Source organism: Opisthorchis viverrini (genome assembly GCF_000715545.1).
Source record: "Opisthorchis viverrini unplaced genomic scaffold opera_v5_232, whole genome shotgun sequence".
Taxonomy (NCBI): Eukaryota; Metazoa; Platyhelminthes; class Trematoda; order Opisthorchiida; family Opisthorchiidae; genus Opisthorchis; species Opisthorchis viverrini.
In genome coordinates this window covers 712906-784994 of record NW_008751891.1, presented here as the reverse complement: position 1 = coordinate 784994, position 72089 = coordinate 712906, and the positions used below count along the sequence as shown (strand labels likewise).

At 45.7% G+C, this 72089-nt stretch overlaps 2 protein-coding genes across 2 annotated transcripts in view; one reads left to right on the top strand and one right to left on the bottom strand.

Moving 5' to 3' along the window:
* Positions 1–26106: 26106 nt before the first annotated feature.
* Positions 26107–50786, top strand: T265_08761 (hypothetical protein; the record flags this gene model as incomplete). Its single annotated transcript, XM_009174650.1, has 5 exons — positions 26107–26405; positions 33552–33714; positions 41616–41855; positions 45488–45604; positions 50298–50786. 5 exons carry the CDS (start codon positions 26212–26214, stop codon positions 50484–50486), a joined length of 903 nt encoding a protein of 300 aa, XP_009172914.1.
* Positions 50787–56144: 5358 nt separating this feature from the next.
* Positions 56145–72089, bottom strand: part of T265_08760 (hypothetical protein) — a gene marked incomplete at both ends in the record, with an annotated part of 53148 nt that continues 37203 nt past the window's right edge. Inside the window, 5 exons of the mRNA XM_009174649.1 lie at positions 56145–56773; positions 61021–61190; positions 64502–64730; positions 65848–66210; positions 70844–70966. Of these exons, the coding sequence (XP_009172913.1) occupies positions 56671–56773; positions 61021–61190; positions 64502–64730; positions 65848–66210; positions 70844–70966 (988 nt within the window). The remainder of the gene's footprint in view (positions 56774–61020; positions 61191–64501; positions 64731–65847; positions 66211–70843; positions 70967–72089) is intronic.

Below are 72089 nucleotides of genomic sequence, written 5' to 3'. Positions count from 1 at the left end.
CAAAGCCAAATATGGTCTCATCAAAGATCCTTTCACCGTGTCGACCACTATACGCTTGATTCCAAAATTTGAGTCCACTGGATCTGTATTGGATTTTCCTGGCAAGGGGAGAAAGTCTCTGAATGATGAAAGAGCGCCCATTGTACAGAATGCCGTTGAGCAACTTCAGTCCCAGAGCACTATGGCATCTTCGTCGATAACTCAGGTGTCTCAGTTGACCGGCTTTCCCCGCGCCAACGCGATTCGTATTAAGAGACGCCACCTTCATCTCTACCCGTATCATTTCACTTTATCACAAAACATCCCAGAAGAAGACAAGAAATAAACCGAAGAATTTGGTGGAGTTAAGAGGAGTGTGCACGAGTGACGCTTGAAGAAGTTAAACATGCTGTGTCTCACATCTCATACCGCCTTCAACTTGTTAAAGAAAGAAAAGGTGGTTTTTTCGACATTGTTTGTAATGTCAATTTGTTCACAGTAAACCTTCATGATGCATGTATGTTTACATAAAAAATGATAAATGTTTCAATTGATGTTTGAGTTAAACATAAGTATTACTCTTTGCGTTTATTATGAGACACCCTGTACTTTAAGGAAATCGTGGAATCTTGTTCTATTCACCCATGTGAACAGGCTTTGTCATCTATCGGTCAGATGACTATTCGTGCAGTCCACGTGTTGACTTGGTATTTTGAAGTGACTTTCCACCCGTTGGTACGAAGCGTTCATCCCTACACATAGCTGGTCACTGCTCCGTGAGTAGATCATTAGAAAAAAATTGCAAAGAATGTAGATCATTCGAACAAAATGCAAAGAACTGGTAAGAGGGCGGAGGTATTGACTCTTTTGAACACATGCTATACAGTTACCATATACAACGTGAAATCGCTTTGTGGAATAGACTGAGTATAAAACCAGTTATTTTTCTGGTAATTCATCAACAAACATAACCAACTTCACATCTGTTTTCCTCTATTTGTACACAGTTTGTCGTGTGAAGTGCAAGGAAGTGTAGGAAAGCGATGTCATCATCACGATAGCATCATCCATAGAAATGGTGAGTGTTAGGTTGTTGGTGTTGTTGAATTCGGTTTTCCGTTGATGGTTTTCAAAAAATTAAAACTGATGGTTGAGTCAAACTGTTGAACGGGCATAAATAGGCCATCGCAATTTCAGTCAGCTTTCTTCCATTTTGATGGAGGTCCGTTATGGCATGCGGCCACTTTGGAGCCTCCAACATTAGTTGGTTGCTTGGTTCTGTTTGTGCTAAGCTGAAAAGGAAAAACAAAAGATAAGGATATATATAAAGGCCTCAGCAAAATTAATGGATTTCAGGGGTTCCAAACAGAACCAGGTGCAGTGTGCGGCATTCATCGACAGATACTGTATCAATGTAGTGACTCACTACATCGACTCAGTCCGTAGGGTGCACCAGTGTTCGATCAGGTGAGACAAAGATGAAAATATTGTGGGCATCGTTTATTCCCAGTTAAGTTTGCAAAGCGTCATCAGGCTCTCTATTCTTTATTCACTTTTATCCATTCCGATCCACGTTTTTTTCTTAATAATGCGGGAACGAAATGACTTAAACGCCAACCTGGATTGTATCAGCGCCGGAATCAAGGAAGCATTAAACGGCTTGCTGTGAGCGCAAAATTAAATCAAATGCGGCACATGAAACTATTTTTTTCACTAAATTGTACAAAAGCTTCAACTGCGAATATCACCACAAGCACACTAATCATGTATGCAGTTCATATAGACTAGTAAGAGGCCTGTTCCGGCCAAATAGAAGTCACGAAATCCAGGGACTGTAAGAATGATGGGGTGAAACCAAAATACTTATAAAGATTACTCATGATCGAGTTAGTGCCCCATCAAGCAATGCGATGATTACTGCTTTTTTATCCTTATCATTTTTTGACTAAAAAATACATAGTCGTTCAATAAGAATTAACATTAAGGTGATAGTCTGTAACAAAAATGATTGAAATGTCGTTAAAAACTGTCGTTTCTTGTGACTCAGGCCACTATGAATCAGTTCATCAGTTCCATGCTTTGCTGCTTTGCAAACAAGGTGACTCAATAAATCTGTGACTCATTATTCCGTAATTTTGTTACTTTTGTATTACAACCGTCCGAGTATATTTAACAAGGCGCATTTAGCAGTTTCGAGACTCTGCCATGCCTACCCTGAGTTGAAATAAATTTTAGAAATCGGTTCAAATATCACAGTGTAATTTGGTCGGATACGGCGCCCGAAAGAACAACTTTGCTTTGTGAGGCGGTTGTTGTGAGAGAACTTTTGGACAGTCTGAAGCTGGCTAAGAAGAGAGAGTGAGAAAAATGCTCATCGCCGTCTCCGATTAGGCCAATCACGTGATAGACTATCGATTTTTACCGCAATATTCGCGTAGATTAAAAATCACTCCTTCTCCATGACCAACGCCAAGGTTCCACACGCCGTTCTTCGGTTAGCCTAACTGAATTATATTATTGTCAGAAACATAGATACGGTGGCCTCTGAGACCCAACACTTTGCAAACAAAGCCTAAATCAGGCGAAGTGGATAACCTTAAATCTTACGTGACATATGCTGAAAATTTGAAAGTTCTAAGTTAAATGAGTGCGAAAATAGTTAAAGAAGAATTAGCTGCCACACGTTACATAGCACAGTTGAGGCCTCAACAATGTCACGTGCTGCTGGGAGAATATCCGCGCAGAAGGAGACCCCAATCTAAACGGGAAAATGCTACCTGCAACTAAGCCCTTTATGTGGTCAGCCATCCCCGATTCGCAGCATTCAAGAAGGCGTCGGGACCTAATGTGCAAATCATAACAAGACGAGTGAAATTGAACAGAACTGGATAGAATTCCTGCCAGCTTTAGCACCGTTTATATGTTTGTGATACTGTGTTGGGCTAAAGATCAGTAGGTATCTGCAAAACAACATCTATGTACGGACTTACTCACTGCACTGTACTTTACGAACGACAAGGCAATAGTCCGGTACACTACAGATGAATAAGCATGTATGTACACCAAGCTATTAGCGTGCTATTAGTGTGTATCAACATCGCCCTTAATTGATTCGGCATTTAGTACGCAGTGGAATAGTCCCAGCTGGTAGTGAATGAATGAAAACGTCATCCATCCCACTCAGTCATTTATTGGCTTTTAATAGGATTGGCTCGAAATCATCGATGCTTGAGGGACTTCTCAAAGTTTAACTCTATACTCTCTGCCTCACACAAAAACTGCAAAGTTAGCCAGAGTGACTGTTGTGATTTCAGAGTGAGGAACTGTGTAGAATTCGCCGTGAGCAACGGTAACAATCGGATCTAAATGGACCCGTCAAGTAACCACTTCTAAAAGTAGCACGAAGTTACGTAGTGCATACTGTTCCAAGGTAGGTGGTGTAGCTCACACATTCTAGAGGAGACTGCAAAGGTGACCTATCAAACTTGAAACCGGAGCTATCAAATTATTGAGCTACATCCAGTCGTACACATTATCTATGGTGCTGCATGCAAATTATCTAAACAAAAGGTGGACCTGTTATGCAAACAGTTTTTTCTTGATGAACTCTGTTTAATGACCACTGCCAACAATGTCCTTATTCCAGACTTTGAATGGAGATCTGAAATGTGCAACCGATCAATACCGCGAATCACAGAAGTAACTGGAATCGCATGTACTGATGATCACAGACTAAACTACAACATCTATTTCTAAATGTACATATATATAGTGGTATGTGAGTAGTTTCACCGCATTCCGTTGGTAGTAAAATGATCCCACAATTTCGAAACTTGTCAAACTTCCACTCTTTGCTAATACATTGATTTTATCAGACATCAAGGTTTTTTTCTTTGTGTGAGGTAAGCCATCGCTGTCGAAAGGTACCTGATCTCCCGATGAGACCGTTTGGGTACAGCTGACTATGTGGGATTACTTTCACGTATATATTTTTATCTGTAAGATTGGTTAAAAACAGTATTTCTATTGACCATTCTCAGCAGTCAGCTGGATAACGTTAGGTTATGCGCCGAGCCCCAAAAGCCACATCGTTCAGAGGAGTTATATCAACAAATGCGGTGCTCCAAATACAACAAGAAGCTAATAAATTGCACGAACCTCAGATGTGGGATTAAGCCGGTTTCTACACACCGGTTTAGGAACAGCTAATTCCAACCAGGATCCCAAAATTCACACCGATTGATCGTTCATTATTCATACAATGGAATCGAATTTTCGAAAGCCACGACGTGTCCTTGATGAACTAAAAGAGACAGGCAATTGAGTTCAGAGTATGAGTGTAAACTTTTAAGCCCAGAGAAAGTATTCTACCGGCATTCGCCAGAGGGGTGATTACTTCAGTGGGCAGTGAAATTTGGTGAGGTGTAAAAATATGAATTTAAGGCACGCGCAATAAAACACAACATTTTGGAGCAAAACGTTTACTCCACTTGTAAAGGTTTTGCAGCTAAGTGCATTGTGCGGCTAACGGGCCTTCAACCGATTCAAAGTAAGATGGCAGAACTCACGTATTGATTTAAACAAGGTACGCGTTGACAAGGTCAAAGACAAGAAAGTATAGGCGCAAAAGGAAAAAACTAAACAACGAATTACGTTGTACATTGTGGGGGCAGAAGATAAGCATCAACAACCCAATCGCTTTCCCATCGGGGATGCATGCAACCGGATTACAAACTTTCACCAGAAAAACGACCGCATCTTTCCAGATAAAGAACGTGAGCTGCGTAAGCGATAGAATTGCAATCTGCTTGGCCACTGTTTTACCAGAAGACAACAACATTGACTTTTGTGATGACAATGAATGCGTTCGGTTTGAAGACTCAGTGGGTCCTAACTTCAGCCATCAGACCACTAGTTGTCGTGGCACGCACTGTCCCACATTGAAATCGGTTGCATTGAGGTGATTATACAATGTTGCACACTAACAAAACCAACTCACGCAACAGTAATACACAAGTGTTCTCGTAGAGGCCGAGTAACTCTGTTACAAGCTTCAGACAAGCCTGAAGACTTGTTGTGTCACTGAAGACCCACCGGATAAAGACGAAGCAAAGATACATTTGGGACAGCTCAACACAAGTAAGAGTGCGAACGGGTGTGTCACCACAGGTTCAGAATTGAAACAAAGTCATATGAAATTGATAGGCGACGTCTATATACACAACCAGACTAATCCTGGAGACAGGTGGGCCAGAAATGCAACCAGTGGTGACTGAATGATATTGGTTTTGCAGTGTTGTCTACAGGTGTAGTTGCGGCAGCCGACAGGTTTGGGTATGTAGGAATAACACATCCATCACAATTATGTGTCCTCTCTTTAATTCATTCGTTTTAATTGGTATGGCGGTCTAATTTGCGTTGGGCCCTGTAGAATATAATCCGTAACTAGAGTACAGAGAGAGTAACCAATATGACGATGCCCGTTAATAGGGGTTGCGGCAAAATTCCCACGTTTTTGCAGAGGTAAAATGAATTGTGAACTGTAAAATTAATGTATTTGGAACAAGCTACATTCAGATATAAAATCGTAGAGAAAACGCTTGTTAAAAAAATAGTTTGCTAAGATAATGGGTTGCAAACTGTTGCATGCTTCAAAACGATGTTTTCATAGTTGCTGCACTCCAAAACTGTGCACGATGATACCGGTAATGTTCACAAGGTCAGTCACACAATTTTGTCTTTTTTTACTCTTTAAGGATGAAGGCGTTTAATCCACGCAAAATCCAAATTGAAGCGTCCATTTGATGCAAATTTGGATAATTGGATAATTTAGTAAAACTATCTCATCCGGATGAGCGGTCGAACGTGTTCAGTGCAACGGATCGACTCGATGCAAAAGGATAACTCATCTGAGGATTAGAATGTGCCATGCTGATTAAAATCTGCATAACGGAAGACGAAAAAAATGAAGAACGAAATTGGGTTGGAGTTAAAATGAACGTAGGTTGTAGTATACTACCACACAACACCGCACTACTATCCGGATTGATACGGCTTTCTTAGATGAGCTTTTACGTACACTTAACAAACTGCTGAGTGGCCAGAGGTCACAATGAGCGCAAATCGTCTAGAAAAACGAAGGTCGGTATGGCTAGTGAGTATACAACGCAGCTGGATGTCATTTCTGGTTGGCTCATGGATCAATCTGGGTCTTTACTTTTCTTGGTTTACTTTTCTTGCTTCGGTTAACAAGTTTTCGTCTGCTCCAGATGCAAAACAAAAGAGCTTCACATGGAACTGGGTATTGTAGGAGTAGGAAGAAACGTATGACAGATGATTAATGATCTAGAAAAGACAGTCAAACTCTGGTACTGGTCAACCGGGTATTGGAAAGAAACTTGAGCAGACGCTTTCTGATTTGACTAGATATTGCTGTGGGGGTCTCCATCAAATTTGTCGTTTTTCAACGTGAAATCGGATCGGAAAATATTATCAGCAGCGTCATAATTATCTACAGCAACACAAGTTATACGGATGCGTCTCTTCCACAAAATAGGAAAAGTTTGCTGATAAACTTGCCCCAGGTTGTAAGAAAAACGGGGAGATTGGATCCGAACAATGTAAGTAGCGTGGCAGAAACGAATGGTGGTATACAATTAGCCAGTACCCTGAGTGACGGACAAACACGTCCACAGCTGGAATCTACGGATGATGGGATGGGATAGGGGGTAAGTTAGGCTACCAAAGAGAGCTAGGAGGCGAAGCAGCGGCTGTTTCTCTATGCGCCCTGATGTGTCGTCAAGTGACAGCCGATGTGACCATAAGACACCTTTTTTGGGCTGAGGTTTTAAGCACTAACAGGAGGAAGCGTGAGGTATTTATTCAAACCCTAGGTAGAAAAACAACGAAGCAGTAAAGCAGCGGTGGTTGGCGGGAAAATGCTAAACTTTCAGGAAACAAGATGCCCCGTTCGTCCCCAACCTCACCCTTGAGAGCTATGGGACTGTTTTTCAGACCTCTATACACCATCCAGTATGGTAGCAGAGGCTCTGTGAAGACCGTCAGGATATCCCTCAGCGTGGTACAGTGGGTTGCTGAGGTGAACGAACCATCGCATCACGATAAGTTCCGGTCTCTTCGTCACGGCCAAAAAATATGGCATTTGTGTCATAACCAAACAGTAACTACAACTCGCGGACTGCCCGGGCATACCCGTTGTGTGGATGCTTGGTTCTTCTCCCTGGTAGCCAACCTTGCAAGATGTTTTTAATACTGATGAGTAAAACCAGCTATACAGACGGGTTAAATAGTTAGGTTGCAACCACGACCGCTTCCAACAGGGGCTTTCCTGTGATACAGAAGGCCAACGCACCTGAAAAAATCTATTGGTAAAACGCGATAGAAGCTCCTCTTCTGTCCATCTGCTTTGGTATATTGCTTATAACGATCGCTATTGATCATACATAGAAGACCAGTTGATAGAGGGGTAGGCCGAATGTCCCGCTGTAACCCAAGTGCCGTATCACACCACTTTCACTCTTAAAAGGACCTTCGAAGCGCTCCACAGAATTCAATTCCTGGTTGTGCTCCGGCCTCAGCTTTGTTACGAATCTTTTGGCTGTCACATGGCCAAGGGTCAAAATGAGAAATCTCTTGATTGGAAATGGAGATTTTTTATGGCTATCTATTTCGTCACCGATGGTATACTTTTCTAATAGATGTGGTGCACGTTGCTTCTGACCGCACCAGGAGAAGCGCGGAAAATAAGGTGCGGTGAGTCTACACTCAGCACTCTATTCGAGAAAAAATAGGCTACCGACCGTCACTGAAACACTAAGCAAAAGAACATTCCAAGTATCACATATTTGTGTGACGTTTTTGTCTAAGATTCTTGACCAAAGGTGACCCGCAACCTACCATCCATGGACGATACTTAGCTTGGCGCTTTAACACGAAGTAAGGCGTAAATACATTTGACCGAATTGGACGCAGTCTAACCATGGACTGAGGGTCGTTGTGAATACTTATTTTCCAGCCAATTATGATGTCGTTCCGCCAACGAATAATGTTGATGATGCAGTGAGGTACTAATGCGAGGCACTGGTTCTAACCGTTCGCACCATATACCTCATGAATCATGAAACACTTTTCTCCTTCCCAGCCACGTGAGATCCGCCTGAGTTAGTATCGCTATATGTTTCAAGCGTCACGTTAACCGCTGTCTTCAATTAGTCGCCTTTATCACAACAAGCCTAGTAACAAGACAAAAATGACTGCTTTTGTTTTGAACAGTATTCAGACAAGGATACCGGCAAATGTCTCAGCTGGCGGCGCTCAATTTGTAACCACCTGTAGCTCATTATGGTCACTTCAGGCGATTTATTGGAAAAGGAAACGTCGCAAAACTAAAGTGTGCATTTCTCTCACCTTTAGAAATGACGAGAACACGGACAAAAATGTCTGAGAAGGCTATCGAGGCTACTGAAGAGGATAGGGAGAAATTGTTCACTGATTGGTGAGGCACAGGACTCAAACGGTTCTGACTTGTGCACAATTTTGCGTCCCGTTTGTTTTCACCGAAAGATTCATCTGGAACGCAACTAAATATCTCGTTTTCGGTGTTCCGAATCACCTGAATATACTTAACCCGACCGCTCCATTAGGTTGTTTAAGAGCAGGCTAAACGGGATAGTCAGCCAGGTTTCGAGTTCCTCTACCCTCAGTGCCAAATAAGTATGCACGTGAGTTTATAAGCCAAGTTTCTTGCAAGCTGGGTTCAAGTAGAACACAAGATTGTCGGAAGCTTGGGGACTGTGTCCACTTTATGAGTTCCGGGAAGGGTAAAACCGAGTTTTCGGCAATCATATGAAATATCTATTTTGTCCGTGCAAAACCAGTCTCTTTCCACGCGGCCTCTCATATTTTCCATGCTCGGGAACTGGTTAAACCGTACTGTTTTTTGCCATGATTAAGCGCAGTATGACAGATGCTACCAATAAAAAATTCGCAGGCAGAACACGTGGTCATTGCACAAAGCCCTTTTAAACTCCAAATGTTGGAGTTTTTTGGATACCGTCTACCAGCAACCAGAACCTCGACACTGAAACGATGTGCGGCAGCACCTTTAGAAGTTCGTCAGTGATTGGAAAGTTGATGATTTCTTACTACCAATCCAATAAGTCCCCGGTTTATTGTTAAGTCGGTGTACATGTATACTGCGCTTGGGACACTTTATGTAATAACTAGACCGGCCTCCATTGAAACCACTCCACCGTAGACTAAAAACGTTCCTAAAGCAACAAGCCTCCAGTCACAGCAAAACGCTGCAGAACCTGAAAATTTAGCACCGAGAAAATGCATTAATATGGATCTCAACGCGCGGTTTCCCTTGTGACGCATAACCTGCTTAGTTCTGCAGTCAGCTATTTCGAAATGATCCGCGTCGATCGAACGGTTAGAATTTCCCACCATTACCTGGTTAAAGCAAGCTTTGCATGCTCAGCATTTTGACGGGTAGCAGAGCATTTAGAGGCCTAGCGGCTCAGTCGTCCGCACTAACTACCGGAGGCTGAGTGAAAGTGATCTCTTTCAGAAATGTTTTCGACATTTAGACGTTCGAAATTAATAAATTTAATCTAATTATTTCATTTTGACGGGTAGCAGAGCATTTAGAGGCCTAGCGGCTCAGTCGTCCGCACTAACTACCGGAGGCTGAGTGAAAGTGATCTCTTTCAGAAATGTTTTCGACATTTAGACGTTCGAAATTAATAAATTTAATCGGATTGATTATTTCAGTGAATTTTAGCTGATACCGATTGTTTAAATAGACATATTTTCGCGGTTGTCTAGCTCCTCAGAATGCAAAAATCCTTGGATGACTTTGTTTTTAATCGGCGCACTACAAGCACGCCCAATTTATTTTCACCGAAGCTATATAGTATTTGAAGTTGAAGCTTTTATGAGAAGTTAGTCTAATCCATTCGCAACTTTTGGCGATATTTTGCTCAGAGCATTTTGTTTGAGTGGGAGAAATTTCGAGGTCACGGACCACCACCGAATCGTCTTTCGTTACCGGTTTACGAGAGGCAAAGATGAAATCGCAGTTTGGTATATTTTGGTGTCCTTTCAGAATGTAATAAACCTAAAGAATATCCAGGGCCAATTCCACCCAGATAAGTCTGTCATTGACGGTCGTTTTCCTTATACACTTCGGATATAACAAACGAGAGGATTGTGTCCAGCGACCACAACACATATTCCTAAGGAGTTCGGCTTCCATCAAGTACGATATTGCTGGACAACAGCACGAACTGTGTAGCTAAGATCCAAGGGCATATCCGTGAATGATTCGCTTTCTCAGATATGTATGACTAGCCGGTAGAAAATACAGCATCTGGAGGTAACTGGAGGTAAATTACCAACACGATGGTAGAATTCCTATTAGAAATATGACGCTCCGTAAATGAAAAACGTCAAAAATCGGTCATCGTGATAACGGTAGCCGCTCTCGATCATCTGCACTAACTATCACAACTGCTAGACTCGTGTCTATGTACGACGCTGATTATGAGGCCTCACCTATGCACGGTAACCCAACCCAATGGCCAACGACGGCCCACCATATTCAAAGCTCTATCCTATATACCGTACTTTGGCTGCTTATCGGCAATGTCGGACCCGTACCTATGCTCGCAGCCGATTATAAGGCCCCAACTATAAATAATAGACGAATCCAACGATTAACGTCGGTCCTTTACATCAATATATGTCGTCCAGCTGCCAAGCCCATGCGCGAAATATACACAACCAGCCATGGTGATTCATATTTCTACTTATTGGTTGCATCGTTACAAACGTATTGAGTGGTCAATTAGGTTCACAGAGAGAGGGAGCCGCTTTCGCTCGACAGGGTTTCCGAGAGAAAAAATGTTCAATCAATTACGACTCGTATACAGTCGTATATAAAACACAACAACAATGTTGTAGTGGCTAACTAGTAAGTGCTCGATAAATACCGTTGACAACAATTCCCCACCTGTGTCCTCGCTGAAGCTGGAGTTTTAGTGTTATAAATGTAAACTCACAAGTTGCTCATTTAGTCCCATCGACAATAATCAGGAAGCCGCGTGCACATTGTTGGTTTGATAACAGGATTCGGCAAATGTAGGCAATATTGGGCACAGCTGAGTTAAAACTAAATAGGGGTGTATATTAATCAGTTGTACTACCGAGTTGTATTGACTTGAGCCTTAATATACAAGGACCGTGTGCGTCCTCAAACGTGCACCAATGGGTGCAGCGGTAGCAAAGAGCTAGAGAATGGACGGGTGCATTTTTTCTGATCTGCCCATTTGGAGTCAACTTGACTTCACCTCTGCTTTCTGATATCACTACAATGTAGCCTAATAGAATCGACTTAAAAACACTGGCCCCCAGCCGCGGTCTCACCAACAGATGCTCCTTTCTTGAAAACCAATCAGTAGGCATGCTCGCGTTTTTTATTTTCAGCATCCGCATATGTATAAACAAGTTTCAACATCCTTGACACACTTTGGGAGCTGCTCGAGATTTCAGGCTATTCTAGAGCTCCTATAAGTTTAGGCCTCATCCAACTCCTCGTTTATATTATAGTATTGCAAGCCATATTCATTTCCACAATCATGTGTACAATATCCGAATAGATAGGCTACTAAGCCAGCACCAGCTAATGCGCTCCAACTGTCCCAGATAAAGGTGATGGTCTAGCTAGGGACTACAAGGTTTACCATTTCTCTTCCTTTAAACCACATCAAGGTAACATGCGCCGCCGAAATGCTACAACACCCGCTTTTGGCCTCTGAGTTGTCTGACTCCTCATACTTCATTACCTTAATGAGCCCTGCACGCTTTGTTTCCTCGGCCAACCAAAAACATCCCGCTACTTACAGAATTGTACATTCCAGCCCAGTCACCTCAAACATGACGTCCGTTATGGAGCTGTCCAGAAACTGATGTCAGTGCACTACCGTACCAAGTTTGATAGCACGCCGGGAACTATTCCCTTCCTTCTCTTGACTGTACCGTGTCGCCCACTAGTTACATCACCTGTAGCTACAAACAAAAACATGCGTTATTTTGCCTGCAATCTTTTGATCAAGCCCGATGGCATACCGCCCACCAGGTGGGAATTAACTTCACTGTTATAACCTTACACATTTTAGGTGCAAAGCGCATGACAAAGGAGAAGATGACTTTCGCCAGTTCATCGAAAAACACTGCGCCCTTTCCTTCTCTTCAAAGATGACAACTATGTCTGCATATTCCAGATCGACAAGGTTCTCGTCAGAAGGTATTTAAAAACCCGGATTCATAGAACTTTTCAGTGTTCGGATTATTTTCTCACCGATATCGAAGTTGAGTAGAAATGGATAGAGAGCGCATTTGACGGACAGTGGTTTGCGTACGGAGGCATTTGAAGCTCTCCACACTATTCCGTACAATACCTCTTCCGCACCTTCTATCCGCGACGATGCAAAGAACTGCACGGTTGAAAACTCCCAATTGACCTGCCTGCCTTCTCCCCTAATGTACTTCCACCATATGCTGAACCTCATAAATCGCCTTCTGCAGTGCAGGAAAGAAAATTAAAATGGAAGAAACTTTTGTCGAAAGCCTGTGTTTCCAGCCCGACCGTACCTTGGCTGTGGAATTTATCTCGAGAAATCTCTCAGAGAATAGAAAAACTCATTAATAGTGAGGCAAAGTATGCTAACCGAGACCCATTAAATACCCGCGGTATGGCGCTCAGGGGTAGCGCGTTTTGAACAGCTCCACGCTTCTCTTTAGACTGTATCTATGCCATTCTGGGGTCACCTCGCCGTATAAACACGCAACACCACCAAACACACACTCGTACCTGATCTCACGTCTCTGCAGGCTCCGGGCTACCTTGGTTGCGCACAACTAAGCCAATGCAAAACCCTCATAATCGCATATGCACACAAACGTTTGTATCGGCCGCACCCCTATTACCTGGATCTACATATTGATCATCACTTTCGAAATCGGACAGTGTTGTCTAACTGCGGTAATAGTGACAAATTCTGGCTGCTTGTTATCCCGGGCCGCAGTCCAACTTTCATCAGAGTACTTTCTGGCGTGCCATTTTGAAACTTTTCCCTATTTTTAGCCCTCAATATAGATACGGTTGCCTTATTGCCCCGCTTAAATGTCAGCAATAAACCACCATGCCCTCTTGACAGAATAACAGTATCCTTGATCCTTGCTGGTCTTAATTTGTCACGGTTCCTTGGCGGACCCTAACTTCACTGAGAACCCCAGGTGACTCAACCAAGATGTTCATGTACGGAGCCGTCCACGAACTCGTGTAAGACGTCATGATGAAAACAGCGCGACTACCACACCCGATCTGATGGCTTGCTCGTAGTTCACAATGTCCCCGATAGTTCCCGAGCGAGCGCGCTATGTTCATCTATAAAACCGTCTCAATCTGTTCAACTTCTGCCAGGATTTGACAGCACTGGCCACCTTATGACGATTTCCACTTGTTCTGCCCACAGACCATCCAATTCGTCCAACGAAATCATCAAGGTTTTGGTACACCCTTAAAGTTCTAACCCCGCCACCCTCCTGATATAGCATACGGTGAACGTCATAAAAAACGAAAAGGTATTATAAGCTGTGAGAAAAGCTTCGTCTCTGTTTGGTGGTACGGTTGTCGCAACGATATAATTTTCGTAAATGGCTATCAATGCTCCGTTCTCAGCATGCGTGTATGTGGAGGGCCAACCATTGCTCACGTCGTCTTGAAATTATTTTCAAATCCAATACAGAAGAGAACACGTGAAGAAACCGGCTTTTCCACAAAATGTTCCATCATCTTTAAGGACGCAATAAGCGGGGTCACCGTCATCCAGTGAATATAAATTTCGCGCCACAGTGGTCCGTCACTACGTTTTAAAAATTTTCAACAAAAGTATATACGCGAAGAGATCATAAGGCTTTAATGATTGCTATCTAATGCTGATACTTTATGTCGAAGTTTCCCCCTTTCGACTCATGGTTTAAGAGGAATTTTGAGTGCGTGTCCAGGGCTTTGCCATCTTTGTGCCGCTCAAAAGAAGCACACACTCAAACAATTTTTACCAACTTTCGAAGTTGTGACTATACGGGGAGTTAGTTTTATCCATTTGCAATTTTCGCTGATATGTTGCTCATATCATTTTGCATAAGTGAGCGAACCTTCAGAGTCATGGGCCGTCACAGGTCCGGCTTTTGCTAACGGTTTCCAGGAGACAACTCATGAGATCGAACTTTATCATATTTTGGCACTCTTCTGTATTTCAATCATGAATATCTAATGCAAATTTCATCCGAAAGAATCGGTCAATGACGTTTGTTTCTTTTGTGCGCTTGAGATTTAACAAATGGGATAATCCTGTTCAGCGAACTTGCTGCTTGCCTTCCATTAAGTGTAACCTCATTAGACAACTGTATGCATTGTGAGGTGACGATGCGGGAGTCATCTTTGTGGATGATCCCGTTTTCCATATGTGCATAACTAGTCTGTGGATAATAGTGTTACGCAATAACCGCAGATAAGCTAACAACACACATTCCTATCAGGAATATGACGCTCCATAAATGGAATACGTCATAAGGGGCAAGTAAAAAGATGACATCTAAGAGCTTCTACTTTGGTCACCATGATAACTGTAGCCATTTTCACTCACCTCGACTACTCTTCAGCCATGTGTGATACTGATTAAGAGGCTTCAACTATGTACGATAGCCCACTCCAATGACCAACGACGGCCCCTCGTAGTCATAACTGTGCGAGTTGTCGATGGTCATTGCTACTTATAGGGAGTATAGGGCCAGTATTTATGCGGATCGATGAACATGAGGCCCCAACCATACATGGTAGCCCAACCTAATAGCAAACGACAGCTCATACCCACGACTCTAGGCGATATTGGTTGCCTCGGTTACTCATAATAGCTGCCGGCCTCAACAGCACATAAATGACTAGCCCAACGACCAACGATGGTATATTCCAAACAAGTAGTCCGTCTCCCAAGCCCATGCCTGAAAATAACGGAAACAAATTTGTTGGTCACATCGAGATAAAGTAGTAGGTAGTTAATCCATCTCTCAGCTTCAGGAAGCTGCTTACACTTGACGGGGTTTCTGAAGTGAGAGATGTATAATCAATCGCATCTGGGGTAGATCTTCCGCGCAAATAGACAAAGTTTCAGTGACTTCCCCACAAATGCTTAATAAATCCCGTAATCCAAGATTCCCAACTGGTGTGCACGCTGAGTCTGGCGTCCTACCGCTACAAAGGACAATTCACCACTTGCTCAATTAGTCCCATTGGTGATAATGAGGAAGCCATGTGTAAATCGATGATTCGATGGTTGCTTTCGGCAATCATATGCATTATTAAACGCAGCGGAGTTCAAGCCAAAGAAAGATGCAGATGGCAAGACAAAGTACTATGTACTTGAGCCATAGGATCCGAGGGCAGCATGCGTCCTCAAGCATTCACCCATGGATGCAGCCATAACGAGGATCTAGTAAGTTAGCTGGTACTTGGTGTTAAACCTATATAATTGGCGCACTAAATCCCAGTTTCCTTTTCACTTCCATTTCCTCATACCGATGCCAGTTAGCTTAATACATTCGAGAACTCCGTCACCCTCATCATAGCCTGTAACCAACGCATACGCAACTGCAATTGCAGTTTCAACATTTAAGCACACCGTTCTCGTAAACCGATCTGGATAACGTGCTTACTTTGTGATTTTCAGCATACGGTTATATGCATTCATATTACAGACAGACAACGTGTGGAAAGCCGACCGATATTCCAGGCTACACTAAGGCATTTTTCTACGTCTGTCGTGTAGTTCCGAGCTTCATCCAATATCGTTTATGCCAAAGTGTTGCAACTTTACTTACAGAGCCATTTCCACAATATCTAAAAGGACGAGCTACCGAGGCATATATTGTTGTTCTCTGTAAGTCAGAAAAACACGTAACAAGGGTCATGGGTGTATTGAGTACACGTGGCCAAATGGTCCACTTTCGTGGCGGATAAGCAACCAACTGAGTCACATATCCAGCCAACCCACAGAGCGTGTGCGAGCAAATCAGTCGGAAACGCACCCAATCAGCCACTCAATTCACGCAACAGATCGATCGTTAAACGATGACGGACACGATATCTGTTAAAACATGCTTGTAGCACGGCCTTTACTACGTTACGGATAGAACCACCGGAATGCGGTTCTTCGTCGACACCGGCGCAGAACTTAGCGTTATGCCTGCTGGAAACTCGAAACGCTACATTCATAACCCGCTAACGACGCTACACTCGGCTAACGGCACGCGCATAGCTACCTTCGGTCATAAGTCACTGATGCTTGATCTGGGTCTTCGCCGTTCATTCCCCTGGATCTTCACTGTGACCGCTGCTAACACTAAACGTGAACATTTTAGCTACAAACACTGGACTAATATATTCACGCTTGTGGAATAATATTTCAATCACCGGAGATCTGGAATACCAGGAAGATAGAACTAGTCTTGGTGTGGTGGTTCAACGGAATACGGAACTAAGGAATCTCCTTTTTGAACTGTGAGTCAAGATTTACTTGGATCTTTCTCCTTGTGACTTTGTATCTGGCTTACATCAGTAATTTGTTCAGTTCACTAAAGACTCCATAGGGCAGTTAACCACTACATGCTGAATCCAGTTGGTTCTCGAAAACCATTGAAATTCCGCACTGGTAAAGCGGTGTCGTTATCAGAAACAATGGTATAGGGTACACCATGCGATGCAAAAATGGTGCGATGTATAGACCTGGTCGACGCACTAGTTACAGTTCTAATGATCAACGCTTCTATCCACTCGGAATATTCTTCGACAGTCAGGAGAATCATAAGACCTTCAGCAGGGTTACAATAATACACGTGTGCGCGGCTTCACGGTCGTGACGGCCACTGTCAAGTTGAATTGGCGCTGTTTCGAGCAGAGCCCTATTTTGCTGACATGCCTCAAACTTTTGCACCATCATTCCCACATCGAGGTCCATACAAAGGCACCGGACAGTGTCTGGCTTAAGCTTTCATTCGCGTGTCCAATGGATGGCCTGAATTTAATTCCATTCACCTGACCTGACGGTAACGTCTCGGAACTATCACTCTTGCTCCTAACACTAAACATAATCTTTTACACTTAGCTCTGACGACCGTTCATAGAATCCGCTTAGTGTACTTCCAACATTTTGCGGCCACCCGCGTGAAGTAAAATGAAGCATGGGTGAGAGTTCTGGAACTTTTCTTGCTTCTACTCGTATTTTCGCAGGCAATTCACCAACTCAACTCGTTAAATTTACCAGCTCGGCTGGTTTCGGTGTGTTTAATGGCACATCTCGTAACGGTAGGTGACGTAGGCCATCCGCCGTCAGATTAACTTGTCGGGGAGAGTACTGTGGATAATACCGGTGGCAAGAAAATTTTAAGGCGTAACGTTGCATTCTAGGTGACGTCATTGGAGGTATTGGTTTTTCTCCGAAAATACCAACTAGATCTAGGTGACGTCATTTGAGGTATTGGTTTTTCTCCAAAAATTCCAACTAGATGCTTGTGGTCCGTAGATATGTCGAACGTTTGTCCAAAAAGGCGGTGTTGAAGAGTGTCACTCTGAACGGAATCGCCAATGCCTTCTTGTTGATTTGTGCATAATTCCTCTCAGCAGGCGACAAAGATTCTGAAGAGTAAGCAACTGGTTTGAGAATTTCCGATCTATCCTTCTGCGATGACACGGCTCCAACACCATATGGTGAAGCATCACAAGCGAGAACAATGGGCCAAGGTTAATCAAAATAAGTGAGCACCGGAGGACTCGTAAGGGCACTTTTCGCCCGTTAAAACTTATTCTCTTGTCCGTGATTCCAAATCCAGCTGACTGGTTGACGTAGCAAGTAATTCAGTGGGTGAAAAAGTGTGGCCGTTTGCGGAATAAGCCACGCAAGGTGATAAACCATACCTAAGAAAGATCTTGGTTCATGTTTTTTCCTTGGATGTAGTGCTTTTAATATTAAGCGCATTTTCTCGGTTAGAAGGGTTCAACCTTCTGCACTGATGCGGGAACCCAAATAATTCACATGATCTACCAGGATGTTACAGTTTTTTTTGTTTATTCGTAGTCCACACTCCTTCAAACGATCAAGTGCCGAACTCAACGACGTTAAATGTTCCTTGATTGTACACCCAGCTATCAGAATATCGTCCAGATAGACAACGTTATGGGTATCCTTGCAATCACGTTTTCGCAATCCCGTTTTCCATTGTGCGTTGAAATATGGATGGAGCGGGGTGGATTCCAAAAGGGAGGCGATTAAACAGACGGTTAAAACAGACCACTATGAGTACTGATGGTTTAAATAAGTTTCGCTCTCTCCGTTAATTCCTATTGCTTGTGAGCATGATATAAATCTAGTTTTGAAAAATATTTACTCTTACCAATTTGTGCGTGGACGTCTTCGACTTTAGGTAATGGGGGAGGTTCTGTGAGTGTTCTGGCATTGACCGTGGTTTTATAGTAACCGCGGATTCTGAATTGTGCAGTTCGGTTTAAGTACTGGCACAAGTATTGGTACTCCTAGAGCTTCATGCTTTGAATTATTCCTTCACTTTGTAAATGGTTGGGTTTTTCTTCGACCTTTGGATGCATCCAGTAGGGTAGAGGCCGAGCTTTCAGGAATCGCGAGTGTGTTCCTGAAAAACGTATATATTCACCTTCCCCCGGAGAACTTGCCAGTCTTTGGCTCTGGAAAAACTTCTTCATAATTGCCGACAAGAGACTGAACCTCATGGAGTGTCGGGAGTCGGTTGAACGTATGTGTAGTTGTTGTAGCCAGTCACGTCCTAGCAGGTTTGGACCACTTTCTTCAGCCATACGTATGGTTACGTTCACCGTCACGCACTTATATGAAACATTCATATTTTTCGTCCCCAGCATCTTCACCTCTTCTCCTGTATAAGTTCGGAGTCAAACCGTGGCTTGCTGAAGTTTAACTTTCACAATCGGTCCCAGGCTGTCTTTTTACGATTTCTCGCTGCATAGTGTTACGGCATCATCCGTATATAGCTCAAAAACCATTGACACACTGTCCATCTGTAGCTACACTTGATACGGCGTTTGAGCGTGGTTGGTGGAAGCAGCTGCATGAAGAACGTATTCCGAGATTCATTCGTAACTGCAGCGTAAGTTTTGAACGCTAGTGCTGAGCGGCACACTTTCGCGGGGTGGCCACGCTCCTTACAACGATTTAAAAGAGTTCGTGTGTGTCGGCAATGCTTCAGATGCGTGTGGCGGCCTCCAAAACGCCGACACTTAAACTATGTTTCGTTTGGCGGTTGCTGTTCTCGATTCAGCTGAAAGTCGCTTGAAATTCAATTTGTTTTCAAGAGTTTTGATGACTGATATTAACCCAACATTGTAGAGCCGAAGAAATAGCTCGAGTTCATATTATGAAAACTGAGCTTTCTTCTACAAGGTTTGGGAAACTCAGTGCTATTGTGAAACAACTGCGAGTAGGCGAAAGTTGTTTGGATCATAAACCAAGCCCCAGCGATTCAGTGCTCTCTACGTTTTCACATGATAATTACAGACAGAAAGTGTCGCGTGACAAGCAGTACCCCGGGAAACCACACGCCGTGTGTGGTCTATATGTTTGGCAGGATAAGGCTGTGACTCAAAGCTGTCAAATGCACCAGCGGCTGTTCGGATACGGGCTTATCGCCCATCTTTTTTCACTTTTTCCATTCGATGAATGGAAGGCCAGGTTTGTGTTACTGCCACACTTGTAGTGGTTTCGCTTGTAATTAAGCAGAAAAAAGGTAGAACAGCGATCTCACAATAGTACGGTAACTAGTTGCATTCAAAAGCCAAATTTCATCAAAGCTATTAAGTGGAGTGTTTTTGTAAACGTGCGGTAAATTTTGACACCCAACACTTGAAATGAAGCATTTCGATGGTTTGCTGCCGTCCTACCGAAGGAGGCAAGAGAGTCAGACTGGGTAGGGAAGTTAAGCAGGGGGAAGTGCAATAAAGCAGGGGAGACCAGCCATGAGCACCTCCGAGTTTGTGGATATCCTCAGCAGTGTTAACCTTCCTTTGAAACTCCATAGATTCATTATTTGTAAAACCACACGCGTTGCTAAGCCTCATACTTTCAGATTTTCCTGTTCTACTTAGGACAGCCGCTCGAAGAGCGCCATTGGGATTTTCTTTGAAGATCCTCTTTTTTGTTTCTACATCATTAGGAAGATGTTGGACGACATACAAAAAACGGGTGGCATCAAGAGTGATACGTCGGGTAGTGCAAATAGCATAGATCTGGTGGAACTGCACTTCGGGATCGTATTCTCAACTGATTCAGGCAAATCAAAATGGGTATCGTGAATGATCAGCTAGAAAACTTGGGCTCACTAAATTTGTAATGGTATGGCCAATAGGCTACTTTCTTTATCAAGCAAAGAGATAAAAACAGTACCAGTGAAAGGAAAAAGGCTTTCGTTGTGGAGTTATTTATTAGGAAATGCCAATTGACCGGTTACAGACCATTATAAATGGAAGCAAAACTCTAAATTGCATCTTGTTTACAAAAACTGGACACCCACCTTCTCCCGAACGCGTCTTCCTAAGCTTTTCTAAAGATTCATTGACCCCACTCATTCGTCGTTCAAATTTAAGTAAGCGTGATGAAGTGGCTTCACGAATTCCACGAGAGATGTCCCCCTTTCAATAGACGTAAGGCGAAATGCTACGAAAAACTGGTACTACTCGCGTGCCTCCCCATCAGAGGTATCACCGTTACACACCTCCACCCCTGAAAGCTAGTTCGCATGCTATCGATTTTCATTGGCCCCCGTCAGGTCGGCTTCGGCAGCGGGTCTACTCAGCCGCTCTTCGGGTGTATCATGCCACTTGCGAAGCTGCGTCCAATTCACTACATTCGATCTCCAACCATCCTGAATGGTATAGACGTTCCCCCGGCGGTCGGCTACGGCAAACGGCCTTTGCAATCGACTGTCCAGCTTCCGCGACCACAGTCCACTCCTTCTAGGATTCTGGTGATCCTTCCACTTGACCTTGGTATCGATAGGGAACGTTCGGACCTTTCTACTTGCCGCCTTTGAAACTCCATAGATTCATTATTTGTAAAACCACACGCGTTGCTAAGCCTCATACTTTCAGATTTTCCTGTTCTACTTAGGACAGCCGCTCGAAGAGCGCCATTGGGATTTTCTTTGAAGATCCTCTTTTTTGTTTCTACATCATTAGGAAGATGTTGGACGACATACAAAAACGGGTGGCATCAAGAGTGATACGTCGGGTAGTGCAAATAGCATAGATCTGGTGGAACTGCACTTCGGGATCGTATTCTCAACTGATTCAGGCAAATCAAAATGGGTATCGTGAATGATCAGCTAGAAAACTTGGGCTCACTAAATTTGTAATGGTATGGCCAATCAAAAGGCTACTTTATCAAGCAAAGAGATAAAAACAGTACCAGTGAAAGGAAAAAGGCTTTCGTTGTGGAGTTATTTATTAGGAAATGCCAATTGACCGGTTACAGACCATTAAAAATGGAAGCAAAACTCTAAATTGCATCTTGTTTACAAAAACTGGACACCCACCTTCTCCCGAACGCGTCTTCCCAAGCTTTTCTAAAGATTCATTGACCCCACTCATTCGTCGTTCAAATTTAAGTAAGCGTGATGAAGTGGCTCCACGAATTCCACGAGAGATGTCCCCCTTTCAATAGACGTAAGGCGAAATGCTACGAAAAACTGGTACTACTCGCGTGCCTCCCCATCAGAGGTATCACCGTTACACACCTCCACCCCTGAAAGCTAGTTCGCATGCTATCGATTTTCATTGACCCCCGTCAGGTCGGCTTCGGCAGCGGGTCTACTCAGCCGCTCTTCGGGTGTATCATGCCACTTGCGAAGCTGCGTCCAATTCACTACATTCGATCTCCAACCATCCTGAATGGTATAGACGTTCCCCCGGCGGTCGGCTACGGCAAACGGCCTTTGCAATCGACTGTCCAGCTTCCGCGACCACAGTCCACTCCTTCTAGGATTCTGGTGATCCTTCCACTTGACCTTGGTATCGATAGGGAACGTTCGGACCTTTCTACTTGCCGTTTTCTGCCGTGCACAACCCAATTTCCTGATCAACCGGAAGGCGCGGATGTCAACGTACATCTGCATAAACGGGAACTTGCCTGTGGTTGACTGCGTGGAAGCACGATGAACAAACAACACCATTGGCAATTTTATTTCTTAGCCCCCTCCTTTGGCCGCAAGCCACTCCTTAATCGTTGGGTTATTAAGTTCGGTCGGGCCATTTGTTTGCGGGTGGTATGGTGCCGTCCTTAGCCGTCTGGTACCCAGCTTCTGCAGGCAATTCCTAAACTCTTCGCTCTCGAAGTAAGGCCCGTGATCTAATCTATCACCTCACTTCTCATCCCGGGCCAATAGGCCCTCTGCCGAAGTAGGTCGTATGTCTTGGTGTACCCTGTATGTGCCATCTCATGGCATTCAACGATGAGGTTCCGTCTCAAGACGCGAGGTATCACGGGCAGAACAACATCTGAATCAGTGGCGTTCCAGGACTGCGCCGATACCGCGATCACTGGCGTCCGTTGCAACAATGAACATCTCTCCGACCCTGGGAAGTTTGAGGGTGAGTTGCTGATCCGACATCCGCGCTTTGACACGCTCAAAAGCTTCATGTGCTTCTCCGGTCCATTCGAATTTACGATTTTGACCGAGCAAATCGTACAGTGGCGCAGAGATAGTGTTGAAATTCTTAACGAACCGGCTGTAGTATGTTGCCCGTCCAAGAAACTGCCGTAGAGACCGCTTTGAATTGGGAACAGCACAATCCCTGATCTTTGCCAATTTTTCGGGTAGTGGGCTAACTTCTCCCTGACCCACTTTATGCCCCAGCAGTTTCACCGAACTCCGGGCGAGCTGTGTCTTGGCTTCATTTATCCGCATGCCAGCTTCCCGAATCCGCTCCAACACAGCCTTCAAGTGAACTACGTACTCCGGTTCCGAATTGCTGTACACAACGATAACGTCTCCGTACACAGCAGCATTCTGGGGTCCCTTCGTTACACGAAGCATCAAGCGCCGAAATGTGAATGTTGCCCCGGACAAACCAAACGGCATTCGTCTAAATTGATATTGGGTGTGCCCAACCGTAAACGCCGTTCTCTCCCGGTCCTCCCCGCTGATAGGTAGTTGCCAATATCCGGAATGCAAGTCGAACACAGTGAAGTATCGGGAGTGCTGGACGGAGTCGAAAATCTCTGCAACCGAGGGCACAGCTACAACCCGATTTACGGTCTGTTCATCCAAGGGCCGGAAATGCACGCGAAACTTGTATTTTCCGTCCGTCATCCTTACAAGCACAACCGGGGAATTGTACACACTGTTGGCTTCTTCGATTATACCGTTCTTCAAAATCTCCTGAATCTGTCTATGGACCTCCTCCCGTAGATGGAGCGGCAGCGGGCGGGGTCACATGGTCGAAAGCGTTCTGATGACAGAATTTCGTGTTCAATCCACGGGTAGAAGCCGAAAGGATCCTCATTGCCCGTGAACAGTTCGGAATATTCCTCAACCACGGCCCGTATTGACGATACAAGACGGAAGTTTTCGGACACAGCTCCTTCACGACAGTGCCTGGATAAGCTTCAAGCTTGATTGCGCCATACTTTGTCACCAGCCTTCCCTGCTTTAGGTCAATCACGGCATCTGTGCCCTTGAGAAAATCAGCTCCCAATATTGTCTGCTCTACGTCTGGGCTGATCAGGAACGCGTGCTGCACGGACTTGTCGCCTAGGCGTATCGAGTGCGTTGACAGTCCGTCAATCTTCAATCGATATCCGCCAACAGCTCTCACGGCTAGCGCGCACGGTCTGTGTTCAGCTTGGTTCCCTCTTTGCCTCAGCGATACGCCTGCCCCGGTATCAATCAAACATAACTACTTTTTCCCGTCTACCTCGACAATGACTTGTATGGTAGCTTGTGTCGGTGCGCTAATCGCGACCCACCCAGGAAAAGAGGAGTGGTCTAAAGCTTTATTGCGTACAAGTGATCGGTTACTGGAACACTGATTCTTCCAGTGGCCAGGCTTGCCACACATGTGGCGCCAGCTGGTTCGAGCGTGCCTCCGCGATTCCGTCTTCACGGCTGACAGCTGTTCGGCAAGTTGGTCAACTCTGGTCTGCAGTTCCTCCACTGATGAAACATCCCTCTTCTCTCGCGACTGCAACGTGGCCAGTGGTTCCCCGGGCAGCTCCCGGGCCAGACGCACCAGCTTCTTTACACGCAACTGGCCAGTTGCTCGTGCCAACCGCAACTAGGCACCAAGCGCCGGCTGCACACCCTCGACGAACTGGTCCGACAGCAACTGGTTTCGCGACACTTCGTCCACCCCCGGCAAAGCGCGATCCAACAACTGCTGCAGGCCGACGAAGAACACAGTCGGGTCAGATCCGGCCGCCATGAACCGCCTCATAGCTTCCTGGCGGTTGGCCCGCATGTTGAACTCCGCTGCAAGGACTTCCTTCGCGGCGGCCCAGTTCATCTTTCGAGGGCCCCTTCTGGCCGCATCCAGGGACGCCTTCGACCGGCCCCTAAGAAAGGTATTCACCGCTGCCAATTTACCCTGGTTGGTCTCCAGCTCGGTAGCCTCGGCAGTCTCCTCCATTTCCTCCAGGAAGGTCCGAACATCCCCATCCTCAAAGGGTTGCGGCCTGGGGATCTTCATCCTTATCCTGGTCACGGCACCAAATGAAAGGGGAGTGACCTTCGCTGCGGAGGTATTTATTAGGAAATGCCAACTGACCGGTTGCAGACCATTAAACAGGGGAGCAAAGCTCTAATTTGCATCTTGTTTACAAAAACTAGACACCCATCTTCTCCCGAACTTTTCTGAAGATTCATTGACTCCACTCATTCGCCGGTCAAATTCAAGCAAGTGTTACAACGTGGCTCCACAAATTCCACGACAGATGTCCCCTTTTCAATAGACGTAAAGCGAAATTCTACGAACAACACACTCGCGTGCTTCCCCATCAGTAATACCACCGTTACACCGGTAGATTGAATATACAAGAATGAAGAGGTTCAAATGGAATATACCCACTAAGAGTTGTTCACTTAAAATAGTACTTCGCTGCCGCGGATCAGCAAACAAATACTAATCCAATTGTGGTTGTCCACGGGTCTTCCTTTGAATAGTTCCCACATATAAGAAAACCCGAAGGCAGTCTGAAATGTTTTGGCATCCGAGTCAGCACATGGAACTGGCGAATGACCGCAGCGAAGGCAGGAAAAATCAGAAGAGAAATTCAAAGCCCGTGACTACTTGCGGATTGCACGTAAAAGTATAAAAAGCGGGTTTCGTAAATTTTGCATATCCAAACAAAAATGTTTATGCGGTTGACGAAATACGTAACGTCACGATTGAGACAAAAGAAAGGTAGAAAACACTACAAATGTTGCCGAGGTGGATTTTGTTACCTCCGCTTACTCCGTTCTTAATGCGGCACATATGTAGAAAGCAGCACCAACCGTTTATTAACGTCATTTCCCCGATCACCTTCGATGGTCATCCGTTTATCACATATTCCGAGGGCCCCTTCAGCCTGTTGTGTTGGGGACCTTGGTGTTGGCCTCAAGCTGCTATGGAGCTAACCTATCAGGCTGGAGACTCCACGTGCTTCGACGTGGATATGACAGCGTGATAATTTCATCAGATGAGCGAAATAGTGTACACCAGCTGAAACACTTGGGGGAAGTGACTGACATGAAATATCTATAACGAGGGGCAGTATGACGAAGACTATACATCAAAACCACAACCTGTTTCTCACGGATTCCACCGGTGGGACTACAGTTGAAAGATCAACTGTTGATGTAAACTATTATTGCGTTAGACTCCATTGTGACTCCCTTGTCACCAGCTGACCATAGCAGTTACAACTTTGAAGCGATTGGTCGCTTCAGTTAGCCTATCAATTTAGAGGCCGAAGGTTTAAGGTCTAACCCGCCGTCGTGTCGTTCGCTTGCTCGGATTCCCGTTTGCTCCATTGCTGTCCACCGACCAACTGATCCACCCTCTATTTGAGCATAATGGATGATGCGCGTAGAAAATCGTCGATGTTTGATACCATGGATACCGATTACATGACACTGACACGGTTCATTATTCAAGAGCAGAGCAAATTCCCAACCGCAACCGGCGAGCTGACACAGCTGATGAATGGTCTACAGACAGCGATAAAGGCTGTATCCAGTGCCGTCAGAAAAGCTGGTTTGGTATCTCTGTAAGTCTACTGAAATTCGTTTTCGTTTATCGGTCGGATTAACTCTTCACCATATGATCTGCCCTGAAGCCTTACCCGTAATTGGAAACAGAACACCTGCTGGAACAGCCTAGTTTAAAACGGGCGATTTAATCAATGTACTACTCGGACAGGCCTGCAGTACCCAGGAGCTCGTAGTGCTGTCTTTGTGTGTGTGTGGGGGGATAAAATTGTGGTTTTTGGCGCAAGAGTTTGTACGATTGTCAGCCTTTGCTATCAGTTCGTGTACTTCTACCCTATTCTCTCCTTGTCCTGAGATTATAAACGGACCAACTGGTCTGTCGAAGAGCCCTTGGACATAGTGGTAATCTCGTTGCACGCATCCGATGGAGATAGAACGGGAAGCTTCTGAACCGTGTTTGTGAAAGCCTGGCCTAAACGCTTTCTAAAATCGAGAACTATCCAATGAATATAATGGCAGTTCCTATCAGATCATGTTCAATCCGAGTGAGTTTGTACTAAGGGAAAGGTGACTCAGTTGTTAGGGCGCGAATTTACTCACTGGAAGGTCCGTGTTTCGAACCCGACCTCTGCGTCTTGACTCGACCACCTGGCAACATTCCATCCATCGTGCTTTGTTCTGGTGGCATGGCTGTTAGACACTGATAGGGTGCTACAGCTGAACGTACTATGGGGGGGGGCTCAGAAAATGGGTATTCAGTTCATCTCGATATGCAGATGACGTTAGCTTTGACAGAACCTGCTGTGGATAGGGCTTGAGCTGTGTGCTTTATTTAAAAAAGGGAAAAATATGGGCTGGATTAAGGTCGAACCGGGATCTCTGAACTTCATTCTCGGCCTACTGAGCGGTTTAGTGAGCATCGAAACTAGGAATCAACGCCGGTTGAGAGATCTCGGCTTCAGGACCCTCGTTTGCGTACCTAAGTATTGTAATCAGATGGAGCTTGGTTTGCCACTATTTTGCTGCGACATGACACCTCAGAACAGCTGACTGAGAAGCGACAAAATATATCCGTACTCGTCGATCGAACTCTACCGTCCGGACCCCTGGGAACGATCATAAGCCAGAAACTAGAATTCGGCTTCGAACCAGTCGAAACTGAGATAATTATGAACAGTTTGCTGTCTGACCAGATGAATTTTGTCCATGAGTACTGGGATCCATGACATTTACAACAACAGGCCTTCTTTGTTTTTCATTTTGCCAGCCGCCGCGTGAATGAGAACTCGTCATTGTTACAACGCTGAGCGCGTGAGACAAGCGGGCTATGGATTCGTGGGTTGACGTCTCCGACTTCTGTGAGTAGGGAGGTAGTGGAACGGCGGATGGAATATACTGTCCAACATTGTTTTCAACAATATGAACTTTAGGGGATCCACAGTATGGTTTTCAGCATAGTAAACGTGCGTAGCCCAACTGCTGATAACCAGGTACCTCCGGGTACGAAAGTTAGCTGCAGAGAACTCTGTAAACGGTAAATGGTCGGAATTCGACAAGGCGTTGGATGATGTTTCGAGGCAGGCTCAAGACACGGTAAATTGATTACGTGGCGGCCGTACGATAAGGTCGTACTGTCCTCAGCGATTGCAGTCTAAAACAAGTTAGACATTCCCCGCAGGCGACCAATATGCCCATAGTTAAAGAGGCATAGGTTGTCTTTCGCAGGAGTGTAAAGGGTTTTAAGAGGTCGGCCCCGAAAATTAAACTCCGATGCCCCAGCGGCTGACAGTTACCGGCGACGAATAATCCGAAAAAAAACCCTGTCATATACCCGATGCGGCTCCAAACGCACCTGTGCGTCTGAGCATCAGGAGTTGGACATTTATACCTTAATAAAGTCATCAGCCCCGGGTATAGTCCCTCAAGAAAATCATACTACCTCGCGGGTTAGACTTTCAAATCGGAGGTTAGAGACAGGGTTCTCGAATAAAATCTCATCCTCATACCGGCTTATGGGTCAGAATTTTGGTTCAAAGGTTCAAGCTGGGCTCCCTCAGCTAACCACTCTTCCTTGGTCTGGGAAACCTGGAACCATGTTTTGTCCGCACAGATTTTTCCACCGTTGTCTCTCCTCGACCCCTTCCCACCATACAAGCAGACGCCGCTAAGTCATTTGAGTGTTAAGTATTTGACTGGTGTCCACGCCGCTACCCATCTATATCAAACTGGCAAACGCAACGCTTGCTCATGCCCTATACTGTATTACTAGTAGTATACACGTCTCCTACGGCATTGAAAATAAAATGGCTTCAAGACTTCTTGAACAGGTGCTCTGTGCATGTGAATCTCATTGGCGCATTTTCGCCCACCAGTGGTATCCGGTGAGGGGGTATTATTGGCTCGAAGGTCTTCAAAGTATGCATCGCTGATCTGCCATAAAATCCTGACTTCAGTTGTTGTCCGTGTGCGAATGGCCTGAAACTGTGGAAGTTAACAAAATCGGATGAGGATGCAAGCCGAATTATATAATATAGACAAGCTATTCGATTAGTCGACTTGCGGGGTGCTTTTCCTCAGCCATGCGGTCCCGTGCAACAGTGCACTGTCATTTTCGGAACTCCATTCGTAAACTAACGACAGAACTGTCTCAGTGTGATGGCTATCCCGAATTTCAAGGCAACGGTTGATTCAAGAATGGTTATATCCGGTAGGTGGTCATTCAGTCATGTGTTCCCAGAGACCTTCCTTCCTGTACATTTGGCACATGCCAGATCTCTTTAGCATTATGGACTACCCGCCACGTGTTTGCTGACGCTTTACTAATATAGTAGATTCCACCTTGGCGAAAGAAGACTGAGGCAGGCTCCCAAAGACTGTCGTATTTAGTCCGGTTGTTCACACTGACGCACGAACGATCTGGAATTGACCTTATGCACGGAGAATCTTATTTGGGGACGTTGACGATAGTTTAAGATTTTCTCCCGGTGACGAGTAAAACGGTCACACTTCGGCATCAGCTTAAGTTCTCTATGAATAGGAGTTTACGACCGAATCCGTAGACCAACGAGGGTCGTCAATCTGTGAAACAATCTACCGAGCGAGGCTGTGACAGAGAGCACAAGGGGCTTTCATGCATCTACTTAACATCAGAAAAAAGGCTAGCGAGTGCTGCCGTCGTCATAAACCGACGCACTCTTGCCGAAACCCGATTAGCTGCGTGCAGTAGCTTCAAGTCGGTCGAAGGTGAAAGACCCTTACCCTCTGTTTCCTAATTGTGATCTCTCGACTGTTTGGCCGAATTATCCTAACACACCTTACGGTACGTGCTTCCATCTTTGGTGTGCTTGGCGTTGAACAGAATTTCTGATGAGATAACAGCAGATTAAGAACATTGGACATTTACAAAGGACGCGCGTTCGCAAGTGGGACAAATAGCTTGGTAGCTACCTGCTTTGTCCGCTTGTTGTAGGCTATAACTCGCAGGCAATACAGTATGATATAGGTAGCTTATGGGAACAGCACATTTGCGCGGACGCTTCACTAGGTTCATACACCACTTTTCACAAATCCTAAGCGAGCTAGACTTATCCTACTTGGCACTTTTAAGGAGTTATGGAGAGACAGCAGAAGAAGGGCGAAGAGAAACCTGTAGGCCAAATTCTGGGTGTAGTGGAAAAGACGACGAGCGGGTAGTACGTTCTAGAATGAATCATTTGAAGGCCAAAACAGCCATGAAGCAGAAAACGAGGCAGCCAACAGCTACAATGGCGTACTGCGATGGGAACTAGCTGACTAAGGTAACGTAACGCCAATTGTCATCTATACTGAAGCTGACAAAACATGGAACGACGGTCTTTTTCCGCAAACTTCTGGAGATGCAATCGGCATCCAAAGCGTAAGTGGGAAGAGTCCTGACCTTCTGAATCGAAGTAGGTTTACCGAGGAATGCCACACAGACAGGCTGCTGGCTACCATTTTGTAACACTGCGGCCGACCATAAAAGCGACTGCTTAAGGTGCTTTGTATTCCGTGACATCCCAGCGGTCTGTCTGTTGATGTCGGCCTTACGACAGGGGCATGGCAAAGACACTGTATCCATGCTGGTCCTAATCTGTCAGGAAAGGGCGACAACCTCTTCACCATAAACCAATTCTTCCGTGTCGAATGCAGCGTCTAAGAATGCCCCTCGAAATTATGTTGGTTTTTGAATTATCCTTGTCGCTGTTACTCAGAAAGGGTAGCTACTGATAAGAGCTAGCACATCACTCGGCAGGACCTAAGACCAATAGACGGACAATGAACGAGGGCTGTAAAAACAAATGGATTTGCTCTGATAAGATTGGTTTGGATTTCCTGGATTCTTCTGCTCCCGCCTCCAATGCGCAACCACCTTCCCCACCTCCCAGAATCATCGGTGAACGAAACTGTGGCAGTACAGCCACTGTACGGCAAGTACGCGGTTATTACAGCTGACAATGATGGTGATCTGCTTTGACAATCATTGATCTCATGGCCAATCAACGCCCAGCAGCAATTGTTGGAAACAGGGCTGACACTTCCTCGACATGCGTGAAACGAAACGTGTAAAGTTGCCCATCAACTACCACCACAGGGGAAACGTCACATGCTGAGGTTTCGGTACAGGGTTGCATAATTTCCAATGACAACCAAGCTAGTGATGTCCACGGAGATGAAGAGAACACTCATGTAGTCGCAACGAAGGGGTACCGATGGCTTAGCAAACTGTGAGCTTCTGGTCAGCATACTGCAAGTACATTCCTGTGTCCTCGCAAGCGAACTCATTCCTGGAGTAGGTAGTGGGAGATCGCTACAAATCTGTGAGCCATCCAGAAACTACCCCGGTGTTAAACGTTTATGTTGTGCTGTCAGTGATGATGGTGATGATGTGACATACCCGGCAACGTGTTCCAGCGTTCGGTAATGCGGATTTGCGAAGTGTGAGGATTAATGAAGGTTAAATGGATTTTGGCGTGGAGACGGTTCGAACGTCAAAGATATATGGAAGTAACTGCATGGATTATAGTGGAACTAGTCGCGCTGAACATACTGAAGAGAACGAAGGTTGTACCTCGTCAGCTCTTTGGATGTCCCGGATGTTAAATCCTTATACCAGGATAAGTGTGTACCCTTTTTCGAAAAAAGTGATATCCCAGGTAGTGATAACAGAAATAAGTAAGTTTGGCACGCCGCAATCCGCAGTAGATGAGCACCTGAGGAAAGCCTGGTGCCGACGTCGAAAATTGTACCAAAAGGACCTACACATGCGTCAGTGGCAAAAAACAACGACATAGGACAATCTCTTTTGATAAGTCCGTCAGACGAAGTTTTGCTCACTGACAGGAGCAATCCTATCCATATACATAACACTCCGAATGGATATGTATTCCAACGATTCTTTTGGTCGCTCAGTGCCTCCAACCATGATTGCTCGAAGGGGCATGCTCCAGAAGTACGTGAACGTAATTCGGTCCTAAAAGGGAGGACGTATGGGAGTTCTCTAAAAGAGACCCAATTACTCACTGCTTTACGGTTCAATCTTTTCAGGAGAAGGCTCAGGGAGAAGTTTCAAGCAATCCCTTTCGGTTTTTCGTTCACCGGCCCTCATTTGCACCCTTCCCCCCTTCTGCAAGTCCACGCGGGCAATTCAGTCATCAGCTGGCTAACCATTGTTCATTGTCTAAACTCCAGCCCAGTAAGACAAACCAAGATAACCTGCCAGCAAGCCAAAAATATGTGATATGTATTACTTCTTTTAACGTCTGTTCTCTCGGTTAAGTTACCCAACAGGCATCCTTTGCTGGAACTTTGCTTTCCCTATGTTATGCCTCCGAAACACGCATACAAGACGTCGTTTCAGTCTTGCATCTCAAATTGCCTACGATGAGCTCATGTACCCCATGTCTTATCGGGTATTTGGTGGCCCCAATACAACGACTTACTATTTACGCCATGATGTTCTGCTCACCCCCAGGGCTGAAACCGCTTTATTAGACTGGATTCCAGTGCTCAGCTTTCTGCGCTCTATGGTTGTCTGATGCACTAAAGACCAATACTCCTTGGTGGGATATGTGGTGTTCATCAGCTTACACCCAGAGAGAATGTGGTTCTGGAGCTGGGGAAGGTTGGTTTCATCGACATCCATCGCGAATGCTTCAATCAAAAGAAAGAACGGATACTGGCATCCTTGTGCTCAAATTGGATGACTAGGTTAGGTTGTCAGTTCTGAGTTGGTGCTCATTTTACGGATAATAGGGAGCAGCATCTTCAGTGGTGTCCTGAATTTCGCCTGTTCCTGGCGCAAGCGCTTACCCGGAGCTATTCATAGACTCAGTTGGATCACGTGACCTCACGTACCGATGGGAGGGCACCTTAATCAAGGACTACAGTTCCTTCTAGGCATGCAACTTAACTCCGGCCATTTTAGTTTGGGGGCTGGGCTATCAATTAGTTTCTCTTCATGAATACGCTTGTTGAAGCTGAGCAGTTTCGAGAGAGGGATACAGCTGGGTTGCAGATGAGTCTTCCGTCAAAACCAATTTCGTATGCAGATGACTGATTAATTTGAATTTCGCTCAATTTGAGTTCAAGTAGAACATACGGTTAACGGAAACTCGGGACCGCACTTACCTGATGAGCCCCAAGAGGGGCGAAAAAGACCGGGTTACTTATGAGAGTTCTCAACTTTTGATAAAGTGTGTGGATCCCTTGTGAAGGGAGCAGGGTTAAGGTAAGTACTTACCAAGGCATCGGTCACTTGATGTGATCCGTGCAGCCATCACCTGGTTCGAGCAGTAGAGTGAGAACAATTGTTGCGTAATAAGTATAATCACAATTCGTGTTTGTCGTCAGATAATTACTCACCTGTCGCCTTAAATGGAGTGGTTCGCTTGCTAACATATAAGCTTTGCTATCATTTTTCGCATCCTGACTTGCAGTTCAAAATCTGTCAACTTTTTGACATCACTAGCTTGTTTTGAGTCCATGTTTCCTCACATGTTGGTTGGCGACACGTACTACTGGAATGTTTTAGCACCATGTCGATACGATTTTCATTTCCCATAGCTTGAAGATAATGTTCACATGGTATTATCTTCTCTAATGATCGATTTCCGGCGGGTCACCCCATATTGTCATGAGCACATTAGCTACTGAAAGCTTATTTTTGTCAAATTGATCTCCCACAGGTATGGACTTACCGGCACCTCAAATGTCCAAGGCGAGGAGGTGAAGAAGTTGGACGTTCTAGCCAACGAGCTGTTCATCAACATGCTTACCTCGTCTTATTCCACATGTCTGCTGGTCAGCGAAGAGGATGACAATGCCATCATTGTAGATTCGGACAGGGTGGTAAGTCGAACTAACCCACGCAGGCCGTTTTCGGTTTTCATAATCCAGATTCCTCCCGCAGTCGGTTGGAAACTGCTCCTCGCTTTCCAAAGGTGTCGGGATTGCCGATCAGACGAGGAATGATAATCGCGGTAGATCTTCCACCAAGTTGGGAGAACATATAACAGCTAAATAGGATGAATGAAAAGATATTTCTCATTCAGTTGCATAAAAATGTCGAGATGGAAACTTTGTGAAGTTATTGGTGAGCTTGTAAGCTTCTTCGGACCTATCTAGGGCAAAATCGCCCCTTGTATGCCGCCATTTATTTCAAGGTTTCAGAAATTTAAATGGGTATATCCTGTATGTTGGCACTTGGTTGCCGTCCACTACCGAGACGATTGGTGCTCTTCACGCCCCCCTTCGAAGCTTGACTTGGAAGCGGTCAGTTGATGGCTTAGCAATGAAGTACGAATGCCCTCAGTCGCCGTCTCTCCGGGTGGGGACCGCGGAATGAGACAAAACAATGGTTAGTAACTCTGACAGATGTGACTGTCACACAGCCAATGACGACCTTGCATCAAAGTTGTCACCTTCACTGTATACCCTTCACTGCTTCCCATACCGGACAAGCGAAATCATTTCTCGTGAACACACAGAGTCGAGTATCTCCTTCAACGCGTGGCTTTCACTTCTTGATTCTCTCTATCCTCATTGAACGTATTTGTATCCGTTGGAACCACTGTAAAGTTTGTGATCCGAAAAACGGAACTGCGCGAACTGAACTGAACTGAATTGGGTGCTGGCGAAACTGTGAAATATTTGGTACACTGCATCTTTCGGTGTGCTCTTTTCTCGACTCACTCTACAGCCAGTTCAATAACTAGTAAACCCTAGGTGCTAAATGATGAGAGTGGTTTTCGTGTTGCCCACTTGTATCCATATTGTTCAGTTAGGCGTTTGGAGGTGCAGACTCGTCAAAGTGATTAGAAGGCTAACACCAGATCCCCACTCTGCCCAGTCCTTCCCTTCCACCTTAGTGCGATCTATGATTGTACGGGAGTATATCTTCCGTGTAAATATTGATGTTGCTATCGACGAGAATGTTGAGGATGACAAAAAACCAATCCACTGGGATCTTTATCTCACCCATTATTGATTTTTATGTGAGCCACCATTCCCTAGGAAATCGTTTCTGCTATGCGTCCTTGTTACGGGCTTTTTATGCTTGCATTTGGTTCCCATACTGTTGGCATAGTCTCCGCTTCAACGGCAGATGGTGTAATGGTGCGTGGACCTGTTTCCTGCTTTTTCGTCTATCTCTAATCTATACACACCCTTGATTTCTGTGTTTTTACTAGGTTCGAGTAAGTTGGCAAACGTTTGCTACTAGTTCCAAGTTTTGCGTGACTGTTCATTTGAGCTATCGCGCTTTTGTGTTGCATATTTGTCGTTGCTACCCTCAGTTTTACACTGAACTGTCGCCATCAACGTCACCACCTCCAACGTAGCCATCCACCAAAGCACTGCTTCCGTTCATCTGGTACCCATTCTTGTGTGTTGTACTTTCAGAATGGTATTCTTCAAAGCGTTGTATTTTTCACACCGATGTTGTATTGGAATGTGCCTGTATCCCTTCCGTCATGCATGAAACGGCAGCAACCTTCGGCTGTTTTTCTGAGTCAGACCGTTTGGACGTTCATTTTTTGCATACTCCTCAGATTTATCAAACTTTTTAGTTTGTACTTTTCCCGTTAGTCGCGAAAACGTCTGGCAACATGCTCTTTCCTGGAAAATAGCTAAAGCCGTGCTTTCCTTTGTAATATCGACTCGGTCAGGATTAACCTCTGCTCGATCGAGTTATCGAGCAGAACAACGAGCTGTCTACAAAATTAGCAACGCGACCGGTTGTGTGACCATTGCTTCATGTTAGAGATACGGCTGAACATGTCCGTAAGCCGAAGCCTATATTTTTATTCTGGCGACTTGCGACCAGCGATGTGCCGTTTTAACTTTATGAGGCGGACTCTATCAAAAGGATGAGCTCGCTCCGTGAGAATGAACCTTAAGTTTTTGAAGGATACCTTCGTCATCATACTTCACTTTGAGGCGAGATGGTTCAGGTGGCTAGAGCGCGAATTTACTGACCGGAAGGTTCGCGGTTCGATCCAGACCTCTGCCTCTTGACTTCTGTCTAGGCTTGAGCAACCTGACAGTATCCCAGCCCTCGTGCTTCCTTCGTGTGGCACCGGAAAGGTGTTACAGCCGAAAGAGATGCTTCACTTTTTGACTGTTTCTCCAGCCTTTGCTCCTGCATTTGCGTTCCTGGTTGCTGATGGTCTGTTGCATGTTATGCACCATTCGATATCCTGCATTACTGTCCGGGTTCTCCTCCCTCATTAACCTGTTGATGCATCTTTAAAAGTCATCCGTTTTACTCACTTTTCTACATTAAACTCGGTTTGGGATTCACAACTTGTTTGGTATTTTTGTGCAAACAATTTTGCCGCTTCCGCATGCAAGCGGCTAAGGCCTGCGCATCAGAGGAGGACCGGTATCAAACAATTTTGCCGCTTCCGCATGCAAGCAGCTAAGGTAAGGTCTGCGCATCAGAGGAGGACCGGTAGCGGACGAACTACACGGATATGATATGACAGCTCCGTTATCTCTGGTAGTGCAACTCTGTATCGGTCCCTTGGCTTCCTGTTCCGCCCACTATGGTATATCAGAAGGCACGGTAGCTCTACACAGCCCCTTATGGAGACAAAGGAAAAATATTATTACTGTGCTTATAGAGTAATCACAGAGTGTTTCCACAAGGTTGTGCCAGAATCTCCGTGAGGGGACGAGAAGCGTTGAGTCAAAGATGCTCGATCCGGAGTGGCTGGCATTCTGACCAATCAGGACGTGCTTTCGTTTGGTCCGTGTCTTGGACGTGACACATCCGTCCAAATGGTGTGACGTTCGGTAATTAGGGACGGCTGGCCTCCGTACAGTTTGGCTTCTACAAACTACGGGCGTTGAGCCCTCGGTATTTGCGGTCAAACGAACATGCCGATGTGTCTATGATGTATGCGGACAGCCGTTTCGACTGCTCGTAGCTTCTGATGTGTTTGTCTGCGTGTGTTTATACGTCCACGAGACAGCGGCTCATGGTTTCATGATTACTGATGGCTCATTTTTTTGGCCCGTTTTATGAGCATTTCTGGGGCGCGTTGGTAGCTCATTCAACCATCATTGGGACCATTCACAATGCAAATCCGTTACAACCTCACCTGTTACTTCAGACCATCTGTACTCCGCTTCAACTAGTCTATTTCGAGCCTATCGTCCGAACAAATCAGCTCCCTAATGCGTGTCCTCATAGCTATTGGGTTGAAGCCTGATCTATAAGAAAAAGTCGCAGTTTTGGAAGACATTCTTGCTATCGGAGGATCCAGTTGAAACGTGTTGATGCTTTTTTCATTCGACCATCGTCACCCAAAAGCAGTGTTGGTGCGTTTTTAGTTTCTCGGTATGATACTACCCCGTATGATATGCTTGGTGAGCAAAATGTTTCGTATTTTTTGTGAGCCGGAACCTAGCACATCGCGAATTCACACCTGGACACAAATCAATTAGGGCTCATTAAGTTTGTCTTGTCGTCTGACACAGCCAATCTTCTGAACTTTATCCCCTGCAGTGACGAGTGAGTTGCCTATTTATTGTCCCTTGTTAATCGTCTATGTTATCCCACTGGCCATTTATTGAGTGACCAGCAGTGTAACTAAACTGTTCAGCTGTAACACCCTTTCGGTGCCTAGCTGTCATGCCACCCGAGGGAAGCACGAGGGCTGGGATACTGCCAAGTTGCCCAAGCCTAGGCAGGGGTCGAGTTCGAACCACGGATCTTCCGGTCAGTAAATTCGCGATCCAACCACTTGAGCCATCTCGCCCACCAGCAGTATCTAGTACTAACTGCCTGTCAACACGGACTAGAGGTGATGCAGTCGGCTATTTTTTCATGACACAACACCAGACTTTATCCCACCCACATTTGTTCAAGGTGAACTCTTTTGCGAGGTAAATCGTAGACGTCACGTGCAGTTTCGAACTTCCAGTTCACTAGTCAAGTGATATGGGCTTTGCTACTTACATTGTCGGTGCTCGAGGTAGCTCAGTGATTAAGGCATCAACTTACGGACCGGAATATCCGTGGTTCGAACACAACTGCATCATCTTGAATGCTCCTGTCTAGGCTAGGGCAACCTGGCAGTATCTCAGACCCCCCCTGCCTCCTTCCTTTGGCATGGCAGCTAGGCACCGAAAGGGTGTCACAGCTGAAGGGTTAATTTTTTCTAACCCTCGGTGCCCCTTCTAGGTGGCTGAAGGACATAATCATGCACACTGGTCTTCTCGACAGTTCTAGAATGCTCTTTGATCGAGCTGTGCTCGATGCTGGAGGTGATGACATCAGCCATATTCATCAACTTTCACACACGAGTGGCGTACTCTGTCCGCCTTCGTGTGGTTGACATGTACTCTGTTCTGTTTTTTTCCTGGTAACAACTGATAACCTTTTAGCCTAGCACAAACGAACCTTCATCATCTTCGTATCTGTTTTTCTCCTGCCTCACTCTAGAAACGTCGTGAATTAGTGAGCCTTCCTCCAGTTCTAGTTGCTTGTGTCGTTTGCAGTTGATGTTTCTGGTTCAATGCCATTTTTTTAGTTCGCCTATCACATGCCTTCTATTGATCACTTGTTTGATTCACGTTGGCACTATGCATCCTTTTGCTGTCCACGCCACCAGCTAACCGTGCAGCATAGCAGCTAGCCGTATGGTTCTCGCACATTTTGGCCTGATTGGTCTTCATGTTTCTAGCAGCAAACACATGCAAACAGCAGCGTCACGTCAGTGTAACCATAACTGAACTGTAACGAAACAGCAGGCGCATACTGTCTGAAGCTGCTACGTGCAACATAACGATGCATTTATATATGCAACCAGTTTTGCTGGACATTCTTTCATAGGCAATCGCTGATTGGTGTTCTGCTTTTTCGGTATTTTTGGCTATTCGTTTATTTGACACGGTCGTTATCTGTTTGGTCCCACGGACAATATTTTCACCCGGAGCTATCACAGCAAATCCCGTTCAGCAACAGCCATTCTGATGGTTGTTTAGGCAGTCCGCTACCTGACAGAACAAAGTTCCGGTTCCACATACAGCGCTCACTGGTCAATTACATCTAAGCGCAGGTTGTGGGTTTCGACTGCGAGTTAATTCGCTCAATTATTCACTGATTTCTTGGCACGTTGAGATTTCCGTACTGGTTTGTTCGAATCACGTTGTTTGTATGGGCTGTGGTTGCTCTCTGAGGCTCACCACTGAGGTTTGGATGTGCTCGAAGTCGATACTTTCATCGCACCGCTGCCTTTTTCATCATTAAACGGGCATAACATGCCATTCACTCCATAAAAGACGTTCATCAATATCGCCAGGAAAAATATTTCTACCTTTGGGCTATCGCTTCATGCGCAAAAGCGGCTCGGGATTGTATTTTATGGTATTTCAATGTTCGCCGTTCTCCTTGGAACCGTGAACATCCAACTTGTTCAACAGAGGAACAAGTCCTACTGACGTATATTTGAGAATCTATGAAGTTTTCCCCATAAAACGTGGGCATTTTTGTTAAACTCCATCGTCGAAATTAAGAAATAAATGGTGGAGAGTCTTCCCATCGTTGCTGGTGTGGAGCATATCGATCTAGAGTACGCATGTGACATCATCCTGTTCTTGGAAAGGGACACCGCACAAATGCTGTGGGATAAATTGACCACCATTATGTCATCTTTCGGCGCGTCCGTCTGTCTGTTTCCAAACATGCCCCTTGTTATTCAAGGAGAGGCACTGGAGATTGTGATGAATTTTTCACACTTCGGTAATCGTATTCGTTCCGACTAAAATGCTTGATGAAATAAGTGCACGAATCTCGAAAGCCGGAATCACATTTGCCAATTTCCAAACTTGTGGTGTCAAGAAGGCCTGTCACTGGGTTTCAAGCGGCATGCGCACCAGTTTGTCTTGTTGCATGGTTGCGAGACACGGGCAAATGACTCGAGGCATCCTCAGGTTTTTGATCATTGGTCTCGTAAACGGTGCGCGTCTCCGATGATGTCGATGAATTTGCACTGAGGCTGTAAGAAAACGGGTGTTCGTTTCGCAAATTAATTTGGTTTTGCGAGACACTCACCTGGAACTCAGTTGAATCTCTCGTTTGTGATGTTTCCAGGCAACTGAATGTGCTGCACCAGGTCGCCTCATGTTTCAGTCGCTACGATACTCGAGATATCGCGGTACACGTATGTTCGTAATGCACTACTCGTAAGGTTGCTGGAAATTCGTTCGTTTAATTTTTAGTCAGATGGTTGTTCACCTTCTTGTCCAGCTTCGCAGTTTGCTTGCAAATGTCTGGTCACCACTAGTGCAATGTATTGCTAACGGGGTTTCGGTGGTTGTGCGGCCGATACATAGGTCGCGGGAAACATCCAGCACCATCTGCTGCGGTCAACATCATCTGCGACCCATACAATTCTGATTAACTTATTTTCCGTAAGAACAAAGAAGGGTTGACGGATATGTTTTCGGCAAGGTCCTCTCAAGTCATAGAGTTGCAAAGGCTAAGGGAGCAGTATTCAACACTGTTTACTGAGCATGGTGTACGTGAACAGGAAGTCGAGTAAGAAACGACAGTGGCTACCCCTCGAGGAACAATAGGATGGCCTTAGTTTGTCGATGCTGTGGTTGTGTGCTCAGCACAGAGTGTTATGTTGTGGGGGAGTGAATTGGACCGTGTTGTGACTTGGTGGACGGTAGTGAAGCTCTGTATCGGTCCCTTGGTTTCCTACTCCGCCGACTATGGTGTATCAAAAGGCACAGTAGCTCCAGACAACCCTTTATAGAGACAAAAGGAAAATTATCGCAACTGTGTTTATAGGGTAGTCACAGAGTGTTCCACAAGTCGTGCCAGGAATCTCCGTGAGGGGGCGAGAAGCGTCGAGTCAAAGGTGGTTGACTCGGATTGGCTGGCATTCCGACCAATCAGGGCATGCCTTCGTTTGGCCCGTGTCCTGCACGTGACACATCCGTTCAAATGATGTGATGTTCGGTTATTAGGGGCGGCTGGCCTCCGAACAGACCATAGCAAGTACAACACACGAACAAAGCGTTTTTGCTGACAAAAGATCGGGTTGCGATGTCGTATGGCAAAAGCTTCGGCCACTGCGATTGTGCGTTGCTGCACCGATCTGGGTTGATTATCAGGCGCCTTGACCGCGTATCACGTTTTGCGCCGTACTTTGCCTACATGTAATTTCGACATTGGACAAGTGGTGTGCTAATAATATCGAACTGGACTGCCGGCCATCGAAAGCTACCCGGTGTCGGGTGAAACCATCTTTATTCCCTCTCTTGAGCCGTTCGTTTTAGCTCGGTTCTTCAACCCACTTTTCCCACTTGGTCCCGTGTTTGAGCATATACTAACAATTTAGTTCTCGTGGGTTGGGTTCTGTGACTCCGATTGAATACTCTTATTGTTCCTGGCTATGGTTTTTGGTGTCACTCGCGTGTCTAGTTTTTGTGTTCTGGCCTACCGTTGGACAGGGTTGGGTGTGTGATGCTTCCTCGTTAGATTTTTACGCTTTGAAGGCTGTTAGTCAGCAGGTGGTGCACCATCAGAAACCCCATGTGTGGATTCAGTAGTTTGGTGGCTGGATTTCTGATGGTGAGTCAAGTTTTAAATGTTTTTTTTTACTGTTTATGTAGCCCGCTATTTTTTGCCGCTCTGGATGTGTTCGAAGTCTGTTCTGTTTGTCCATGTTGCTGTTCAACTCATTCTGTGGTACAAGCCTGATAGATGGTGTTTCTTCCCGTTGGTGTCCCAGGGCAAGTACATCGTTTGTTTCGATCCACTGGATGGATCGTCCAACATTGACTGCATGGGTTCCATCGGTTCCATTTTCACCATCTTTCGTCGTCCTGCTGGTGCTACTGGCGAGGTGACCGAAAAGGAGGCCCTCCAAACCGGTCGAAATATCGTTGCCGCTGGGTACGCACTCTATGGTAGTGCGACAGTGTTAGTGTTGTCCGTGGGGACCGGTGTTCATTGTTTTACTTTGGATCCGGTAAGCGCATCTAAATCACGTTGTTCTGTTCACTGTGTTTTTAGCCTCTTTCCGCTTTTAACTACGTTGTGAGGCTTAGAAAGTTCAATGATTGTAACCCTGTTAGGTGGCCACCCATTCGAACAGAGTGATGGAAGCCGACTTACTCACTTTTCTGATCAATAATCTTGGCCGATATGTTCTGCAGCTACAAATCTTTTGGAAGACGATATATGCAAGGTAACTAGTAGATATTCGCATTGCACTACTCATAAGGTTGCTGAAAACCCCTCGACAACCCACGACCGGTTTCGCCCTTCTTGGGGTTCATCAGGTAGGCGCAGTCCCCGGGTTTCCGTCAACCTTATGTTCTACTAGTGAAATTCATCTGGTTGGCTCTATTTACAGCTATTTCTAGCTTATTTGATTTGTTGGGTCTCCGTGAATCAAGCCATCCCTATTTCGTTATCCGATGATATGACTTCTAGTTATCTTTATTCGAGGTTCAGCTGTTTTGCTCGAACAAGAACCCGCATGTTGTACCTATGAGCCGGTGTTATTCGGCTTCTCAGTGTCTATTCCTACTCAGCTAACGTTAGAAGTGTAGAGATATAAATACCTCAGGATGCGGGTTTTAGCCTAGTAATAAGCCGCCTACCCAACTTTTCTCGGTTTATCATATCAAGGCTTAGAGATGAACAAGGCTGTTTAATTCCCAGCTGTTAGCCGGGAGGTTACGTGTTCCAGTCTCGTTGGAGATTCGCGCACTTCTGCTGTATCCCGGTAAGGATGAAATAACTGCATAGTATTTCTTTGTCTTCCAGCATAGGCTGACTTCATGCATTGGACGAAATCTACATGGAAAATTCCAGAATCTCCTCGTGTTTGTTTCAGTTATCTCTTACAATGGCTCCGGGAATAATTAGGGGCTCGTGAAAAGCTTCACTCTGAGGCCACCTCATCCACTGTGTTACTAATGTGCTACTGGAACATTCTCTGTCCACGACAGATGCACGGGATGAAAGAAAGTTCCTCACAACAACCACTTCCGTACTTTTAGTACATGACTACTGATGTTCCCAAACCCCATGCTCCTCAGTGAACCAATCGGTGTGCTGGTCTAATTTGTCCACTTGGGAAGCTGTTTTCGTACGGACAGGCTCGCAAGAAACGAAACAGCGTCCAAACGAGAAGGTTTAGCTACCCACTCGTCACGAAGAGACCGGACCTTACCGTGGTGTGACGGTTCGCATACCTCAGCGTCCCATTGGGCTATACTGGGGAGTGTCCCCGCGACAGTCAGAGAGTCTCCCAGGTTCGTTTCGTCAGTGGTTAGAGGTCTGACAAGCACAGTCTCCTGGTCCTCCAGGTTGGGAGTTGGAACAAGTGGCGACTTGTTCTGTATTTGCACTTCCCGCCAAACACCGCTGCCTTGCGGTTAGGCTTTTGAGCCGAAGGCTTTGGTCAGGGACTCTAATCGTTCTCTGTGAGCACCACGACAGTATCCCAGCCCACGTACAACTATGACACTTACAACTAATCATGGCTGTACGGTAGCGAAGCATCAATGTTGAACGCTGATGTCATGCTGTCGATGATGATGAGGACAAGCTATCCACAGCATCTGTATGGTATCAGCGTTTCTATTAGTGACAGAGTCTGTGGCACTGCAAGCTGCCCGCTACTGCTGTATGTTCATTAACACATAGAAGTTAGACACCGGTTTTGGGGGTCTCGGAAACACTGATACTTATGGAAACATAAGATCAGTAGTAGTGAGTTGTGTCGGACAATCTTCGGGTGGCAAAATACTCACTGGAAAGGAATGGTTACATCATCATCATTATCAGCTGTAATAACCGCGTACTGGTCGTACACTGGTTGTAGCTGCCACAGTTTCGTTCACCGATGATTGGGGGGTAAGTAGCTGCGCATTGCACGCGCGAGCTGGTAAATTGGTGCATAAATCCAGCACTGTCAGTGAGTTGTCAAGGGGGGGGGGAAAAGAAGCTATGCATTGAAGGCAGTAGCTTGGATGCACGAGCGCCACTGAGGGCGCAACTGGGCCATGTCTGACAATGTCTCCAGCCGTTGATGTGGCCCGTCTCGGGGTCCCCATCCAGGAAGACGGCAGTGACCAGCGCAGCTGAGTTTGCTGGTAATGGCTTTCATACTTCGCTGCCAAGTCATTGTTTGACCGCCTCTGGCTCTCTTGCCCCTTCACATGGTCGGGGGGAAAAGAGCCCTTCGAGGAAGTCGGTCGACTGGAATACGCAGCACGTGGCCAAGCCAACGCAACCTGTGCAGTGTGATCAATTCATCTATCGAGGGTGAGCTATTTCTCCCGAATACCATTCGACGTACTTCAGAATTGCTGATCCGGTGTTCCCACCAGATTCGGGCAATGCTCCGAAGACATATCGGAATGGTTACACTCTACAGTTCGCTTACTTTGACCAACTTCATGCCGTCCGATTCACAGGAGCATTCCTTATCAAACATTTGTCGCATAGAATTGAGCTTTCATCTTCCCAGGAAAATTCGACGCATACTCTGTGACAGAAAATCCGTGGAACGGGACAGAATTAAAGTCCTTTCGTTCCCCAGTCGCATAGTCTGTGGTTCATGTGCATATGAACTGTTTCAACAAGTAGCTCTACTGAGCCCTAGTTTTAACTTTTTGTAATACCGTTGCCTTTTGAAGCCATTTTGGGGACTAAAATTTCGTCGGTAACAGCCGCAACCGAACTACTATCTTGTCGCCATAATTCACATACCTAGTCCGAGCATTTCATCCATGTTGTGTACTTGTGTAAAGGCTGCGTGTGTACAATTTGTCTTTTGTCCTCCTAAGTTCTAGTGATGAATTTCTTATCTCCTGCACTGGCATACTAGAATTTTCTCTATAGGTCGTTTCGATTGCCTGTCAATCAGTCCTCTCTTGTTAAGTGCTTATTTGAACAAGTCATACCAAGTTTCGTCTCAGAAACGCGTCCGCTTTATTCCCCATATTCCCATTCTCCCCCATAGTCTGTTGGGGAGTTCATTTTGACGCAATCACGAATGCGCGTAAAGCATCGTGGGAACATCTATTCAGTCAACGAAGGCTACGCATCACTCTGGGATCAGGCGATCGTCGAATATGTCCATGAGAAGAAGTTCCCAAAGGTAGTTTTTCAGTTTTTTTCCTTCCTTGTGTGTTGTCATCTGTTTAGGACAGACTTTCTTGTAGCGTAACCCTCGTTTGCTAGAATGATCGGATCCGGAATATGCTTTTTTCAGAATTAACCAGACATAGTTCCAGAATAGATATATCATTTAGACTAGTTTGCAGTAAATTCCTATCTACTGTGTTCTTATGCTCTCAATAAACTAGAAGGATGAAAGCACCTGTTGGGCGCTTTACTTGATTGTTTGTTTGTTTTTTGTCTCTTTGGTCTGATCGTGACTCTCATCGCTTTCACCAACCACTGTGGCAGTGCCCCATCCATGTAGCACCCGTGGTGATGAGTAGTTTTCAGCCATGCTATAATTAACTTTCACGCGCGCGCAACAGTTCTGACTTACTCCTTACCTTACAACTTCTCTGATCGAGCTATCTTCTATGGTTCTTCCAACACTATTCATACAACTTTTATTTTGTTATATTCCAGTCTGGTAAACCGTACGGAGCTCGATACATTGGCTCCATGGTTGCTGATGTGCATCGAACTCTCGTCTATGGTGGGATTTTCCTCTACCCAGCCACAAAAACCTCCAAATCGGGTAAGGTAAGTATTGTTTGTGGCCACATGCTACCCCGGACCCGGAATGCAGGCCTTCAACAGAAAGATGGACGATGAATATGAACCCTCCCTTAGCTTCAGAAGCGTTTGAATGTGTATTTCCTCTCAGGCGTCATCGTGCTTCTGGTTCTGACGACCTTTCACCTGCTTTGTGAATTCCTCAACCAGTGCTTCTCTAAATTGTTTGCGTCCACATGGCAGAAAGAGACCGTCCCGGACAACTGGAGTGAGTCAATAATAGTGCCCTTCTTCAAAAAGAGCGATTGCGGTGAATTTATTAACCACCGGGGTGTCAGTTTGTAATAAGCCTCCTGGCGTTACTGATTCTTCGTCGTCTTACTGTGACACGCTAGTCCTTTACCCGTGAGCATCAAGCGGGGTTACCACTCCGCCGTATGTAGAACCCACAGTCTTGATGTTTCTTGACTTCAAGGGTGCATTGGATTCTGTTGATTGGTCAGCGCTGTTAACCACATCTACCTAACAGGGATACCCAAAAAGTTTGTGAACACAGTCTGGTTCCTATATTCACACAGCCTCGGGCGTGGTACAGTGAAGTCCAGCTACAGAAGGTTGTGTCCAGCAAAAATCTCAACCATCTCCATTTTAGTCCAACTTCATCTGGGGTGCAATAATAAGGCGATTACTGGAAGGTCTTAAAAATCCCGGTGTTCTAATCGTTTTTGAGATTCTTGTCCATGTGGCCTAGGCAAGCGACATCCTGCTCATCTTGAATACGAAAATCAAGCACAATACCCCTTTAACTAAATTAACCATCATCCTACCAGCTTTAGGCATGCGGTTTGCACCTGCAAAGTGCCAATTCATGCTTCAGAACATGGAGTTCAGGGATATGAACTGGAGATTTCGGAGTGTTCTACATACCTCCATAATTGTATTATATGTGACGGAAAGGTGTCTGATGACGTCAGCGCACGAATATAGAAAACCCGAATCACGTGTGCTAATGTGCATCACTTGTGGCGTCCAAACTGAGTCTCAAGAATTACTTCTAGCTGGCTACATTAAGGGCTGTATTGCATGGTTTCGAGGCGTGGTCTCTGTCGACAGATGATGCCAAGCTTCTTCAGGTTTTCGACCACCGATGTGTTGCTGGTGTCGGATGGCGTCAACACACTCGTGGCGAGTTAAACATGGTGGGTGTTTGTTTGCGGATCAGGTAATTCAATCGTAGAAAACATACAGCGGTGACCCGACCATGTACTGTGGATCCCGAAGCACCGTCTACCGAGACGATTTTTTCTGTCTGTGGCTTCTTCAGAGTGGCGCGAGCTGCAACGGGGACAGCGTAAGACTTGGCTGAAGGGCGTGAAAGAGACTACGAAGGGTTTGGGTATTGCTCGTGCGGCCCGTGTTCCAGGATTGAGCCCCCATGAGTAACCCTGCGCCTGACTGAAGACAATGCAAAAAAAATGATGGCTGATCGCTGTCAATCTTCTTTCTAGCTTATCTTAAAGCACTTGAAGGTATAGGCACTTCAGAATAGTTGCAGTGCGCGAGCACCAGGTCCCATATATCGTTTACTCTTTTCACTCTAAGGCTTTGAGTATATTTGGATAAACTTTGTACGGCAGTGAAGCTTTATTGTCAATACTGATGTTGCTGTCTCTGATGATGTGTTGAGGATGTTTGTAGATTCTGAAATTTCGCTGATCTACGCTGAAAAGATGGGAAGCATTGTACAGCTGTCTATCCTTATCAGGGATCGTAAACAGTGCACATCTCCTAAAACTCCAAGGAATTTCGGCCACGTGACCTCGGCTGGTATTTGGAACCCTTAACCTTTCGGTCACAAGCAGCTAATCAGCAGTGTGTTCAACTTTCAGTCAGAATATACCGCCATTTCTCCCATCCCGGATTGCATTTCTCGGAGTCACGTGTTCACTAGCTCCTATGAAGTCGTCACTCGAGGATCCAGTGAACACGTGACACTAGATCCTGTGTAATTGAGGGCAAATCGCACGTTCGTGGCCGAACGATCAATCGTTCAAACTACTAGCCTCCACCGTCACGCAGAGAATGGACCTTGCCGTGGTGTAAGGCTTGTAAAGCTCGCGAGACACCGAGCTATACTGTGGGTGATCCGCGCAACACCAGCAGAGTCCCATACCAGGATGATCACTGGTGAGCACAGTCCCCTAGTCCTCCAGGCTGGGGATTGAACATGTATGGCGATTCGTCCAGTAAAAAGTGCAATGCACTTGCATTTCTCGCCAAACACCGCTGCCTTGCGGTCAGGCTTTTGAACCACAGGCTTTGGTTGAGGACCCTAATCGTCCTCCTGTTTATGTACGGGCGCCCTGGTAGTATTCCAGCCCGTGAATCGCACACAACTAACCCCATGCTAAACCGACCGCCGCGTGGTGCTTTCAGACGTGTCGCCTTACTTCCTGCATACCGCGGGGCGGGTAAGCGAAAAATGCCACTGCTGACGCCTCCCTTCCTTCTCTTTCACCATAATCTTTCATTCTTCCCACCCCCCACTCTTCGTAACTCTCCTCGTAAGCCAAGCACTTGCTATTGATAACGTCGTTCGTCCTGCATCGTTTTTGCGAGCAAAATCTGCGCGTCATTCGGCGCCGACATTCTCAGGCATCTCGAAATCAATCCTCAAGCCTCGACGCCCAGTCAGTCTGGCTGCCTTCAATGTCTGCACTCTGCAGCAAGCAGGACAACAAGCAGCTCTTGCTCTCACGCTGCACTGTGTATCAGAAACAAGAATTTAAGATGATAGCACAGTGGTTGAGCTAACCGCCCCATCACTCTCCACTTGATTCCGGCTGCGCACCCCTATTGATCCAGAGGCTATTGCGGTAGGATGTGCCGGGGTTGGTATCATCCTAAGCTACCAGGTGGAAAAACCCTTGCTTCACTGGGTACCCATTGATAACCGCCTTTGTGCAGTTAGTCTGGCAACGTCTGTGAAGGAGTCTCACAAGCGGGAATCTGATCGCTGTCTGTTTGTGGTGTGTGCTTACACCCCAACTGACTGTAGCTCCGACGCCGTCAAAGACAGGTTGTTACGACGCCCGGAATACCCTGCTGCGGCGAGCTAAGGGCTCAGACATCGTGATGGTTTCCGGAGATATGAATGCACAAGTGGGCAGGCTTAGGGTATCTGAAACTCAATTAGGTGATCAACATGGATTAGACTCGGTACGTACAGACAATCGTGAACGATTTCTTCAACTGTGTGCTGATCGCAGACTGTTTTTCTGCCGTACTAATTTCCGAAATAGCTGAAGTCGTCTGGCCACATGGTGTCCTCCAGCGGCATGCCTGCCACAAACTCAAATCGGTCAGATCGCCATTAGTGACTGGTGGCGCGGATCAATAACTCACTGCCGATTGTTTTGGAACACATTTGTGGATTCCTATCACTCACTCTTTGGGCTATCGCTTCTCCCTACGTTTTCCAGGTGGCGACAAATCGCTTGGCAGTTGAGAGATTGGCAGATCCGAATGATAGACGAATTTACCAGAATCGTTTCTAGGGTCTCTTCCAAATGCTCTACCATCAGATGTGAATTGATATTGGGACGAGATCAGCATCCAATTTCATAGTGTTGGAAGTTTTGTCTGTGGCACGGCGCTACTAGGCCTATTCAAACACTGCATATCAGACCGAGCGGTGGCACTACCCAAATTTCGGATAAATATCCCAGCTGATCTCAAACGTCACTTGACGCCACGAATCATCAGACGTCAAGTAACAGTGATGGTATGAGATCACCGTTAACTCTGGCGTTCTCGAACTTTCGGGGGTGTGAGAGTATACGGAGTGATCTCCAGAAGCTTCCGTACACAAAACGGTGTTCGTCAGACATACCCACTCTCTCCGTTGCTATTGAATTTCGTGATCCGCTGGAAGGTCTTTAAAACCCTGGTGTTTAAATGGCCTCTGGCGAAAAGCTTGTCGATCTGGGTTATGCAGGCGACATCATTCTTGTCTTCGAAGAGGAGCAGGCGCAGGTGCTTTTAGATAAACTGACTGAAGTCATCCCATCATTTGGTATGCGTTTCGAACCCACAAAGTGTAAGGTCATGCTCGTAGACATGCAGTCACTGAACACGCCACTTATAATCCAGGGAAAGGCACTGGAATTTGTGGGGCATTTTATGTATCTTGGAATTTGCACGAATCGGAAAGCCTCGGGTCGCGGTTACTAATTTGAGGCACCTATAGTGTCAAAGCGGTATATTCCCTAATCTTAAGAGATGAGTGTATCGGGCTACAGTACTGGCTGTTTTGTTGTATGGCTGTGAAACTTGTCCTGTTCGAGCAGGGGAACCGACGTCTTCAGGTGTTCGATAACCGTTGTCTATGATCCATAGCTCGTGTGGGTTGTGTTTATCTCACCTAGTCCACTAAAACTGACCGTTTGGTTTGTTCTCACTTTTCACCCAGAGGTGAGCCGTTCACAGTGATAGTTACTGAGATCCAGACAAAGGAAACGCCTTCTCTTCGTTCGTTTCCGGAGCATCGAATGCAAGTTTTGCGTCATTCGTATAGTGTGAGGTGTTTCTTAGACATGTGTCAACTTTGGAATAAACGTTATCCGCACTCATAGAAACTAGATTACTTTTGATGGGATAGTTGCATCGTTGTTTCTCTGCTGATCTATGAGTCACCACTTCATGTGCTCCGTCCCAACAGCTCCGCCTATTGTATGAATGCTATCCAATGGCTTATCTGATGGAACAAGCTGGAGGATCTGCGTCAAACGGTGAGATCCCAATCCTCGATATACAACCGCGAGATATTCACGAACGCAGCCCCATATTTTTGGGCAGCTCGGAAGATGTGGCCGATGTGTTGGCTCTGATTGCCAAGCACAAACAATAGCTGATCTGCCCTGCGTTACTCGAGCCAGCTGTTTGCCTAGTTCATTTGGTTTGATTTTTTCCATGCACTTTTTTCATTCTCATTTGGAATCAGTCTTTCATCTGGCTTATATACTTCCGTAGATTCATTGTGATGGAGTTGTTCGTTTCTGAAATATGATCTCCGTCGCATCACTTCTCGTCATTTTCACTAACATAACCGGTGCGTCGTACAAGGACAAGTAAAGGGTTTTGTTGAGATACATCTCCTCTTATGCGACTCTTATGGGCTTCTGTTCAGCTGTAGCGTTTTTTCGGAGCCCGAGACACTGTCAGAGTAGACGCGGTCAATAAAAATTTGACAGGTGGCTGGCTTTGAACCACAAGCTTCGAGCGACATCGCTGAGAATCCCTCACAGAGCTCCAGACTCCATCTGGTAAACGTCCTTGTTTACCCCACTCCCCTGGGTGAACTGATAGAATATCCCTGACTATGAAAATGTTTCGTACGTCGTCGGTGAACTAGATCACCCCCTCCTCTTCAGCAGTGGTGCTGTCCGGGTCCAGGTTGTTAGTACACAATGGAAGAACTATGCCGGATGGACCATTCTTCCAAGTTGACAAAATCCCCAGCGTAGCGATCGTGGAAAGGGGAAATCTTCAAGAAAATGGATACTGTTCTTTTGAACAGCAGGCATTCTAAAAATGACGCCCCCTCTGCAAACGGTTGTTTATTAGACGACCAGGTTGGTATGAGACTTTCGGTGGGTAGGATTACATGTCTGTCGCTGGTCCTGAAGGCGCGAACTTAGTGACCGGATGATCTGTGGTTCAAACCCAACTCAGGATCTCGACGACTCTCGTCTAGGCTCGGTCAATCTGGCAGCGTCTCCGCCCTCATGCTACTTTAGGGTGGCACAGCACTTAATCGCCGAGGCGATTTAAAACTGAATGATTATTATCTGAGAACAAGCGTCAATACACGGAGATGATTGATACGGTGGTGGACGCCGCCAATGTTCATGAGGGAGACGCCTTACCACAGTCTGTCTCGTGTGCAAACAACTGTGCATATCTTAAGTTTGCTTGTTAGCTTATTAGCCTGCTGGATCCGTTGTTTTTGGGGCGAGATGGCCCAAGTGGTTACAGCGCGAATTTACTGACCGGAAGGTCCGTGGTTCGAACCCGACATCTGTGCCCCTCAACTTCCCCTGTCTAGGCTTGGGCAATCTGGCAGTATCCCAGCTCTCGTGCTTACTTTGGGTTGTATGGCACCTAGGTGCCGGGTGTTGTGTTTTCCATCTCAAAAAACGATTAGAATTTTGATGAACAGCTGTCCTTTACGTTTGATTACGAAGGTGCGTTAACAAGAAACCGTCGGCTTTCTATATGATTTGATTTCCAGCAAGAATCGTAATACATCAATTCAATTCTCCTGAGAATCCCATCCAATCAATAGCAACTGGATGATTGCGTGAAGGCCATTGGCGCATGTTGATATCTACATGCTGTGCGAATCCGGATATTCCCAGTGATCACAATTTAGCTGTCAACAATCTAACCCAGTGTCTCATCAACTTGCTTCTCGGTTAGCAATCGGCTTTCGCCTCCCGGACCATCAACTACCTTTGGAGCCCAACAGTAGGCGGTGCAGCGGTTAAAATTGTTTGCTTGCGGTAGTACTTGCTAGTTCTCTCCGTCCCCGAGAGAAACGACGATGCCCTCGGGAACCTGTTGGTCCCTCTAGCAGACATCCATGGGCACATCAATAAGGTTTTCTCTAAGAGACGTTATCTAAGGTCCAGGATGCGCCCATCTGAGCGCATGCCTTCATCACCCTTCCGCTGTAAGGATCGCGCAATATGCGTTGCATCGGGATATTCGAGACACGACTAATTATCCCTCACTCGCGCTAGCCAGCAGGTTCATGGTCTTGCTTGATTAATAAAGGGTTTTCGTGCCGATCACATGTTGCCCCCAATTCGCACTCTGGTAAAAGGACGATAAATAGAAACACGTATATTTTCAGTAATTTTTGTGAAACTTCTAATGACACTGGCAATAGTTTGAAAAGTCTGTGAAGAGGTTGAAGAAAGTTGATCAATTTTGAAGCAAAGACTAACTAACTACTTTGGCGTCAGGATCTCGCACACGCGATTAGTAGTCTAAACAAGGCGGATGTCTTCATAAAGGAAACTACTCACAAGGTTGCTGAAAACCCCTTGACAGCCCACGACCGGTTTCGCTCTTCTTGGGGCTCATCAAGTAGGCACAGTCCCCGAGTTTCCGTCAACCTTATGTTCTACTTGAACCCAAATCGGACTGTTTTCGAGAAATACACTCATTTGCGAATCAATCTGGTTTTCACTTTCAGTTGTAGAATACCATAAACGAGAGATTCAGTTGAGTCTCTCGTGAAAACCAAATTGATTTGCAAATGAGTATACTTCTCGAAGGCCAATTTCTGTTTTATTCCAAGACGTGAACGACCCGTCGAGTTTTGCCTACGATTGGATTATTAAGTAAAAGCACGCGTCATCTCAGGTGGACATTGCTGTTCTGGTTCCAGGTAGACACTTCAACTGCTCGCTAGTTTCAGTCCCAGCTTAATTTGCAGACAATGTTGGTTAGTTATTTACAAAGAAAACAATCAGAGAAGTGGACACTGAGGAGGAAAACAACTATTGACGATGCGGCGAACAGACACCGAATTGACGTCACCTATTAGCAGAATCTGTTTCTTTGATTTTTCGGCTCGACTTTTTTGGTAAGGAGATGAGCAGGGTGGGTCTTGAATTTTTCTTGTACTCGTTACTTTGAGTTATGTATGGGAGACTACAATTGGTTAAAATTCCCGTATAAATCGCTGGATTGCTGCACTATGTAGAAAATACTCCGAAGTATGGGTGTGCTGGATAGCACTGATTACATTCAGAAGAGAGGAATTCCTCGGAAATTCATTATAATCGGATACGTATACGGCTAAAAGCAACGGGATACGTGATCAGACACCCGACATCAGGGGAGGCACACAAAATAGTAGCATGACAACTAATCATGGTTGTACAGCAGTGAAGCACCGGTGTTGAACACTGATGCCGTGTTGTCGATGAAGCTGATGAATATAGAGCGTGAGTTCAAAGACTATCAAATACAGACTGGAAAGCCGTGTGTTTCCAAATACAGTCTAGCGATTGCAGGAAAAACAGCGCTCGTACGAAACGATTGGAGCAAAATACTCAGCACCACAGAGATTTATCAACGTCTGACTATCGCGCCCACTAACCTCCCACTTCAGGAAGACGGGACCGACTCCGAATGATGCTGGAACGCCCATGGAGGATTTGCCTTTGGACCTACAGTCGGCATGTCAAGTTCAAAGCATGTTTAAGGAAGCTCTGTCCCTAGTATGCAGACCACGGTAATCGGACCGTCGGCCTCTTTTTTCAGTATGCAAATGTACTTGAAGTTGCTTATGAGTATACTCGCTAATTATTTGATTAAACCATCACTGGAACGGCTACGACCAGGAAAGTTTACGATCCGTAAACTGGGAGCACCTCATTGGTGTCGGATATGGCGACGTAATATGTTCGCTTGAAACTGTCCCATCGAGGGGGTTCATGACTGATATAGTTTTCGAAGCACCGCGGATATGCTTATTTGACATTTCCGGTTTATTCGTTCCGGAAAAAGGTCACGATATTCGAAATTGAGTAGTTTTCACTCCTGTGTAATTTAGACCTTGGCTGAAATCTGGTCAGTCCAGTATACAAGAAAACTTGCACGAGCATCGGAATCTTTTCCTCGGATGTCGTTGGTTCCCAGTGTCTTGAGATCCATGCAAAGACCGTTATCATTCGTCGATGGCTGAGAAGTCCTCAGCTTTTCGAAGTGTAGACAGTAGAAAACTATGGGTGTTTAGTTGTCTTTTTTGAAAACAAAACGTCCCTGTCTAAGACGACGGACCAACAATGGCTAGCTTTCAGGTTAATGAGGATCTAGTGGAACTATGAAGGACAAGCTCACAGAGCATCCAAGAACATACCTTATCGCAGTTTTACTGATTACACATGTTATCCGGATGGTTATTATCTCTAGAAACAACTATGTTCACTTCATGGGTGGTTTGGTGAATCAAACGATTTGGCCTGGGCATGATTCCAAGAAGGGTTGAGTCGATCGGTGTAGCTGATCCGTATATCTCTTTCAAAGGATTTCCGGTCCCACCCACGGGGATCGGTCTCAGTTCCTTTCATATAAATCATTCTGCTTGTGTCTACTGGTCCCAGATTCGCTTGTTGACACGAATAACCTGCAAATGATGGTGTCGGATAGGGCGATCTAATATGTTCGCTTGGAACTGTCCCATCGAGGGGGTTCATTACATGTAGTGATCGTTCAGCTGTAGCACTTAGCTGCCATGCCACACGAAGGAGGCACGAGGGCTGGGATACTGCCAGGTCGCCCAAGCCTAGACAGAAGTCGAGTGGCAGAGGTCGGGTTCGAACCACGGACCTTACGGTCAGTAAATTCGCGCTGTAACCACTTGGTCCATCTCGCCCCCCCCGTAATAGTGAAATGACATACTTTTCGAAGCACCGCGGATATGCTTATTTGACATTTCCGGTTTATTCGTTCCGGAAAAAGGTCACGATTTTCGAAATTGAGTAGTTTTCACTCCTGTGTAATTTAGACCTTGGCTGAAATCTGGTCAGTCCAGTATACAAGAAAACTTGCACGAGCATCGGAATCCCTTCAGTGCATCGCCTACACGCAACCAGGAAGCACGAGGACGAAGGTACTACTTGGTTGCCCCAGCCTAGAACTAGCTCGAACCACGGACCTTTCAGTCAGCAGCTTAACAAATGAGCTGTCTCAAGCTCGGTGGAGCATTTATTCTTCAAGAGGGGTGTGGTATCCAGGTCGCATTTACCCTGGACTCGCAGTCGAACAGTTTCGTCTACCCATAATGTTGTCTAAACCTGAACTAAGTTAGACCAGACAGGACCGAGTTTAATGCAACTGGCACGAATCTACGCCCGACAAGATCTGCGCATGAACAGGCTTTTGATAAAGGAACAAGGGCTGTTAGCTACCTGATCAATTACCAGGACAACAGTTTAATACTGCACACTATCATGCAACAGAACGATGGTGTTGGGTATCAGTTTAACTACAACAAGGCACATAGAATGATAAACAACGCACACGAACCTGGCTTGCGTCAGCCGGTTCGTTTGTGAAGCCAGGTAACATATGGGTATTCTCTTTTCACAAACATCAGTTGGCGTCATGCACACATATGGATTCTCCTTTGTTATTGTTAACGGAGCTGTTCGTACATACTACGTTGATACACACCTATGGTGGGACAAGCTAACTAGTCAGTCAGAGAACCAATCGTGAGATCTCAAGATATCTCAGTGGCTAAGGCGCAAACCTACTGATCAGATGGTTCGTGGTTCGAATCCGACCCCAGCACCGCGATTCCTCCTATCTGGGCTTGGGCAACGTGAGAGTATCTCAGCCTTCGTGTTTCCCCTGGGGTGGTGTGGTAGCTATGCACTGAAAGGCTGTCACAACTGAAAAATTCATTACGGTAAACTGGAACCCGTGTGATAGCAGTTACAATGCAAGATGACAGCTACAGATTGGAGAACTGACTAGGGCAAGTGAATAGCAGTTATATTAACAAATAAATCACCTTGCCACCGCTGGCTGTACGCCCAAATGTGGAGTAAATTCTGAGAAGGGGTGGCAAAGAGTCAAAGTGGTTTTATCGACACAGGATGTCAGGAACAAATCGGGGGAACAGGAGGGCATGCATAGTCAACTGACTGAGACCTATCATGATCAAACGTCTGAGGATGAGTTTATCACGGATAATATTGAACAAAGGAGAAAAGCCACAGAATCTCTATAGGTGGGACGGGGCGTTCGAACAAGTCTAGTAAGTTGGTCGTCCATGTTATAAATAGTAACGGGGCTGCAGACTAGTTTTACATGTCGTCAAAAATAAACCGACGTTCGTGCTCAGCAAAGAGCAATGAAATTGTGACAAGCGGTATGTAAAGAAGTCTAGGAATCATCGCCGGTTGCCACACGTAAATGTACAAGCATAGTTGTACTGAAATCGGTGTGCAGCGGATAAATCCATATGGACAGCAGCTGATTCGTGGTGTGGGAAGAGGATGACAAAGTCATCAGTCAACACCTTCGAACCCTTCGGCATTCTCGATCGCAATAATCAACTTGCATCGCAGCTCGCGGAATGAGGAGTAAGGAGGTAGGTCCAACCGATTGAAGCTGAAGAGGAAAACATTAAAAACAGTATGGCACAGTCAGTCACAGAAACTCAATTACCCGATTGCAATAATGGTAATATAATTGTAGACAAAAGATGAACTATTCACCAATTACTGCAGATACACTCCAAAACTAATTCACGCTTTCCAACTTGCATGTGCTTGGCTATGATCATCGCGGATGGTGTGTACCCGACTCAAAGCTGTCGCCTTGTCATGGTGGTCGGGATTCTGTGCTGCAATGATCCTGCAGGCTATACTGACTGGAACTCAGCTCCTAAAGGCCCAACTATACCAGGAAGGTCAACGGGGAGCAGCCCGACGAAGAACAGCGAATACTCGTATTGAGAGGTGGTCTGAAGTTTAAATCGTACTACCCTTTGCGATAGGAGTGCGAAGGCAGTAAGGTGTTTTCTCCATGCGACCAGCATGTTTATGGAAGCAGCGATGCTACCTACCCCCAAAGAAGGAAGGGTTAGAAAAGGTCGGTCCCAGAAACCGCACACTCGGATCGCCCAACGGTTGACCGTGAACGCCGGCGCATTATTCAATACGGTCGAAAGACTTTTAAAACCAAAGAGCCTGGTGCTGCTCAAAAGGCACCTGCTGTGCGCAGCCGCATCAGGAGTGAGACAGCAACACCCTACTCCCTGAGCCCTCGAGCCAGGCCGGCCCCCTGGTGGATTTCGAATGCCAAGGAGATGGAGAAGGCTTCACTGCAGGCAACAGCCACGCCGTATTTCAGCTGATCCGACCAACGAGTCAAAAGAAGGCAGGTGTCAGTGAGACAATATGCGAAAAAGACGCAACAGCAATTGGCTTCCTCAATCGCCGTTTGAGCGGTGGGCTGAGCAATTCCAAGAAAAGTTAACCTCGAATGGAACATCGACACCAACGCACCATCAACCAATGAAATTCAGCATGAGATTTCAATCCTGAAGCACGACAAGGCACCTGGCTCGGATGGTCCACACCCCGCGCTCTTCAAAGAAGGTGAAGAGGTCCTGGTGAACAGTCTGACCACCATACTTCCTAAGATTTAGAGCTAAAACAGAAGGCCAGCCGAATGAGGCTCCTCGACCGTCATCCCAGTTTTCAAAAAGAGGGTAAGAACGTCATGTGAAAACCGTCGTGGTATCAGTCTGGTATCCGTCGCATCTGAGATACTCTCTAGCATTATTTTGCAAAGGTTGATGGATTATCGGGAGAGACAGATTCAAGACAGAAACAAGCTGGGTCTCCCCTGGTCGAGGATGCATCCACCATATATTTACCTTGAGACAACTCCTTGAACAGCGCCGCTCCATCAGACTCCCTACGTTGGTAGTTTTTCTGGATTTGAAGGCTGCTTTTGACTGTGTCCGTCGTCGGCAACTTCGGCAGTGTCTGGTGATCAAAGGTCTCCCCTACAAATTTCTCTCCGTTATGAGGGCACTTTATGCGACCTCCTATGGGCGCGTACGAGCGTACAGGAAGCTCTCGTCCGAGTTCACCACGTCGTGCTAAAAGACAAGGTTGTCCTCTTTCGCCTTTCCTCTTCAACTTTGTTACTGATATGCTGCTCAAAATTTCCCTGCCTACCTCTGCAATATCGGGAGCCGAAATGCTCCCGGACCTGAAAAGTGTAAAGTGCTGCTACAAGACTGAGTGGGATCAAACCCACACCTGATGTTCGCAAGTGAGCTAATCAGCGTGGTAGATAAATTTGTACACCTCGGCAGCTGTATAAGTTCTGGTGGACTGGCTGGATATAAGGTTATCCCTCGAATCGGAAGGGCCAGTGCAGCTTTTACCAACCTCCGATACCTATGGTGCCGACATGACGTGAGGTTGTCTGTCAAGGGAAGAGTTTACACTGCGGTGGTGCGACTGATATTGCTTTATGGATGAGAGACGTGGCCCCTACACGCAGAGGGCATACGCAAGATGTCAGTGTGTGATCATCGGTGTCCCGGAAACATCGGTTAGGTCTGGTGGGAATTTAGCATTAGTAATGCTGAGGTACACCAGATGATTTTGGGAAGGAAGAACTCTCCCGCGATAGGTGAATTACTCACGCGTCATAGGTTGCGCTGGTCGGGACATGTACTCCGCATGCTAGAAGACCGCCTGCCTCACACAGCTCTCTCTTCTCAGCCTTGGAAGCGACCGAGAGGTGGACAGTATATGACCTGGCAACGAAGGACGAAAACACTAACCAGTAAACTTGGTCGAGTGGGCAACTGCCGCCTCCCTGAATGGAGAGCCCGGGACTCAAATCACCAACGGCATTGGCAGAAATGGCCCAATCGCGCAGTCAGTGGCTCTCATGCATCAAACCTGTCGCCTTTAATACGTAGCTACCCAATTTTCGAACAAACCGAAGATACCCGAAAGCTTGGTTGAATATTCCACTTTCCCGTTTTCTGGTGATCGAAGCTGTAGCAGCTGGAACCAATGTGGCTATGGCACATGGTTTATAGCTGATAAACTGAATTGAATTGTACATTTATAGAGGAAGATCGTACGATATAACCGTACGGGTCTGGGATAAATCAAATCCAGTCGATCGCACTCATATGCAGTCAGCTGTAGCGTTCGTTGGCATGCCTTAAACATAAAGGGAAAATGGTGTGATGACCCGTTGGAATGCAGGAAGCAAAGAAATGGGTGTCCCAAAGTTCAACATAAATTTGAATTTATTTGGTTGATGGCTACACAGAATAATAAAGGCGGCACTTGCTCACTCAGCCAGGGGTTGCAAACACTCTACCAATCACTGGTTCGGGCTCACGTACAGGATGAGCGTTCGATCGAAGTTTTGAAACGATATCAGGTCATATACTTTACGTACGTAACCTCACAGTCGTGCCAACAAAAGGCATGTACTTTTAGATGAATCCCCGGGGCATAATAAAACAGAGTCTAGGGCACAGGTTAAAGTTGACACTTCTAACCCAGATTGCTATTCATTTTCACGTTGTAGCGCATAACCGCAGTGACACTTAAGGTCGCCTAATGAGAAAAAAGATAGCCGCCCGCAGTGTCATGCGCGAAAGACTTAGTTATCGATCTTTCCATCCGTAACACGAACTAAGGCCTGATACAAAGAATCCCTGACTGATTTCTCTTTAGCTAAGACTTTGTTCCGCTAGGTCTTCGACTACCACTTGTTTAAGGGAATCCGTGTAACTTTCGATATTCCGTTCACAGTGACGGCAATTTCGTAGGCAATTCCTCCGCTAAACGCATACAGTAGTAGAAGCGTTTTTCACACCGGTTGGTGTCACTAACTAATTGACTATTAAACCGTGGGAAGGAGAATCACTGTAGCGCGTACGTGAATTTGGGTGCGCAGCGTAGTCGAATGAGACAGAAGCATGCATAAAATGCCAGTTGCTGTACCTTTGGACGTAATAATATACCTTGCAAAAATCCGTTTGACCTTGACAGATAACAATTCTGAAAGACGATCCATTCGCTCGCAAATGTGGCACGAAAACCCAATAATCTCTGTGAGGACACAACACTAATGCGTTACATGTGACTGTTCTTGCCAGCAGCGTGTGCATCCGGGCTCAGTGGATAGAATGTAGAACACGGTTTTCATAATTGGCGACGTGGATGACCATATGGTATCCTATTGGATGGTTGTCGTGCCATCTTTTGTGAAGAGAAAACGTGTGGGACCGTCAAAACAGGTTAAACACAGCTCTGTGAGTCTCAAGTACCACAACGTTGCTCGGCTGGACGCGGCTACAATGGGTCTGCAGTGAAGAAGTTCAGAAGAGTGTTTGACCAGAGAGTTCAAGCTCCTGGGATTGGCAGTTCGCATTCAGAAAGAGTATTTCGCCTCGAATGGGGTTAAGTTCTCGTTCGTGCTGCCGCTACTATCGGTGAGTTGGAGTCACTTCGTCTGTCTTCGTCATCTGCCTTCCAATTCATCAGGTACTGTTAGGAGGAGAGATTCCTGTGCGAACCCAACATTCAGCTAACACTAGTGTCTGACAGATCAATCTTCAATTGTCATAAAGTTATGGTAAACCCTATCCTCCCATGAAAGGGGATGCACCTATGAAAGACGATGGAGCCATAATAATATGTGCCAGTACGCTCTTTGGCAAAGAGGAATCAATAAACTGAGGGTTATCCGTGTGGGACAACAAGACGGGACATAATCCTGATTACAGCCAATTACCCACAAGTCCCAGTAACAACCAAATGCGTTACTTCAAGGCATAGTTATCTTCATCTTCATCCAATACTCACCATGTGTGCGCTCGAGGAAGTTGCTCCGTAGTGCCCCAACACTCAATGGTGAACTTTTGTGGACCACTCGATCCCCAAAGCTCGGCAAAACCGTTCATTGGAACACGAGAAGTTCCTGTAACAAACTGTAGGAGTCGACTGCGAAGCTCGTTGGTGAATGTATAAACCGCCTGCAAGAAAGGGAGGAAGAAAGACGGAGTAAGACCTGTAAGAGCTCACGGAAATGAACACCTATTTAGTCCCATATACTAAACAAATTATTCGTTGGTGGATAGAAGTGTCCTGTGAACGTCTTCCACATCGTCTTTACAAGGAAACAGATGGCGCCGCATACGACAGACCAGTAGTTCCAACCTTAATCGATATTATTCTAGGAGTAATTATTAGGAATAAACTTCCGAAAGATGTTGCTGAAGCCTTTTCGAATGTCCCACATAGCGACTAAATAAGCTCGCGGAATTTCCTCATACTGGTCTGCTCACATTTGTCTGATGCAGCGAACTTAAGGAACGAGTTTAGGACACCGCGAATCGAGTGTGCCCGAAAGTTCTATCTGTCACTCTACTCATCGGTTCACCTGCCGTTGCGGCGTTGTGTAATTGGATAAACCATTATAAACTCTCAAGACAAGATCAAAGCGTGAGTAGGAGGGACTGTAAACCAACCGAGTGGAGTCGAGGGGGGTGTGTGTGGAGAATACGAGGCTAAAAGTTCAGAACCTTAGGGAAGGTTCAAGCTCACCGAGGTATGCAATATTTTGGCATCCCGTCTAATCTACCATAAATATGTTTCAATACCGATGCGTCATTCTTGTTCATTCCACAGTAGCGGCTATGTGACGTGTATCGTCTCCTTGAGACCGACCATCCCAGTAGTTAACTCATCATCAGAATTCAGCTGTAGCAACCTTTCGGTGTCTAACTACCATGCCGCTAGAAGGAAGCACGAGGTCTGTGATACTGCCAGGTTACCCATGCCCAGATAGAGGAAGTCGAGAACCGAAGTTTGGGTTCGAACCATGGAACTTCCGGTCAGTAAATTCGCGTTCTAACCACTGAACCATCTCGCCCCCTAACGGTTGACTGTTGGCGTGTCATACCGTCTCGAGTTTGTGAATCACGATTTTTTAACCTTGCTCGTATCTGCATAGGGCAGGTTCCAGGTCTGTAGCTCTGCTTTTCTCTCCAAGCCGGTCAAAGTCTTCAGTAGTCAACTAGCAGACACCACACTTACATATCTGCACACCTGAAAAACTCGAATTATACATCCACATAATTGTCAACCTGGATTGATGTAGGCAAACAAACAATCAGGTGTTGCACATATATAAAATAGGCTACGAACATGATGCCTAAAGTTATCTTCCAAAGCCATTGTTTAGGTGAAAATTAGGCGGTCAAAGCGTTTTGAAGCGGGGGCACAAAGGGGCGTTACCGCCAGTCATAAGGCGCGCTAACAAGGTTACCAATTGAAAGTTGATGAAAAAGCCTTGAAAATTATCAATGATAGGTCGTTTATAAAACAAGTAAACATGCGACATTAGGATAAACAAGCCATTACATGCAGTCAACAGGCGTGACTGGTATACACTATGCCATGTCAGACCCAGTAATTAGGGCGCCAGAACAATGCTGATGATGGAGCTCGAATGTTGGCCGTTTCGGTCACCTGTCTACTACCCTCTACTAGCGCTGTGTTCTAATCCATCAATTCTTGTCAGTGTAGACCAGACAAAGGAATGCAAAATCAGTACGAAAACAATCAGTGACTGCGACTGGTTAGGTCAGGAGACAATACCATCGTTTTCAATGAATTTACAGTCCTAATTCAGTTGGTCTCGATTCGTTTCAAGCCTTGCGCTCGGTATATTCTATCTATAGTGCAAAGGTACATGGCCTCCCATTGAACAGTCATTGATGATTTGCCTATATTTTATTGAAGTACCAGAGAAAAAGTGTCAGTTGCTGAGAACTTGTGCTGCTTTCTTCTTGGTCTCTATTCTAGGAAAGCGGAACACTCAAGAGAACGAAAAATATGTCACTGTCAGCCCCTAATTCGCTTTGTATCTTGGCTTTGAACCGTAATTGAAAATTAGCTCTTAAAGTCCGCACATCCGTCAACTTGAGGCAGAGTTTCACGTTAGGCGCCGGGATTCTCGGTTGTATTATTCAAACAAATGGTAGTAAAGGCAGTCTCAACGCAATGAACATCCCCTTTTGAAAGTCGCCCGAATTTTCTTACCACAAAGACAGGTGGTTCTACAAGAACCACAAAAACACAACAGAAAACGTACAACATACGCTTCAAGGTGGAAGTTAAAACTGGGGTTATACGAAAGGCGCTGGGAATTCAAACGATGGATGAGACAAGTAAGTTAGCAGAGCTACGAAAGAATCACAAGCTTACGAAAGCAGCCCGAATCTAGACAGGCCAATAGGAGTCTTATGTGAGGCTGGAAATGTGACCGCGGTCGGAAAAATCACAATAACCGAAGAATCTAGACAAACCGCTCTACACCGGGTTGTTCGGTTCAGATTCTTGTTACAACCGTGAAGAGCAGGTCCTCAGGTTGCTTGCAGAGACAGCCAGACCCGATTGGTCCGGATACTGATTTTCGATATATACACAACCGAATCAAACACGCTGGAATTCAACACCCACCCACCCCCCAACATCCGACCATTCAAGATGCCATTTTCCACCACAGCTTGTGGAAGTTTTGGACATAACAGTTGAGAGGGGGTCCCTCGAAGGAGAGCCATCAAAGTGGCCACTTCGGGGAGTTACTGGACCCTCTGAGGAGGTATATTACTTTAGCGCGAAACTCTCTGAGTTACCTGATAGCCTGAGTAACATTCAATAGGGACTTTCACGAGTGTTTGCTTTCTATACCCTTTTTAGGCGCTCTTATGGTAACCCCCATACCTTTACCTCAGTACAAGCAACGTAATCCGAGCAATCTGAAACTAATTTCGATTGGAAACAAAAACCTAGAAATCGGTGCAAGTCATCCGGCAACCGTCCAGAAATAGCAGCTACTCAGCAGCAAGTTTCTGCCATACGGTTAAGTAGTCACAAGATCACATTGCCGATAATCTACAACATACCTTTACCCACTTCTCCAGGAATCAATGTCTCAACCAGACAAGATGAATATGAAATTCGCCGTCAAATGGAAGATCATCGGTCACTTATATTTTACTCTCAAACATTCTGTCAGCGGTTTCCGATTCTAGTTTTAAATCAGTCCAGCTAGGTCGACTAGGTTTTTATTCATATGAATACCACCAGTGTATTGGCTTTATCCTTGCCATTGTGCATTCATTTCGCATGAGCCTTATTCAAGGAGGGTGTCTCTAGAACATTCGAGAGACAGATGCGGGTCAGAAATCTAGCAGACAATTGAGATGAGTGCTTGACATCGGAAGACGACCGAAATAAAATGGAAATTCGACCGGAGTGGTTTTGGACGAAGACTCACTTTCCAAAAGTTCACTATCACCGGATGGTTTGGATGATATTCCCCTTTGTACAACGTGTTCGCTTTCCAGTCAGACACACTGATATCTTGTAGACCGCATATTAGAAGCTCCAGTTCATTCGCATCGAATATTTTGAGCGCTTCCAAATCGACCAAATCCTTGAATCCATCCAGAAACGCCCACATTTGAGGTTTGATGCGAGAAACAAAGCGCCAGCTAATGATACATCTGAAAATAAAGATGACCGAATAGTTTAGTGAACCTTGGGGCCTGACTGACGATAACGCATCTCATTCAGCATGCCATATCCATCTGACGTGAAATGCGCTCCTAAATCCAAGAAGGAATGCTTCTAAAGTCACCGTTCGATGTGCGTATCAGCTTCCCGGCAGTTGCGGTAACACACACACAGACAGACAGAGTGGGACAGAATATGGATGCACAGTAATCGCACACGCAAGAGATTATCCGCAAAAAACTTGACTTTAGTGACAAACAGATTGCCGATCGACCCTCCAGTGTCGCTCACCAGTTTAACACGCAGAGAGACAACACTGGTCTGCCTGGAACAAACAGAGCTCTGATCAAGATCCGCAGCCCACAAGCCCCATGTATGCACAAACTACGCTACTGGGTAACACTTTCGTAAAGCGTTTCAAATATCCATAGAACTGGATGGGCAAACAATTATCAACGCACAGCACAGATGAATACTGAACGAGGAACTTGTCCTGAGTGAAATAGACGAATCCATTAGCACTACGGGGTAAATTTCCCAGGCTCAATGTATCGTCGAGAAGAATGTAAATGTGAAAATAACTTAACAGTAAGAAAGGGTTAAATGACAGTGAACGAAACGGTATTTTCGGATGTTTGCTTGATGAAGACCATAGGTTTGCCAAATAGACATGGGCGATTCATTACTATCAAGGATATCAGTAGTCAGATTGCAATGTTGGAAACAATTTGGTGGCCGCGTGCTCGTGACGGCGCTGCATACAGCATGAATAATGGAACGGTCAGTTAAATCATTCATCAGAAATAACATGAGCACCAGTGTCATTCAGACAGTCTGGTTGGTGGAGCGAACTCCGATAAATTTTCGGCCAGCTGGCATTCGAAGACAAACGACTCTGCTAGCAAACGAGGATCTGAAGCTTCGAAACAGTCAATAGGTACAACATCAAAATACAGAAAATGAGGGAATCCGAGAGAGCGAAAGAAATCACATGACTAACTGATGGAAAGTGGTAAAAGTCCTCAGCAAACAGGGCGTGAGAACTGATGATCTGCATTCGCTTTGCTAGCCACATATAGTGAATGTCCACACAATGGACAAACTTACTCAATGTACTGTTTCTTGTTCTGATTTGTCACCGGGATTTGACGACCATTTGGAATGAGATCAACCTCCACTGTCTCGCCAAAGTGTTCCTCATCAACGGAAAAAGTCAGTCCCAAAACGGAAGGATCTTCCTCTAAGATATACTTGAGACTGCGGTAGTACTCGGAATCGACGGCCTCCATATCCTTCAACGTGATAGTCTTCTCGAGCATCATTTTGTAGAACGGGCGGATGAAGAAGCCATCGATGAGTTTGCCATGGTAGACAGCCATTCCAACAACGCGACCTATGAACTTGAAGTATTTTAAGTGATCCTCATTGGCCACGCCAGAAAGTGGATTGATTTGTAATGTATAGTTGTCACTGAAAAGTGGGAGAGAAGCAGGTGAAATCCACCCAATCAGGGGTGTCTGACAAACGTGGCGCGTCATGATACATTTTACCACTAGTCAGTTTAAATGAAGTAGTTGAGATTATGCGACCAGCCACGTAGAGCAGAATAAAGTCACATGCACTACGACGCGAGGAGAACTAACGCAGCACATCCCGAGTCACGTGATTTCGCATGCTCTATCCTGAGACAACATCTCCGACAGGCTACATGGCATGCAGCGTTGACCGTAAGTAGGATAAGTTGATCGATGGATAGTAGTCGATTAGAAAAGATCTGCGAGCAGATATTCAATGGAGTGACAATGACGTTCATGGCTCAGGTAGAGGCGTCTGGATGGGCTGAATTTCATAACGGAAGAATAGCTCCCTATATTGTTTATCTTGTAACGGTATTTTTCTCAGCTTAGTTCTTGGTCTGAGCCTCCCAAGCTAGCGCTCACGTCCAAACAACCACCAAGGGTGCACAAGGTATATTAACGTCCAAAAAGAAGTTAGGAACAGTTGCACAGCGTTCCATATATATAGCGTAGGCGGCTATAAATTTCTGGAAATTCTGACGCGTTCTGGATGCAACATTGGCAACCGGCATTCGACCAGTACTGGGTCATGATTGGCTGCTGGGTCCAGACTTTCGATCAATCGGATCTCGTCCGAATTCTTGACCAATCTTGCATGGGATGAACTTCTCGGCCGTAGCAGCATCTTTGTGCGAGCGGTGAAGCGGGATCCGTGTGGAATTCCAACTAACACTTAGGGAAAAATAACCCGGTGCAAGAATTTCTCTGAGTTCACTCCGAGTTGAATCATCGTATTCCACCCACATGCCCTCATTAATAAAATTGAACTATCAGACAACCATCATTCCCTATATAAAGTCTTCATTATAAAGGCCGCAACTTCATAAGGACAGAGTCTCCAACCTTCAAGAGTTTTAAAATGAAACACATGGGAAACCCCGTATAAAATCACTTCCAGGTGAAGAGTGTTTATGAATAGCGAAACGGAACATGAATAACATTCGTGATCGGCCATCCTTTGGATGTTTCTGAAGCCACCTTTCACTTGTGTTGGATTAGGCAACAAACTGGAGTATGCTTCCAGTAGCCAGCAAATGCACAACAATATATCTGAGAGATATAACAGGCTATAATATCAATTCTATCATTCCTGATGCGTATCACTACAGGGTGACAACTCATATCAGCTTATTTGGTGCACAGTGGTCTGTCTTCAGATGTCCAAAATTGAACACGAAAGACACATGCTGATATTCATTAACGTCACTGCTCTTCATGCGTTTTGTTAGGACCACGTCACTGTAAACACAGCGCACGCAATCACAGTTGCACCGGAGTCGGTTGAACAAGATTAGAAGGGCAGGAGTGATAGAGAAGTGACAACATGGGGGCACGGTAAATGGACGGAGCAGAGGTATCAAGTAGTCCAATTTCATCGGATTCATCAAACTTGTATGATACATGCTGAACTGAATTTGCCACAGAACGACTTTTATAAACAATTTAAGGAGGTGATATCCAACTACTTGGCATTTTGATTTATGCCCACCGGAGTGAATGCAAGAACACCTCAAAAGTGAGGAGTATTCGTTACTAGGGTGAAGTTGACTGCGGCGGGGAAAAATGACGAATCAGTCTGAGCTATCAGAACTCGTTCGATAACCGGAAAAACGCGAGTCGTACACACCAGCACGAAATACCCCATCACCACTTGATGGAATGACCGTCCAAGCATTTGGACTATATGAATACACCAGTAGTTGAGGCTGTCAACTGCTCTTTAATCATGAGGCGAGACGGTTCAGTGGTTAGAGTGCGAATTTACTAACCGCAAGGCCATGGTTCGGGCGGGGAAAAATGACGAATCAGTCTGAGCTATCAGAACTCGTTCGATAACCGGAAAAACGCGAGTCGTACACACCAGCACGAAATACCCCATCACCACTTGATGGAATGACCGTCCAAGCATTTGGACTATATGAATACACCAGTAGTTGAGGCTGTCGACTGCTCTTTAATCATGAGGCGAGACGGTTCAGTGGTTAGAGTGCGAATTTACTAACCGCAAGGTCCATGGTTCGAACCCGACCTCTGTCTAGGCTTGGGCAACCTAGCAGTATCCCAGCCCTCGTGCTTCCTTTGGGTGGCATGGCAGCTAGGCGCCGAAAGGGTGTTACAGCCGGACGATTAGCCTGTTACTAAAGTAAATGAGCCTACGATATTCATCTTCATTGGAATATCTATCCCTGGAAGACCCTTAAACTATAGTCACTGACACAGTACCTCCGTAAAAAGTGGCAATTTATTGAGTATAGCAGGATCCCAAAAAAACGTCGTTTACTTTCCAAATTACTGGCATTTTATTTTCTGAAAATTTGAACCTTCAAATTTCGCGTCTTTTGCGCTATATTGATTTTCAATCCAAAAAGACCTTTAATATTGGTCAGTTGGACTTTGTGCGCTCTAACGAAGTTATTGTTCCCCAAGGTCACTCAGAATATATATTTGACGATGCGCCCGCTGTACTTCGCCTCTGGTTGAGACACTAAAAGCTCTTCTCTAAAGGTCCAGACTTCTATCTGTGCACTAGGACTGGTTGGGCTCGCACCATAGCTGGGGACTGTGCTCTCGTTCTCAGGTCGCCTATAGTCGTTGATCGTACCCGTACGCAACACCCTCGTAAAGGAATTATGATCAAGCTAATTGGAGGGACCGGAATAATCCTAAGTGTGCACGAAAAACGCTGCGCTCGTATCAATTCGGAAAATAAAAAACGATACAAGAACGCGCAAACGAGGCAAATGTTCAGGCCATGAGGAAATCAGCTTTTATGGCAAAAAGGTCACTTCCAGATAAGGACACATTTTGGCGCACCCCATGGACGGTCTCTAGAAGAAAGGATGAATGCACCAAGTGTAATTTTGTCTTCTGAGACTCCGACTGTCCACCAGGAAATAGTGAGTTGAAATCATAAGAACCTCAATAAGAAACCGGCGTGAATCGATCATTTGGATGCACCTAAATTTAACAGCACTGGTAAACCGTCACATGACTCACTTGCAATTTCTGACGACTGCTGTGATGTAGAATCGCCAACTGAAACGGAGCAACGCTTTTAAAAATCGTCTCCCAAAGAAGACATATCGCCCAACCAATAGATGTGGGATCATTAGAACCCTATCGCAATGTTTTGGAAATTTGCTGAGGTTTGGCCCAAAATACGCTCCCAAATTTTCGGAAGCAGAAGATCCTGAGTAGCATCCGTTAAGTTCACAATGTTCCCAAAGTGAAGCACAGATCAGACTTGCCCGATAACCCAATCTGGATAGTATTATCACGCCACGATGATAGTACATAACACTACCCTAGTCCTGCTTAGAATCAGAAAAAAGCTTTGCCTCGCCATCGCTTCCAGTATTAATAAATTTCGAAAAACTTCAGAGGGTGCAAACACGTTAAGGGACTGCCTAATTGTTCCGACTGTGATCGATAAGTGAAATGTTTTCTCTGCATTCAAACAGATGATTCACTGAGGTCTAAAGTTTCTGTTGTCTGATGTTAGACGCAACCCTCAAAATGTGCACGTACTATAATCCATATCACCCAGACTGAAAACAGCAACTGTCTGGACATAGGAGTGACATGAGGTGAGAATTCCCGTTTTGGAATCACGTGACACACAAGGAATGGGACATCTGATAAGGAATACAGTGACATACGCACCGCATTTTCGGAGATCGCTTCTGAAGCCCATCAAATCCGTAGGGCTTGCTTATGCACCGTACAGATTGGACTGGCCAACTAGCGGTTAGCACTGCTTAGATTTTACCGACTGCCAACGGATGTTATTGGATTGGCTACAGGTTCTAACTGTAGCTGAACTGATCCGGGGGCACCGAGTAACCTGCCTGTAAAAAATGTCTCAAACACGGCACCAACCATGCAGTGCAGATCCATATAAAGTTGCTTCTTCCGAATTCCTTCTTACACCACTGAATTTCATATCGCATGTAGAGGAATGCGAAGTAATCTACGGAGCCCAGAATTCAGCACATGGACAATGCTGAAGAAAATACGGCTGAAAATCTGAGGTCGCAGGTTCGTACCTGAGTTAGTGAGTGCTTTCAGAGAACAGATTGCGAAAGTCACGCACAGAGTTGAAATAAACAATCAAGCGACAAAAACCCTATTGTTTCAAATTGTCGCGACACCGTCCGGTACAAGTTCTGATCACGTGATACAGCCTGCAATATTTTGGAGGCATGGGCTGGCAAATCAATAGTTATAACCCGAGCTTGATCAATTCTTCTTCCAGCAGGACAACCTGGTATAAGCTCAGTACAAGTATCCAACTCAGTTCCGTGACAATGGATGTTCGAAGACGTAATGTCATTGAGGTGCAGTGTCTCGGAATGTGGTGGCTGCTACACACCATCTGGTGATGGAATCTCATGGATTCAGTGTAGCCGTCAGCAGCAGGAAACCTCACTGCACCCACTCAAAACCGAAATGCATTTAAAGATGCGACTGCATAATCCGAATACATCAAAACAAATGATAGCGGGATAAAAATGGGAGATACTTACGCTGCGGAATACTCGAACAGACCGTAGTAAGGATTGAACATCTCCCGAGAAAGAAGAAAGAACCATTCGCGCTGTACACCACCATAATCCAGTCCCTTCTCACCCATGAACTCGATCCATAACCTGGAAGATGAGACATTACAAATCGTTTAATGGGTACATGTAGGTAGGCACCATGTGTAGTCGAAGAAGCGCTAGGAGAGTGGGGACGGACACACAAAAATTTTACGACAGTAGGCTCTAGCGAAAACTCTCCGATCTCAGTCTAACCATGAATTCAGGATTGTCTCTAACAAGGCCTCAGTAACTTCATAGTTCAGGGGAGGGGTTTGCGACAATTCCATAGATACCAAACAAATATAGCGCTTGGTGAGGGCGCTATCTCTAGACGGTGATGAATGCACTAAACATATCGATTCCGAATTCCCGAGCGGCGAACGAGAATCGACAACCGACGTCGCTAGTTTCGATAGACTGACGCCAACAAAATTCCGGTTCGTTGTCCTTCGTTGATTAACGGAATTCAAAGAAGCCGGAAATTACCAGAAACAATCCGCACGATTTCCTCCGAACGTTCGACATCCGGTGTTTTTGCGCGAAATTCCGCTCTAATCAGTAACAAGTGATCCTGCTTGTCGCTGAGGTCTACTCACAGGAAAACACTGTTCAGGTACGTTCGGATTTCTCCATCCTAACGCTAAAATGTGGCAACGACACAATGGTCACCATGACAACAAGGTGGAGTGATGGGATGATGAAACGCAACGGCGGACAATAGAATGACAACTAGAAACAGGAGATCGCATGCAACGATGCCTACCAGAGTTCCGCTACTGCATTCAAAACACAAACTTATTTTTTGTGAAAAAAGCTACGCACCAGTTCAAAGCGAAAGACCATTAATTAATTGTCAGTTTAGATCGACCGACATTTTAGGCAATTTGACAGAACAATTGAACGTTAACCTAAATTTGGCATAGTTTACTTTTCACTAAGTAGGTTAAGATGTTTTTTTGGACAAAATATGCATCGCACATTCATTTTCATACTAATTTGGTTTCGACAGGGGACACACCTGGAACCCAGCTGAGTACCTCGATTATGATATTTTTATTAAATACATAATAAATCGTTCAGCTGTAGCACCCTTTCGGTGCCTAACTGTCATGCTACCCGAAAGTTGCACAAGGGCTGGGATACTGCCAAGTTCCCCAAGCCTAGACAGGGGAAGTCGAGAGTCGGGTTC